A 68,104-nucleotide genomic window follows, 5' to 3' on the forward strand; every position below is an offset into this window, starting at 1 on the left:
TTGTCGGGGGGATAGTGCCCCACCTCCCCACTGAGAGGTGGGGAAATCCCCCCCCCCATGCTGGTTGCTGGGGCTGAATGTCCTGGTGACTGGATTTGCCGTTATCCTCGGGGATTCTCCATTGATTTGGGGTTGGCCTGGGTCAGTCCTTTGTGATGACTGAGGCTAAGGTTTAGTCAGGGCCAGGTCGTGGGCAATAAACGTGAATTCACAGAAGCCCGTGACCTGCCCCTGACTTTCACTAGACATAGCCCTGACAAATGGGGAGGGAGGAGGGTTCAGCACCCCCCACTGCTTGGCTGCAGGGTCCCCCCACTCCTGCTGTGGTGAGTGGGGGCTCCAGGGTCCCCTATGCAGCGGCTGGGAGCTCCAGGGTCCCCCCACCGCCCGTGGGTCCCCCTGCTGCCCATGGTGGCTGGGAGCTCCGGGGTCCCCCCACCGCCTGTGGGTCCCCCTGCTGCCCATGGTGGCTGGGAGCTTCGGGGTCCCCCCAGCAGGGTGGGGTCTGGAAGCTGGGGGGGGGGGCAGCTGGGAGCTCCTGGGTCCCCCTGCTGTCCAGCTGCGGGCGGGGGCAGAAGGTGTCACGGAGGTTGCTGGAATCACAGATTCCATGATCTCCGTGACATAATCGTAGCCTTAGTGATGACCCACCCTGGCTCAGAAGGCTGGGGGCACCCACACCTGTCTCTTAGCTTGCCCTGAGCACAAACAGTCCATTCCCCCCCCCCCCCCCCCACTGGATAACAATGCAGCATATAGGGGAAACTGAGGCATACATAAGGGTCATAAACATTTCCCACTTTGTCACAGGCACCTAGTGAAGTGGGGGGGGGGGCAGCATGCCGTGTGCCAGCTGCAGTGCATGTTGGAGGTGGAGTCCCTGTGGGTTGTGGGGGGAGGTCCTGCCCCTGGAGGGCCCCCCCCGTTCCCTCCCTGCATGCTGGCTGTTTGTTTGGGGGGGTGCTAACTGTCCCCGTGTCTGTCCCAGGCTGCCTGTTCGACAGGAGACTCTGCTCCCAGCAGGAGGTCTGTGTGCAGGGTAAGTGACCTGGGGGTGGCCCCAGCTCCATCTCGGTGGGGGGAAAGGGGGGCAGGAGCTGGGAACGGCGCCCTCTGGCTCGGCGGGGTGAGGCTGAGTCCTGCCAGGACCTGGGGCCTTGCTGTGGTGATGCCCCAGCAGTGAAAGGCGACGCCGGGGGGAGCTGCCGAGGCTGGAGCACCTGCTGTGGGGGGGGGACTTAGGGGGCAGGTGGAAGACGGGTTTGGGAGGGGTAAAGCTCCCCTCCTCCACCAGTGACTTTGGGCTGCCCTGGCACGTGCTGATCTCTGGGGCCCATGCTGGCTGCAGTGTCCCCTTCCAGAGCTGCCCCTGCCCCCCGAGCGGCCGGTGGCTGCTCCATAGCAGGGTGAATGAGGGGGGGAACCAGGGGCCCGTCCCACAGCCTCTCTCCCCGCCCCCAGCCTGGCCCGCGGGAGCTGAGCTCGCTGCCCCATGGCTCCTCTGGGCCCAGCGCTGAGCCCCCAGGCTGGCACCGTCTCTGCTCTGCTCCTAGATGGCTTGTTTGGGCAGTGCCAGGAGAGCGCGGCCCGTGACAGGCCCTACTTCCAGGTCACCTCGCCGGTGCTCCAGCGCCTGCAGGACGTGCTGCGCCGCCTCACGGCCCAAGGTGAGCCCCGGTGGGGGGGGCTGGGCACCCACGGGCTGGGCTGGGAGCAGGTTGGGACCCAGGTGGTCCCGGTGGGTGGGGTTCAGCCCCTCCCTGGGCCAGGGGCAGGTCAGCCCATGAGGTCGGTCCCGCAGCAGTGCCACCGGTGCCCTGCCAGGATGGCCGGTTTCCTCTCGCCATGGCAATGGCGCCTAGCGTCTCCGTGGGAACTGGCTCCTGCCCCTTCGTATCTGTGCTCTGATTGGCTGCCTCTCTCCCCGTGGACAGGGTTGTCGTGGCAGGATGACATCACACAGTACGTGATCTCCCAGGAGATGGAGCGAATTCCCAGGCTGCGTCCGCCCCCTGCACGGGAGCCAGCGGCCAAGGAGAGGTAGGGCCGGGTTGGACTGCCTGTCCGTCCGTCTGGCCGTCCCCAGAGGCACCCCAGAGCCTGTGCCACCCTCCTCCCAGCAGCTCCCACCCCACACGCTGTCCTACCAGGGTGGCACGAAGGGCGCAGATGGGTGTCGGGTGCCCGTTCTGGCTGGGGCATCTCCCCATTGGTAGGCGTTGGGCCAGCCACCTTGCCCGCTGCGGCTGAGTGAGCTGCTGGCACCCGCTTGCCTCTGTGCCCTGGGCAGAGCTAGGCACTGCAGGGCATCTGTGATGGGAGCGTCTGGCTTACCCCAGCTGGCCCCTGCAGGGAGCAGGCCCCGGGGCTCCCCCAACCCCTGCTGCCCAGGGCCACACCCAGAATTCAAAGAGGTAGCTCCTCTCCTGCACCCCACAGCAGCTTCCTGTGTGACCCCGGGAGCTGGCTGGTCGGGCACGGGAGCCCCGAGGGCGCTCAGGCTGGACCCTGCTGTGACGGGTTGCATTTCTCCCCCCCACCCCCCCCCCCATCCCCGGAGTGCCACCTGATGTACTGGAGTGCCACTGAGCCCACCCGTTCCACTAGCCTGGGCTCCCTCGCCCCGTCCTGCTGTGCCAGGCCCTCAAACTCCCTCCACACACACACAGGTAGGGACATGCCCATCTGTAGAAAGACACAGACACTGAGATCAGCTCTGCATGGGACGAATCAGCTAGGGGATTGCCCAGTACTGCACCCCAAAATTGTATTGTCTTGCACTGCACAGAAATCTGTACAGCGGAAGCTCATGAAAATCACCCTTCCTCAATGTGGAGGAAGATATGCACAGCTTCCCCCCCCTCCCCAGTTATGAATTGCACAAACTGGTTTAAAGAAAACAAAACAAGTTGATTAGCTACAAAAGATAGATTGTAAGTGATTATAAGGGATAGCAAACAGATTCATAGATTCTAGTACTGGAAGGGACCAAATACTGTCTAGACCATCCCTGATAGACATTTATCTAACCTACTCTTAAATATCTCCAGAGATGGAGATTCCACAACCTCCCTAGGCAATTTATTCCAGTGTTTAACCACCCTGACAGTTAGGAACTTTTTCCTAATGTCCAACCTAGACCTCCCTTGCTGCAGTTTAAGCCCATTGCTTCTTGTTCTATCCTTAGAGGCTAAGGTGAACAAGTTTTCTCCCACCTCCTTATGACACCCTTTTAGATACCCGAAAACTGCTATCATGTCCCCTCTCAGTCTTCTCTTTTCCAAACTAAACAAACCCAATTCTTTCAGCCTTCCTTCATAGGTCATGGTCTCAAGACCTTTAATCATTCTTGTTGCTCTTCTCTGGACCCTTTCCAATTTCTCCACATCTTTCTTGAAATGCGGTGCCCAGAACTGGACACAATACTCCAGCTGAGGCCTAACCAGAGCAGAGTAGAGCGGAAGCAGATCACTGAGCAAATAAAGCAAACACGCAAACTAAGCTTAATACACTAAAGAAACTGGCTACAAGTGGTAATTTCTCACCCTAAATGTTGTTGTAAGCAGGTTGCAGAGATTCTTGAAGGCCAGCTGCTCTGGCTGGAGTTTTAAGCTGCAAGGTATTTCTTTCACAGGCCAGATACCTTTTCCAGCCCGGGCTCAGCTCCGCTCCCCCCATCAGCCCTTGTTTCTTTGCCCTCATTCTGGGGATTCAGTGAAGAACTGACCCTGATTAACTCCCCAGCCTTAAACAGGATTTGCATATGGTGGGAATCCTTTGTTTCCCAGTTTGATCCCCACCCCCTACTAGTGGAGAAATACTAGCAGTCCAAGATGGAGTCCAGTACCAGGTGACATGATCACATGACCCTGCAGTGTCAAAGCAGCTTCTCAGGAAGGTGGGAGATTAGCATCTTCAAAGTCCTGTTGTTCTCCCTAATGGCCCATCCAGGCTGTTTGCATTCTGCCTGGCGGGCGTCCCCCCCTCACCGATGTAAACCCACTTGTAATTGTTACATAGTCAATATTCCTAACTTCAGATACAGAAATGATACAGGCCTACACATTGGATAATCACATTCAGTAAATCCCAACCTTTCCAATGTTACCTCTGTAACGATGCTGGTTCTGGTGGGACACTTCTGAGAGTGCCAATTCAGGACAAATCGCTCAGAGCAGGGCAGTCACGGCCCAAACCTGGGGTTCCTTAAGGCACCAAACCAGCCACCCAGAGAGGACTTCGGTCTCACCCCACTGGCTAACCACACGTCACACAAGCAATTCCCGTAGACACTCCAGTTTCCCAGTATCACCACCAGTGCCACTCGTTATGGGGACAAATGGTTATGAAAACCAATACCCCAGTAAAAGAAAAAGGTTCTCCCGATCCCAAAGGGCCAAGCCCCAGACCCAGGTCAATAGACAAGTCAGATCTTACCCACAAATCACGCTGTTGCCAATCCTTTAGAATCTAAAATCTAAAGGTTTATTCATAAAAGGAAAGAGATAGAGATGAGAGTTAGAATTGGTTAAATGGAATCAATTACATACAGTGATGGCAAAGTTCTTGGTTCAGGCTTGTAGCAATGAAGGAATAAACTGCAGGTTCAAATCAAGTCTCTGGAACATCCCCAGCTGGGATGGGTCGTTCAGAGCTTCAGTTTGTAGCAAAGTCCCTCCAGAGGCAAGAAGCAGAACTGAAGACCAGATGGAGATGAGGCATCAGCCTTTTATAGTCTCTTGCTATGTGGTCTTTGCTTTTTGTCCCAAGGACAAGCTATCCAGCACATGGCATAGAAAAACCTCTGAGCTCTGTCCATAGGCCTGTCCCTGCCTTGCTGAGTCACAGGGTGTATTTGCCTTCTCTCAATGGGTCAGTTTGTGTCGCTGATGGTCCTTAATGGGCCATCAAGCAGGCTAGGCAGTGCTGACGCCAACTTGTCTGGGGTGTCACCCAGAAGCATAGCACAAATTTGAAATACAGACAGTCTTGAGCCAATACGTATAACTTTAAATCCAAAAATGATCCATGCACCCAGATAGCATCATCATAAGCAGCAAACCAGAACCTTGTCATAGACACCTTATTAGACCCCCTTTATACAAGATTTGGTGCCACTACAGGACCTTGATTATAACAATGATCTATACGATCCTAGTTCATATTAATAACGTCACAACCTCACATGGCCCATCTTGCATAAAACCTCTTAGTTATGCCATATTCACATCAGAACAATATCTCGATGAAGAATATGGGGCATAGTGTCACACCTGCAGCCTGTGTTTCTGGGGGCCCCAGGGCTGGGTATCTGGCCCCTGCTCTTCTGCTTCTCGGGGCTGGTGGGGAAGAAGGGGGAGCCGTGTCACTCTCCAGGGCTGTCGTGTCTCTAAGGTTCTCACCGCTGCATGCCGCTCCCCGGATGGCCCTGTTCCCGTCAGAGCCCAGCCAGTTGGGCAGCGCCCTGCAGATGGCTCCGCGCCCACTGCCAGCCAGTGCCAAGAAGTCCCCGCGCCTGGAACCGCAGCCCCCGCTGCCCCCTGCCCTGCTGCAGCGATACCTGGAGCTTCTGCTGCTGGGCCCCCCGCCTGAGCTGGGCTATGAGGAAGGCCTGCTGCACCCCTATTCGTACCACAAGGTGAGTGGGGGGTAGGCCACCTTCCTCTGGCCCTGACACGGGGCCTTGGGTGGGTGGGGCAGAGCGGGACGGGCAGATGAGACAGACACCCTGGCCAGGCCCAGCCCCGGCGGAGACACCAATAACAGCTCCACAGAGTTGCTGGTTGCACTCGTCTCTGGCTGGCTCCCTGGTGGGGGGGCCCCCCAGGAACTGAGGTGTTCTGGCTGATCATCCCATCCTGCCTCCCTATGTTCCTGATGGACGCAGATTCTGTGTCACCAGCTTGTCTATAAACTGCTGTGCAATGCGGCTGTTAACCAGCAGCCACCCCCGCCCCAGAGGTGGTTGCATCTCCGCACCGGGCGAGGGGTCCCTCTTCTCTAGGGTTTTGGGGAGGAGGTGTTAGCACTGCAGCCCATGGTTAACTGCTCTCCGGGTGGCTGTTCCTGGCACTGAGGGTGCGATGGTTCTGTGCTTTGGTTACAGTTTGGCTACCAGGATGGTGCGCGGCAGCTGAGCCCTCTCCGGGGCAATTCGGCCAGGCAGAGCCCTGAGGCCCCCACTCTCCTTGGCAGGGCCCCTGCCCAGGCCTCCCAAGCCCTCTTTGGGGCCAGCCCCATCCCTTCCTATGGGGGGCAGCCAGGGCTGGACGGGGGGCATCTCTTCCAGGACCTGGGCATGCTCTACCTGCCGAGAGAGAAGGCGAGCCGGTTGGCCCCTGCCAGCACAAAGGCCCAGCACGGCCAGGGGCTCCCCCCGGACTATGCCGAGCCCGACGAAGAGAACAGACAGCAGCAGCCAGCCCTGGGTCCCCAGGTGCAGTCAGGTAACCCCTGCCTTCCAGCCAGTCGCCCGCAGACTCCTAAGACACCTGGACCGGCCCAGCCAGGGGTTTGTCCAGCCTGCTCGGACGATGGGGATTCCCCAGCCCCCCTTGGGAGCCTGCTCCAGAGCATGATTCCCCTGAGCGTTGGAAAGCTTTTCCCGGTCGCTAACCTCAGTTCCCCTGGCTGCAGGTTAAGCCCATTGCTGCTTGTCCTGCCTTCACTGGACACAGAGAACTATTGATCTCCGGCCTTTCCGTAACAGCCCTTAGCATATTGGGAGCCTGTTCTCAGGCCCCCCTCAGTTGCCTTTTCTCCAGACTAAACATGCCCTGGCTTTTTCACCTTTCCTCAGAGGTCGGGTTTTCTAATCCTTTGATCAGGTCTGTTGCTTTCCTCTGGACTCTCTCCAGTTTGCCCGCATCCTTCCTAAAGTGCAGGGCCCAGACCTGGACACAGGGCTCCAGCTGAGGCCTCGCCAGTGCTGAGCAGAGCAGGACAGTGACCTCCCATGTCTTACATACGACGCTCCTGTTCATCCACTCAGAAGGAGATTCGCCTTTTTCTCAACTGCATCACATTGTTGACTCATATTCAATATTCAACCCCCAGGTCCTTTTCAGCAGCACTGTTACCGAGACAGTTAGTCGTCCCCAGTTTGTATTTGAGTTTGCCTCCCTAAGTGTGGTACTTTGCACTTGTCTCTATTGAATTCATCTTGTTGATTTCAGGCCAGTTCTCAATTGTCAAGGTCGCTTTGGATTCTGATCCTGCCTCCAAAGTGCTTGTGACCTCTCCCAGTTTGGTGTCATCTGCACATTTCATAAGCATCCTCGCCACTCCATTATCCACGTCATGAATGAAAATATTAAATACCGGACCCAGGACTGACCCCTGCAGAACCTCACTAGATACACACTCCCAGTTTGACAATGAACCCTGGATAACTACTCTTAGGGTGCGGCCTTTCAGCCAGTTGTGCACCCACCGGATAGGAATTTCATCTAGACCCCATTGCCTTAGTTTGTTTAGGAGAATGTCACGTGGGACTGTACCAAAAGCCTTACTGACATCCAGATACATCACGTCTACGGCTCCCCCCAGCCACCGGGCCAGTGACCCTGCCAAAGGAGGAAGTGAGGTTGGTTTGGCATGATTTGTTCTTGGCAAAGCCATGCTGGCTGCTCCTTCTTAAACCGGTTAGCCTCAAGGTGCTCACAAACTGATTAATATTTTGTTCCAGTATCTTTCCAGGTATCAAAGGTATCAAATTCCCTGGTCCTCCTTGTTCCCCTTTTTACAGTTAGGGGCTGTGTCTGCCCTTCCCCAGTCCTCTGGGCCCTCACCCATCCTCCAGGAGTTCCTGAAGATAATTGCTAAGGGTTCAGAGATTGCTTCAGCTACTCCCTTAAGTACCCTGGGATGAGTTTCATCAGGCCCTGCCAATCTGAATACATGTAACTCCTCTAAACAGACTTTAACGTATTCGTCCCCTATTTCATTAACTCGTTGTTAATGGTAAGTGTGTTGAGTGTCTGGTCATCGTGAACCTTTCTAGTGAAGACTGAAGCAAAATAGGCCTGAAACACCTCGGCCTTCTTGATGTCATCAGGTCTTCGCCCCCCTTCCCCACTAAGGAGAGGACCTGCACTTTCCTCTGTCTTTCTCTTGCTCCTAATTTATTTAAAGAACCTCTTCTTGTTGCCTTTTCTCTCCCTTGCTCGCTGGAACTCGTTTTGTGCCTCGGCCTTTCTGAGCTCGCTCCTACGAGCCTGTGCTGTTCCGTTGTCCCCCCCCTTAGCGATTAGTCCGTCTCCACTTTGGGTAATTTCCTTTTTGAGTTTCGGGTCATTAAAGCGCTCTTGCTGGAGCCACGTTGGCCTCTTACAGTTCTTCCCATCTTCCCTTTGCATTGGGCTCGTCTGCAGTTGTAACGTGACTGTTGTCTCCTGGGAAAACTGCCAGCTTTCCTCAACTCCTGTAGCCCTTCGATTCCCTTCCCATGGACCTGCGGCTCTCGCTCCTTTCCTCAGACTCCTGCAATCCGTCCTTCCATGATCACTGTCGCCCAAACTGCCTCCGCCTTCAGATTCAGGAGTGAAATCAGGAAGGCCAAATCACACTTGGAGTTGCAGCTAGCAAGAGATGTTAAGAGTAACAAGAAGGGTTTCTTCAGGTATGTTAGCAACAAGAAGAAAGTCAAGGAAAGTGTGGGCCCCTTACTGAATGAGGGAGGCAACCTAGTGACCGAGGATGTGGAAAAAGCTAATGTACTCGATGATTCTTTTGCCTCTGTCTTCACAAACAAGGTCAGCTCCCAGACTGCTGCACTGGGCAGCACAGTATGGGGAGAAGGTGAGCAGCCCTCTGTGGAGAAAGAAGTGGTTCGGGACTATTTAGAAAAACTGGATGAGCACAAATCCATGGGGCCGGATGCGCTGCATCCGAGGGTGCTAAAGGAGTTGGCGGATGAGATTGCAGAGCCATTAGCCATTATTTTTGAAAACTCATGGCGATCGGGGGAGGTCCCGGATGACTGGAAAAAGGCTAATGTAGTGCCCATCTTTAAAAAAGGGAAGAAGGAGGATCCGGGGAACTACAGGCCAGTCAGCCTCACCTCAGTCCCTGGAAAAATCATGGAGCAGGTCCTCAAGGAATCAATTCTGAAGCACTTAGAGGAGAGGAAAGTGATCAGGAACAGTCAGCATGGATTCACCAAGGGGAAGTCGTGCCTGACTAACCTAATGGCCTTCTATGATGAGATAACTGGCTCTGTGGATGAGGGGAAAGCAGTGGATGTGTTATTCCTTGACTTTAGCAAAGCTTTTGATACGGTCTCCCACAGTATTCTTGGTGCAAAGTTAAGAAGTATGGGCTGGATGAATGGACTGTAAGGTGGATAGAAAGCTGGCTAGATCGTCGGGCTCAACGGGTAGTGATCAATGGCTCCATGTCTAGTTGGCAGCCGGTTTCAAGCGGAGTGCCCCAAGGGTCGGTCCCGGGGCCGGTTTTGTTTAATATCTTTATTAAGTATCAGAGGGGTAGCCGTGTTAGTCTGAATCTGTAAAAAGCAACAGTGGGTCCTGTGGCACCTTTAAGACTAACAGAAGTATTGGGAGCATAAGCTTTCGTGGGTAAAGTGAAGTGAGGTTCTTACCCACGAAAGCTTATGCTCCCAATACTTCTGTTAGTCTTAAAGGTGCCACAGGACCCTCTGTATCTTTATTAATGATCTGGAGGATGGTGTGGACTGCACTCTCAGCAAGTTTGCCGATGACACTAAACTAGGAGGCGTGGTAGATACACTAGAGGGTAGGGATCGGATACAGAGGGACCTAGACAAATTAGAGGATTGGGCCAAAAGAAACCTGATGAGGTTCAACAAGGACAAGTGCAGAGTCCTGCACTTAGGACGGAAGAATCCCATGCACGGCTACAGACTAGGGACCGAGTGGCTAGGTAGCAGTTCTGCAGAAAAGGACCTAGGGGTCACAGTGGACGAGAAGCTGGATATGAGTCAACAGTGTGCTCTTGTTGCCAAGAAGGCTAACGGCATTTTGGGCTGTATAAGTAGGGGCGTTGCCAGCAGATCGAGGGACGTGATCGTTCCCCTTTATTTGACATTGGTGAGGCCTCATCTGGAGTACTGTGTCCAGTTTTGGGCCCCACACTACAAGAAGGATGTGGAAAAATTGGAAAGAGTCCAGCAGAGGGCAACAAAAATGATTAGGGGGCTGGAGCACATGAGTTATGAGGAGAGGCTGAGGGAACTGGGATTGTTTAGTCTCCAGAAGAGAAGAATGAGGGGGGATTTGATAGCAGCCTTCAACTACCTGAAGGGGGGTTCCAAAGAGGATGGAACTCGGCTGTTCTCAATGGTGGCAGATGACAGAACAAGGAACAATGGTCTCAAGTTGCAGTGGGGGAGGTCTAGGTTGGATATTAGGAAACACTATTTCACTAGGAGGGTGGTGAAGCACTGGAATGCGTTACCTAGGGAGGTGCTGGAGTCTCCTTCCTTGGAGGTTTTTAAGGTCAGGCTTGACAAAGCCCTGGCTGGGATGATTTAGTTGGGAATTGGTCCTGCTTTGAGCAGGGGGTTGGACTAGATGACCTCCTGAGGTCCCTTCCAACCCTGATATTCTATGATTCGCTACCACCTCCTCCCTGTTGGCCAGAATCTAGTCTACAATGGCCGTCCCCCTGGTTACTTCCTCCGCTTTCTGGAACAAAAAGTCCCCAGTATGTTCCAAGGGCTTATCGGAAATGTTGGTGTTTCGGATCCCCACGATCGGTGCTACACCCCCAGCTTTGGAACAGTCTCTTGAAGGAACCTGGCAGTGGGCCAGGCCCCAAAAGGGTCTCACTCTTCCTCCTGGGGAAGCCACACGGCCTCCCCACCACCTGAACCTCTGGGGCTGCAGCCCCCTTGCTTCGCGGTGTGAGACAGACCCAGGTAGAGACTTGCCCACTCCCCAGATCAATGCCCCTCACCCAGCATTTGCAGTGACAGCGCTGTCGAAACAGGCGGGGTTTCATTCACTGGCACACAGCACAGGACGTCCTGCAGTTGGGTGAGGGAAAGGCCAGTCAAAGCATCGGCCCCGTCCATTCTGGTCAGCCCAGAGCCCGGCCCAGCTGTCGTGAGCCCCAGGTTCAGGCTCATGCTGGGTCTGCCCGAGCTGGGTTAGTTGATCCTCCAGCAGTCAGGTCTTCTCACTCCTTCCCTGTCCTGTTCCCAAGCTGGGGGATAGCGCTCAGCCTCCCTGCGAGGAGGGGGGACCATCCATCACGCTGTCCTGCAGCCAGCGGGTGTGGGGACCAGCCTTGGGGCAGGGTACAGACTGCACACTGTCTGTGAGTTCTGGCCTGAGATTTCGCCACCCAGTTAAGTGTGACCTCCTCAGGTACGCTCACAGCCCAAACAGGGCCTGGGGTCCAGTCTGCGTGGGTACCCCCGTCTGTCTGGCTCACCGCGGATCACAGCCCTAGTCAGGCCACGCCCAGTCCCAAAGCACCAGTCACTTATCTAAGGTGCAGCTGACCTGGGGGGTCTCACCATAGTCAACGCTTGTAGCCAAGCCTCTAATACACGAGCTACCGATCTCTTAAACAGGCAAAGGAAACGTGTTGTTTACAAGGTTAAAGCAGGTGCCCATAGCTACACCGATGGTTACAATCTTAAGTTTCCAAAGGTAATAGAAACTGCTGTCATAACCAAGCTCTGTATGACCTTCAGGGCTAACCCCAGCTAAGCCACTGGGGGTCATTTGCCGATGCCTAGAAACCTTGTGCCCCAGAGTCCGAGCAGCACCGAGATCCGGCTCCTCCGGGGGAGGGGATTTTATTCCCTTCCTCCCATGTGCTCTGAGCTGCAAACTCAACTGAGGGGAGGAATCCACTTGCACGACTCGTCTCCAGTGGGAGGGAAGAGCAGAGCAACGGCCTTTTGTCCTTTCACATCCCGCAATAGTTCATCAGGTGTCAATGGGCCTGCCCTGGGGGCAGGCCCAAACACCTGCTGTCGGAGACCGGCCCTTCGCACGAGTGACTGTCTCCTAGCTGGTGATTTACACACTCACAGGCTCACAACACAAATGCTTAAATACCCCCATACTGCATGGGATGCACTTGCGATAAGTGAGATGGATGCTGGCAGCCGTTCGCAGGCAATCAATAAACACTAAGCAGTGCACACGTCCTTGGGCTTCTAATGCCTGTTTTACCAGCACTAATGCACAGGGCAGCCAGGCGGGTTCCAGCCAGGGGGCCTTGCTGTGAGCTGGTACCAATTCCGCCAGCATCACGCCGTCTCCCCTGGGTTGTTGTGGCGAGAGGGCGAATCCAGTCACCAGGCCATTACCGTTGATATGGGGTCAGCCTTGGACAGTCCTTTTCCGGTGGCCCATCCCGGCTCAGACAGTTGGGCGACATTCACTCCTCTGTCTCTGCACAGAGTCCTCCCCCACCCCCCACTAGCCATGTGAAATATAGGGGAAACTGAGGCACGCATCGGGCTCATAAAAGATTCCCTTTTGTCACAGTGGGGTTTTGCCGTGTGACTTTTCCAGCAGATGTCTGGGTAGTTTACGTTCCCCATTACTGCCAGTCTGATGCAGCTCTTGCATAAGGCTGCGAGTCGGTCACAGATTCCGTGACTTTCCGGGGCCTCTGTGACTTCCGCAGCTGCCGGTGTGGCTCACCCCAGGGCCGCCCCGGAGGCCGTCGGAGCAGCAGTGCCTGGGGGCCTCGGGGTGGCAGGGACAGTAAGCTTCCCCCTCCCCCCCTGCCCCCCAAGCAGGGGCCAGCTGTCAGCCCTTGGGGCCACCCAGAGCAACGGCACCGTGGGGCCCCAGGAGCTGCCAAGTTTTAGTCACGAGTATTTATAGTAAAAGTCAGGGACAGGTCACGGGCATGAATGTTTTGCTTATTGCATGAGACCTGTCCATGACTTTTACTAAAAATACCCGTGACTAAATCTTCGCTTTAGTCATGCAGCTCCCTCTCCCCTTCCTCCTCCTCTGGGCCCCAGGGTGGGGGCTCTGCCCTGCCCCGCCCCAGCAGGTGGCTCCTGTCCCTTCACCCCCTGGATCCTGACCTCGCTGGGCCCAGCAGGCACTTGGCTGAGGTGCCCCCTCTCCGCCCAGGCTGAGAGTCCTCTCACCTAGCAGACATTCCCTGCGTCTCCATTGCATCCAGCCCCCCAGGATGGGGTGGCCCCTGCCAGCCGTCGGGTGCCTGGCGCTGGGCTGCCCGTTGCTCCGTGGGCAGGATCCCAAAGCGAGCGCTGTCTCCCTCCTGCAGATGCAGCCCTGCAGAGACTAGTGGCGGTGCTGGCCGACTACGGGGTGGGGCTGCAGGACCTGAGTCCCCAGCAGCTCGGCAGCCTCTCCGCCCTGCTGCAGCTGCTCCAGCGCCCCGGTGAGTGGGGCTGACTTGGCAGGGGAGGATGGGCAGGGCGCGGGGCAGAGAGATGCCAGCACTGCACCTTCTACTCTGGGATGCGCTGCCTGTCCCCCCTGGAGGGGGGAGGACGTTGCCCCCTCCTGGAATCTGCCTGATTCCTCCCCCCGCGCCCCGGCTGCTTTCTTTGTGCCTGGAGCAGTGCAGGAGTCTTGAAATGTCCTTTTCTCTCCCGGCAGGTGGGTTTGGCCAGGAGGCTCCGGAGGCCAAGCGGGTAAGTCCAGCCGTTCCCCGCCGCACAGGGCAGCATCCCAGCCCCGGTCCCAGGGCCGTGCTGAGCCTGGAGAGGCCGGTTGCTGGGGGGTCCACAGCCCCCTGTGGTCGGGAAGGGGTCACCGGGTCAGACCTCCGAAGGCCAGCGGAGACCGTTGGGGTCCCCTAGCCTGAGCCCTGCCCTGAGTCCGGGCCTGTCTGAGCTAGAACAGGTGGCTTAGAAAAACCTCCATCCTGGATTCAGAAACCGCTAGTGGTGGGGAATCCACCCTGGCCTTGGTGCGTGGTTCCAGCGATTAATCACCCTCCCTGTCAAAACCGGTCTTATTGCCAGTCAGCGTGCGTCTAGCTTCGTCCTCCAGCCGCTGGGCCATGTCAGACCTTCCGCTGCTAGACAGACAAGCCCATTAGCAAATATTTCTTCCCCACATAGGTACTTAGACTGGGATCACGTCACCCCTGAACTTTCTCTTTAAGCTACATAGATTCTGCTCCTTGAATCTGTCGCTCTAAGGCAGGTTTTCCAATCCTTTAATCCTTCTCGGGGCTCTTCTCTGCCCCTCTCCAATTTATCAACATCCTCCTTGAACTGTGGGCACCAGAACTGGACACCGGATTCCAGCAGCGTCGCACCAGTGCCAAGGACAGAGGTAAAATAACCTCCCTGCTCCTCCTCGGGATGTCCCCGGTGATGCATCCCGGGATCACATCAGCCCTTTTGGCTACACTGGGAGTTCATCTGAGTATCTGCCATGACCCCAAGTCCTTTTCAGAGTCCCTGCCCCCCAGGATCGAATCCCCCATCCTGTAAGTACAGCCAATGTTCTTTTCCTAGAAGTCTGACTTCAGCTTTGGCCTTATTAAAATGTGTCTTGTCTTGAGGCCAGCTTACCAAGTGATCAGATTGTTCTGTATCAGTGCCCTGTCCTCTTCGTTATTTCCCACTCCCCCAATTTCTGTGTCTGCTGCAAACTTTATCAGAGATGATTTTGTTTTCTTCCGTGTCGTTGATAAAACCATTAAATTGCGCAGGGCCAAGAACGGATCCCTGCAGGACCCCTCTGGAAACCTGCCTGTTTAGTGATGATTCCGCATTTGCAGTTCTCTTCTGAGACCTATCAGCTAGTTATTGATCCATTTAATGTGTGGCCATCTTACCTTTATAGCCTTCTAGTTTCTTAATCAAAATGTCCTGCGGCACCGAGGCAGAAGTCTACGTATATTACAGCCACGCTGTTTCCTTTACCAACCAAACTTGTAATCCCATCCAAAAAAATATCAAGTTCGTTTGACAGGATCTATTTTCCATAAACCTTTGCTGATTTGCATTAATTACATTCTATTACCCTCCTTCAATTCTTTATTCATCAAATCCCATTATCAGCTGTTCCTCCATTATTTTTCCTGGGATTAATGTTGGACTGACAGGCCTATAATTACCTGGATCATCCCACTGACCCTTTTACAATAATGGCACAACGTTCGCTTTCTGCCAGTCTGCTGGAACTTCGCTGGTGTTCTAAAAGTTATGGAAAATCAACATTAATGGTTCAGTGAGCTCCTCAGCCAGCTCTTTTAAAACTCTTGGAAGCAAATTATCCAACGCTGCTGAGTTTAAAAATGTCTGACTTCACTAGCTGCCGTTTAACATCCTCCTGAGTTAGTGTTGGAATGGAAAGTGTTTCATCATCACCATGTGATGACTACATCATTTTTTCCCTCCCCTAAATACAGAACAAAAATTTATTGCACTTCTGCCTTTTCTGCATTATTATTTACGATTCTACCACTTCCGTTTAGTAATAGACCAATATAATTGTTAGGATTCCTTTGTTTCTAGTACACCTCTACCTCGATATAATGTGACCCGATATAACACAAATTTGGATAGAACGCGGTAAAGCAGTGCTCCGGGGGGCAGGGCTGTGCACTCCGGTGAATCAAAGCAAGTTCAATATAACGCAGTTTCACCTATAACACGGTAAGATTTTTTGGCTCCCGAGGACACCGTTCTATCGAGGTCGAGGTGTATACTTAAACTCTTTATTGTTCTTAACTCTGCTGGCCGTACATTATTCCTGGTGTCCTTTTGCTTCCCTTATTCGTTTTCTACAATGTATCGCTTCTGATTTATAGTTCATTACTGTCAACTTCTCTTTTCTTCCCTGTTTTATATTTTTTTATAGCTGCTTTCACTTCCACTGTACGCCAAGTTGTTTTTTAACCAGTGCAGCCTTCTTTCTTGAATTGTAGCTTTTTGAGCACCTAGTAAAACATTCTTAAACAATTCATAATTATCACTCACACTTTTCTGTTTGAACTCTTTCTCCCAGCTGATTTGGCTCATAATTGTTTTGAGCTTTATGAAATGGTCCCTTTTTAACCACTGGATATCTATGTATTACTGGTTCAGACTTTATTCTGTTTGCACATAACAAATGTGATCAAGTCATAACTTGCACCTAAGCTACAACTAATTTTTCGATCTTTGACCGTTTCCTCTTTGTCCCTCAAGATGAGGTCTAATGCAGAATTCCCCCACGTTGGATTCAGCACTGGCTTGAGTTAGGAAATTCTATAATTTTTAGATGTTCCGAGGATGTTTTAGTCCTGGCAGCACGAGACAACCAGTGTGTGTCCTTCAAACTGAAGTCCCCCCTTGAGCATATGGCTCTTTTCCCTACCCATCCTATTCGGGTGCCTGACGAGTCAGTCATCCTGTTCCCTAGTGGGTTTTGGGGCTCTGCAGCAGACACCAACCAACACCCCATCTTGTGCTTTCTCTGTTAGGATATTGAGCCATAAGCATTTGATATCGGAAAGAGGTCATGCTATTTTTGACAGTGCCACTTCCCCTCCCCTCCGGGCCACTTGATCCTTCCTCAGTCAGTCATAACCATTGATTTTTGCCGTGCCAGTCACCCAAATCTTCCTACCAGTCAAACCAGCTGGATCAAATTTATGCTCATAAATGAGCAATTCCGGTTCCTCTGGTTTGTTCGCCAGGCTCCTACCCTTGGTGTCCAGGCAGTTAAAGAATTTCTGCTCTTCATGTCCTCTGGGGTCTTGGTGAGGACGTTCTCAGCATCACAACTGTGTTCTCATTTCGTCCCCTTGTTAGTTTAACCCCCTCTTGACTACTCTCGCTAGCCTGTCCCCAAGGAGATTGGTCGTCTTTCTGCGGAGGTGGAGGCCAGCCAAACTCTGCAGCCCCCTCTCCTAGCACCTAGTCAGCAGTTCACCCCCAGAATCTTCTCTTCTGTCCTGCTTTGCTCGTAGGACAGGCAGGATCTCCGAGAAGGTTGCTTGGATGTTCTTCGGGGAACTGGAAGGGCCTGTGTAATCTGTGTGAGACCCCACTGAGCTCTGTCATCAGTACGGTTCGTCCCCGTCAACTGCAGAAACCTGTCAGATCTCAGCGACCTCTCGTGGCCTGGCTCCGGGAAGGCAGCACGCCGTCCTCCTGGCCCTTGCAGATCTTCCTAGGATAGAATCCCTGACCCAGATTGTCCATCTTCCCTGGACGGCTGTAGCTTTTTGTGGGCAAGCTTAATTTTCTTCCCAGTTGGGGCAAGCAGACTTCCACAGGTGTGTCCCGTACAGCCCTCCGTTCCCTTCAACCAGCTGGCTCTTCAGAGGGGTCTACTACACAGTCCAATGCCCCAGGGGCTGGGCCTCCGGGCCCTAGGGTGAAAACAGAATGGGTTTGCGGAGAGCAAGCTAGCCCGAGTGTGCTTTCTCCATCTGCAAATATTTATTGGCAGCCCATGTGGGAGAAGTCCCGCGGGGCAGCGGCAGGCTGAGATTGAGGGGTGACAGCAGAACTCCAGGGTGAGTCTTGCACAGCGCCTCCTGCCACCTGTCCCCAGCCGGAGCTGTGTCTCTCCTCGGAGAGGTCTTGCCAAGGCCACGAGGAGACGGATTCTGGCCAAGGGCTGGTCACAGGAGCTGAGGCCCCATTCTCCCGCCTTAAGGGCTGGCTCATTTCCCCAGGTGGGGCAGACTCTGCCATGAGCCAGGCCCGGCTGCCCCGTGGGTAACGTGCCGCCCTCTGCCCCAGGTGACGGAAGGGGAAATGCAGCACGGGGAGGAGCCGGAGCCACCCCCCTCCACGGTGCCTCCCGCTGAGAATCCAGCCAGTGCCGCCTCCCGGACGGAGGGGCCGAGATGGGAGGAGGCGGCTGGCCCGGCACGGGGCAGTGCCAGGCCTACGTCGGTGTCCCAGGCTGAACCAGGGGACGTGCTCCATCTCCCAGTGCAGAAGAAGAGCTACACGGAGCCCAGGGGCCATGGCGGGAAGGGGGAGCAGCTGGAGCCCCGGCCCGCTGAGGAGTACGGCTACATCGTCACTGACCAGAAGTGAGAGCTGCGGATGGGGGCCGGGCTGGGCTGGGGGGTGAAAGGGCCAGAGTATGCGGCTTCCTGGCTTGTATGGCTGCTGTGCCTGTGGCCATGGTGCGGAGGGGGCCACCAGCTTTCCCTGCTCTGGCCCCCGCCCCGGTGGCCGGTCTGCGGCCGATTCTCTGGGGTGTCCGCGGGGGGGACCTTGTTCCTCAGGCCAGGATGGCACCTGGTTCTGACTGGCGGGAGCAGCCCAAGGGCTGTGCGACGCGCGTGCGAGCAGCCCCTGCGCATGATGGCCACTCGTGCAAGTTGGGTAAATGCTCCTAACTCCCCCTCCCCCCCTGACCCGGCTCCACGCCCCCTCCTCCCAGCTCCTCTGCATGGCGGGGGCCTGGCAGGGCTGGGACCCACCCTGTCGCTGGCTTGCTCAGGCGCCCAGCCGGCCTGACCCTCAGGGCCCTTGACCCACCTCGGGTGCTGGGGGAGGTTGTGAGCCCGGAGCCTCCCTGAGCTGCGCCTGTCTCTGCTCCTCTCCAGGCCGCTGGGCCTCGCTGTCGGCGTCCGGCTGCTGGAGATCCTGGCCGAGCACGTCCACCTGTCCACGGCCACCTTCATCAACATCAGGTGGGGCCGCGGGGGGCTCACGGGCGGCCCCAGAGAGGGCAGCAGCGGAGTGTCCAGTGGGGGGCAGAGCAATGCATCCTGGGAGGGGTGTAGCATCGCTGGAGGGGGTGGTCTGGCTTGGGGTGAGTGCAGTGGGGGGGGACATAGGGCCAAGGGGTTGAGGTCTCACCCTAGTTCATCCGCAGTCGCTGCCCCCTCTTTGCGGCACGTCAGCAGCTGCCCTAGCCCCCAATCTCCCTGTCTCGGTTAGGCCGGGGCACAGGGATCCGGGGTGCGGTCTGGGCAGGGAGCACGGCCCCCTTGGCTGGGGTCTGGCCCCTCCCTGTCTTGTGATGCCCAGGCCTCTCTGCTCCCTGCAGTGTCGTGGGCCCAGCTCTCACCTTCCGGATCCGGCAGAACCATCAGAACCTGTCGCTGGCGGATGTGACCAATCAGGCCGGTGAGTGGGGTGTGGCTGGGGGCTCTGGATCCTGCGAGGGAGACGCCCGGGAGCCGGCTAGGCCTGCACCACCCGGGTGAGGGGAGGCTGCGTGGGGCCCAGGCCAGGGCCCCAGTGCATGGAGTGGGGGGCTCAGGTGGGCAGGGCTGGCCCTGAGGCGAGTGATTCATTGATCCCCTCTGCCCCCCCCCCCCCACATCCACGGCCCCTCCCAGCTCTGAGTACCTGCTGTGGTCTGCGCCCCACGCTGTAGGGCAGGCAGTGGGGGGAGGGCCCGCGTCCAGATAGGAGCTGGGAAGCAGGGTGATGCCCCCATGGTCCGGGGCAGGCCCTCGGCGATTCACCCCACTTGTGCTCGCTGGGGCCGTGTGCTCCCCGCCCTGACCTCTCCTCTCTCTGCAGCGATGGTGAAGTCGGAGCTGGAGGCCGAGCTGGGGCTCAAGATTGTGCAGATGGGCGTGGGGCAGGTAAGGCAGCGACCCTGCCGGAAACGCCCCGACGGGCTCCCCCCCGTCCTGGGTCGGGCTCCCCACTGTGCCCCTGCAGCTGAGTGACTGGGGACGTGGCCATGTCCCCATGCCGGCGTCCTGGGAGTTGGGATCTGGGGGGGAGATAAGGTTATATCTTGGTGCTGGGGTGCGGCCGGGGCTGGGGCCGTCTCCTGGGGCTGCCTGCGCTGGGACCTCTGCTCCTCCGCTGCAGGGTTGTTCAGTCAGACCCCCTCCCTCTCCAGCTGTGGGGCTGGTTGAGCACTAGGGGCAGGCCTGCTGCAGACTCCTAGCAGGTGAGCCGGTTACGGTGACCAGATAGCAAGGGTGGAAAAATCGGGGTGGGATGTAATAGGCGCCTATATAAGACAAAGGCAGGTTCTCCTGGGGCTAGTGCCTGCAGCGTGTCCCACCCCTCTCCCAGGGGTGCCCGGGGGCGACCTGCCTGGCTGTCCCTGCTCTGAGCTCGCTGCAGTATTTAGGGCTGACGCCCGGGTTCTCACAGGCCTGTTCTCTCCCAATCCCACCCGACGTTTGTCACGCCGACCCCAGCCCCACCACGCCAGGCCTTCCCGCGCCGACGGTGTGTCCCTGCTGCACCTTGTCCGTCTGTCAGTGCCCCAGCTACAGGGCCCCTTCGCTCCGGCTGGAGACGCACAGGCTTTCTGCTCTAGCTCCCAGGGTCGGCTGAGATGGCAGCTGTCACGTTTGCCTAGTGAACTGAATTCGTCTGCCCCGTCCCTCCACCTCCCCCGAGAGCAGGAGTAAGGCCTCAGCACCATGGGCCCAGGCCAGGCCCCAGCTCCAGGAGCTGTGCAATGAGGGGAGAAGCCCTGTGATCATTCCCTCGTCGCTGGGAAGGAAACTCAAAACCACGACCTGAGTGTGACTGACACAGCGCCGCTGCCTGAGGCTGCAGAGAGCCTGAGCCCGTCGCTGGGGAAGGGGGGGCAGGGCGCTGCCCTGACTGTGAGCGCCGCTGCCTGAGGCTGCAGAGAGCCTGAGCCCGTTGCTGGGGAAGGGGGGGCGGGGCGCTGCACTGACTGTGAGCGACGCTGCCTGAGGCTGCAGAGAGCCTGAGCCCGTCGCTGGGGAAGGGGGGAGCTGCGCTAGGTATCGCAATGGGATGCTCACTCACAGCTCCACTGCTCTGAGGGGCCTGCTAGTCCCACCCTTGCCGGGGACTCTGTGTGGCAGGAGGGGGGAGAGTGCCGTGGGCAGATATGGCCCCACTGCTGGGATAAGTCCTGGGGATCCCTTCTGTCACCCAGTCCCCTCTGGCTGCTAGGAGTGCCAGGTGTCCGGTTTTCGACCAAAACACCTGCTCGAAAAGGGATCCTGGTGGCTCCGGTCAGCACCGCTGTCTGGACCCTTAAGTCCGGTTAGTGCGGGGCTGGCAGGCTCCTTACCCTGCTCCACGCAGCTCCTGGAAGCGGCAGCATGTCCATGCAGCCCCTAGGTGTAGGGGCGGCCAGGGAGGCTCTGCACGCTGCCCCCGCCCCGAGCGCTGGCTCTGCAGCTCCCATTGGCTGGGAACCGCAGCCAATGGGAGCTGCGGGGGCGGTGACTGTGGGCAGGGGCGGTGCGTGGAGCCCTCGTGGCCGCCCCTACACCTAGCGGCCGCAGGGACATGAAACCGCACCATGCTCCGTATTGATTGGGGTGAAAACCCCGCAGGATGGGGGCTGGCCTCAGCAGAGCCTTGAGGCGTGGGGCAGGAGTCAGGGCAGAGTGTGCTGTGACTGGCACAGCCAGCCAGGCTCTGCCTCTCTGGGCAGCCGGGGGATTTCCTGGCCTTGGCTCCACTGTGGCAGCATGGACTGCGGGGTACGCTTGCCTCTGCCCTGGGAAACTCCCCTGGAGGGGTGGGCCGGGTGCATGTCCCAACTGGGTGGGGGAGAAGCGGTTTCTGGGGGGATGCCGATCTCCGCGCAGAGATGTCTCCTGCAGAGGAATGGCTGCCGTCGCAGTCCCCTCCGCACCGGGCACCGCGTGGGCTGAGGGTTCAAAGGAGGGGCCTGGAGGATTTGCCACCCGGGCACAGGGGTGGTGGGGGTGGAGATGGGGCTGGATGAGTTCTCAGGCTCCGGTCCTGGGGCTAGAGATTTGGAGCAAGGGCCAGAATGTCCTGAAATGAGGCATGGGGGGGGGGGGGGGCTGCCCCGGCAAAGGGGGTGGCCTGGGCAGACTGGCACTTGGGCGCCCATCTATGAGACACACCTACCCCGTGCTGCACAGATCAGTGACATTCAAATGACGCTTCCCTGCCATGGCCGGCTGCCCCATGCTGCCAGGTGTCACCGAGGCAGAGCCCCTGCTCTGTCGGGGTTCCCTCCCCCTGGGCGTGGGGTGTGAGCCCCAGGCTCCATTCCTGCCCCATGGGGTGATGCTGCTCTCTTGCCAGGCCCGATTCTACCTGTGGCTTTGGACAGGCTGCTCGTCCCTGGGACTGGGTGGACTTGCCCCATTCCTGGGGTGTCCGGCCCCGGCCCCTCCTGTCCTGCTGGCTGTGCAGTCAGGCCTGTCCCCCATTCCCAACCCCTGGTTCCTGGGCCCAGATTCTGTGGGTGGTACGAGTTTGCCCCTGGCCCAGCCTAGCTGTGCCCGGGTCACTGGGGCCAGGCAGGGCTGTGCAGGGATCTCAAGCAGCCTTGCTGAGAGGCTCGGTGGGGCCAGCCCCGTGTTACCGCCCTGTCCAGCCAGAGGGTCCAGCTGTTCTTTACCTTCGTATGGCAGTGGGGCCGATCAGGGCAGACACTGGCCTTCTCGACCCTGAGCTGGCTGGTGAGGTGCATGAGTCATGGGGACTTTTCAGAGCTCCATAGAGTTCAAAGCCAACAGGGACCATGAGATCCTCTAGCCTCGCCCCCAACCTAGCGCAAGCCAGAGGCTTTCACCCAGCCACTGGTTTGGTAAAGCATCATCGGGCTGGACATGAAGTCAGCGGGGGCTGGAGAAGACGCTGCTGCCCTGGGCGCTTGGTCCAGTGGTTTATCGCCTGCCCTACTAACACTTTGTACCTCATTTTCCATTGGAATTTGTCTGGCTTCAGCCTCCAGCCGTTGGCTTTTGTTCTGCCCAGCTCCGCTAGATTAAAGAATCCATTAGCACCTGCTGTTTCCTTCACGCTAATACAGACTTTCTCCCTGAGAAACAAACCTGACCAATTCCTGCCCCGCAGATGCCCTGAGAAACAAACCAGACCCACTGTCTGGGCGTGAAGATGCCCAGCCACAAACACGGGGAATGGGACCCAGAGAAAGCAGCTGCTGCCTTCATGGATTTTAAAGACACTCCTGGCTCGATCTGGGCCCCAGGCCCAACCCGTCTGTTACTACAGCACAGAATGGGTGGGGAACCCGAGAGACCAGAGAGAGGCCAAACAAGAGCCAACGGCTGGAAGCTGAAACTAGGTTAGAAATTAGGCACCTGTTGGTAGCAGTGCGGGTGATTAACAAACTCCCATGGGCAGCGGTGGCTTCTCCAGCTCTCCGGCCTGGTGCCTTCCTGGCAGCCGCTTTACCCCAGCCAGGCTGTTGGGCGCAGTACGGGGTGACGGGGGGAACCCTCGCGTCAGGGCTGTACAGGAGCTCAGACCAGCTGATCTCATGGTCCTGCTGGGAACAGGATCCAGTCCAACTCCCGGGGATGACATGGCGGTGGCTCACACGCTACCTTGCTCTCCCCTGGAGGAGGCTGCAGGACACTGGCTGCTGCTCCTGCCTCCTCCCCCCCGACAGGTGTGTAGCTGTTTGGACCTAGAGCGTCCCTGCTTTGTGCAGCGGGGTAGCTGGCCTGGCTGTGTCCTGGGGGCTGCGCAGGCTCGGGGTGTGAGTACCCCGGCTGGTGGGAGGTGGGACATCTGGATCTCTAGCTCCTACACTCCTAGGGAAGCGGTGGTGGAACAGCCCCGTGAGGAGCCCTGCAGTGCGCCAGCCCCTTAGGGTCACACTCACTGGGGTCAGCTCCTTGGCTTCCCCGCCTCCTGGGACCAACCCTCGGAGTCTTCAGCACCCTTGGGTCACACCGTGAGCTCCCCTCAGCAAGTCCACTGGGTTGGACCCCTGAGGGAGCCTTGCCCACCCCAAGGGAGCAAAGCACCCCCACCTTCCTGAGTGCAGTGACTCAGCCAGTGGGGTACACACGGGGGGTTTATTGGCTGTCTGGACACAGCGTAGAGTCCTTAGATTAACCCACAGTTACAGCAGCGTCCAGCTGGGTCAGCCTGAGCCCAGAACCCTCCGGCCCTCTCTGGGCCCCGGGGAAGAGTAACAGCCCCCAAGGCCCCTCTGGGCAAGCGCTCACCTTGCCTCTTCCTTAGTCCTTTTGTTCCCAGGCTAGTCCCAGCTGGCTGGCTTCCTGCAGAGGGTTGCCCACCCCCACCCCCAGTCCTTAGTTGCTAGGTACCAAATGGCCAGGCCATTGGCTGGGCCCAGACTCCAGACAGCTTTTCCCCAACCTAGTTAAGTGTGCAGCACATAGAGGAAACTGAGGCACACACAGTAGTCATATAAAATATTATAAAAAATTCCCACTCCGTCATGGGGGCTGTGGTGTGAGGGGACAGGGCCCTTCCCGCAGGGAGTGTCACCTTGGCACCGCACCAGCAGCCCGAGGGTCACCCCAACTCCCCAAATGGGGCAGGTCTCGGGGACTCCACTGCCCAGCACGGCCTGAGGGGAAGGGCACAGAGCAGGCGCTGTGGTGCTCCGGTGATGGTGCCCTGGGAAGGGGACCCGGCTCGCTGCCAAGGGCTGAGCAGCTCAACCCCCCCGCAGGGAGCCTGGTCTCTGTCCGGGCACGGGGGCAGCACACCTGGCACCTCACCACTGGGCGCAGCGTTGGGTGGACAGTGGGGACGGTGATGGGGGGCAATGCCAGGCTGCGGAGGGGACAGGCAGCCTGGACTGGGTGCCAGGGCCAGGGAGATGTCTTGGGGGCTGCGGTTTGGGGGCATTATGGGGGGGGGGGGCTGCAGTGACTGAGGTGGGGCAGGAGCAGCAGCACGCGAGGCCTTGGGGGCTGGGGGGAGGGTGTGATGCCACGAGCCTGAGGGGGGCTGGCGGGCGGTTGCCGGCAGTGATGAGGCAGGGGAGCTGGGTTTGGATTTCGCTGGGGGCTGACAGAGGGCAGGGGAGGTGGACAGGAGGGGCTGAGGGGGGAGCTCTCAGAAGAGGGGCTTGGAAGCTCGGGGAGTCAGGGGAGAGGAGCCCAGCAGCATGGAGTCCTCCCTCTGCCCTCCTGCTGCCCCGCCCCGGCCTCCTGGGAGGGCAGGCCAGCTGGGCCTGAATCCTGAGACAGGAACATCTGAGCAGATGTGGGGCTGGCTTGGGGGTGGACATTGGGACACGAGGCCGGTCCCCTCTAGGGGGCGCCGGCTCCTGGCCTCAGGGCAGGGATTGGCTGGCTCAGGGGGGCGGGGAATGGGGGACAGGGCCTGTCCCCTCCGGGGGCGCCGGCTCCCATCCGGCCCCAGGTCTGTAGTGACTCCAAGCTGTGACCATCCGCTAGCAGCGGTTTCTCGTCCCCCGGAGGGGTGACTCGGGCTGGGGTCCCTGCGCTGGGCTCCCTCCCCAGCGTTAGCCGCACTCTCCTCGGCTCCCGCACGCCCAAAAGGCCCCTGGCCGGGCGCTGCAGCTGGCATCGCACCGTTGCCATGGTAACCCCGGCCTGCTCTCCGGTGCCCCGCTGAGCTGCTCGCTGTGCGCTCCTGCCCGTTCCCATGGTTACCTCCCCAGGCCAGAGCAGAAGGGACAATAGGGGCTCCCCCTTCGTGGCTGGGGCTCCCCCGCCCTGCTCCTCCCCCGCTGGCTGCGTGGGGCTAGCCGGGGGGCTCAGGGCCTGCCCCTTGCTGGCTGTCTGCGGAGCCCTGGCCCTCCTCCCGGGGGCGGGGACCCCCGGCTCAGCATCGCTGTCCAGATCGGCCTCGGGGAGTCTCCTGCCTCGGGGATCCCCCCATGTGCCCCACCCCTGGCAGGGGCTAACTCTGCTGTGCTAACGGTGCCCCCCTGCCCCCAGCGCAATGAGGCCGCCCCGTACCCGCACCCCTCGCACTTCGGCGACACCTTCCACTCCGTGCTGCTCACCTTCCTGGCCCTGGCCTGCGTGGCGGGCGTGGTCATCGCCGCCGCCATCGTCTTCTGCCTGCGCCAGCACGCCAAGCAGCGCGAGAAGGACCGGCTGGCGGCCCTGGGGCCCGAGGGCACCGGGGACAGCACCTTCGAGTACCAGGTAGGGCCCTGGGCAGCGCCGGGGGTGGGGGACACAGCGGGGACTGAAGTAGCCACGGTTCGGCTCGGAGGGGAGGGCCAGGCCCGGACAGGGGGAACTCCCGGTGCTGTTGGGTGGGGGGTGCTGCGGGCTCGGTGCAGAGGGGCAGTGGTGGCAGCGCTGGTCTCGCCCCCACCCAGGAGCTGTGCCGGCAGCACATGGCCGCCAAGTCGCTCTTCGGCCGCGCGGACGCCCCCCCGGCCCCGGCCGAGAACTCCCGGGTCAGCAGCGTCTCGTCCCAGTTCAGTGACGCCCCCCAGGCCAGCCCCAGTTCCCACAGCAGCACGCCATCCTGGTGCGAGGAGCCAGTGCAGTCCAACATGGACATCTCCACCGGCCACATGATCCTGGTGAGCCGCGCTGCCGGGGGGGGGGGGGGGGGGGGGGGGGGATGGGGGGGGTGTGTGTGTGCGCGCGCTGCCCCCTGCTGGAGTAGGTGAGCCCCAGTGGGTGAGTGTGTCTCCATCCATGCTGCCCTATCCCCGTGTGTGCGCTGCCCCCTGCTGGAGGGTGAGCCCTGTCGCGGAGTGTGGGGGACTCAGGGCCCTGTACCCCCGGCTTCCTGCGATTCACCGTGACTCTCAGCCAGCCAGTAAAACGGAAGGTTTATTGGATAACAGGAACACAGTCTACAGCAGAGCTCGTAGATACAACCAGGACCCCTCAATCAAGTCCTCTTGGGGAGCGCAGGGAGCTTAGACCCCAGCTTGGGGTTCCCTGCGTTGCACCTCCCAGCCCAAAACTGAAGACGTCCCAAAACCCTCCAGCAGCTCTCTCCCCCCTCCCCTCTGCTCCTCCTCCTTTGTTCAGTCTCCCGGGCAGAAGGTGTCACTTCCCCCACCCCCCTTCCTGGCTCAGGTTACAGCTCAGGTAGCTCAATGTAACTCCCAGGCTACGTTCCCAGGTCAAATCCGCCCTGCTCCCTGTTCCGTCACAAGCCCACTCGAGGGTTAGAAGCCCTAGCTGTGCTGGTTCCGATGGTGATTCCCTTTTATCTCCCTGTGTTGGGAGCGGAGGCTTCCTTCGTGGGGGGGCCGCACAGACACCCAGCCTCCTGCGACTGAACCTCTGGGGCTCCAGCCCCCCTGCTTCCCACCGGGCGCTCCGGTCAGCGAGGCCAGCTGAGACAGACCCTGGGCAGAGACTTGCCCACTGTGCCGGGACTGGTGCACCCCAGCCAGGCCGTGCAGTGACTCCCCAAACAGAGGGGGGGTTCTTAGCCCTCAGGAACCCGGTGTCGGCAGCCCTTAGGTTCGCCCAGAGACCGCGGAGTTAGTCTGTGCTGGTCAGCCCAGCCAGTGCAGCGACTCCCTGTTCAGGCTGGCTCTGATTTCCTCCCTTAGCTCCCAGCTGAGAGCCGCCGGCCATCCCTGCTGGTGACTGGGGGCACTCAGGATGGGTGCTGGGCTCAGTAAAGCCTCCTGCTTCTGGGCCAAATATCCCCTTCCCAGGGCTCCCCCCCTGCCCGTGTGGCCTCTTCTCTGTATCCGACCCCAGGGAGGCTGCACTCCCCACGTCCCTTCGCCCTGCCTGGGTGGGCACTGCCCTGACCCGCGTGCTGTGCCAGCAGGCCTACATGGAAGACCACCTGAGGAACCGCGACCGGCTGGCCAAGGAGTGGCAGGCACTGTGCGCCTACCAGGCTGAGCCCAGCGTCTGCACTGCCGCCCAGAGCGAAGCCAACCTGAAGAAGAACCGCAACCCCGACTACGTGCCCTGTGAGTGCCCTGCCCCCTCGGAGCCCCCCTCGGCGGGCTGGGGCCCAAAGAGCTGCCAGCCCAGCAGGTGTCACCCCAAGGGCCCTTGGGGTATGCTGGGGTCTGGCCCTAGTTGGAGTGGGCCATACAGGCTGGGGGGGGAATGGGGGTGTGCCGACCGGCATTGCTTGGACAGAGAGAACCGGTTCTCTCCCCTGCCCCCGAGAGCAGAGCCGTGGGCAGCTCTGAGGCCCAATGGATCCCGGGGTGCGTGGCGCTGGCTGGGGGCTTTCCCCAGCCCCATCTTGCTCGCTCACGGCTCCCCTTGTGCGGTGATTTCCCAGATGACCACGCGCGGATCAAGTTGAAGGCCGAGAGCAACCCATCCCGCAGCGACTTCATCAACGCCAGCCCTATTGTAAGTGAGAGCTCGCCTACCCTGCCCCCCAGCCCACCTGCCCCGGCAACTGGGGGCGTTCCTCAGAGCGGGGTTCTCCCCGTTACGCTTGTGTACACACCCCACCCTGTACCGACACTCGTGCGTGCCCGCTCGCCCGGTGCCACCTGACACGCATCCATTTCCTGGGGGGCCCCCGCTGCACCCCCATCGTGCTGCCGAGGGGAGTGTCTGACGCGCTGTCTCCTGGCCCAGATTGAGCACGACCCGCGGATGCCGGCCTACATCGCCACGCAGGGGCCCCTCTCGCACACCATCGCCGACTTCTGGCAGGTGAGTGCCGGCCGCGGGGAGGGAGGCTGGAGGGTGCTGGAGCCGGTACCTCCCCACCCCTGCCTTTGAGGCATTAGCCGTGGCTGGGCACAGCAGGGTGCTGTCCCGTCTGCGCTACCTGGGAGGGGGCTGCGAATCCCTCTCCTGTGAGTGGGGAGACTGGAGGCTCCCTGGAGAGCTGGGTCACAGGGCCTCAGCCAGGCGTGTGTGAGGATGGTGGGTGGGCCGGACCTTGCTGTGCCCTGGGGTGCCCTGGCTTTCCTGAGCCGGGGGCAGGGAGGTGCCCAGTCTGGCTGCTGGGGACATGCGGGGGCTGCTCCCCCAAAGAGAGCCCAGACCCCTTTCCAGGGACTCCTCTGGGTCCTCTTGGCCAGCCTGGCTCAGCAGGTGTAGGCTGGGACCCCAGGCTTTGGCTGCTGGGCTCCGCGCAGTGCCGCCTGGCTCTCCCAGCAGAGCCCCTTTCACAAGCCCCCCGAGCCTGGGCCCGGCGCCCGCTGCTGACGGCGTGTGCCCTGCGTGCAGATGGTGTGGGAGAACGGCTGCACGGTGATCGTCATGCTGAGCCCGCTGGTGGAGGACAGCATCAAGCAGTGCGATCGCTACTGGCCTGACGAAGGCTCCTCCCTCTACCACATCTACGAGGCAAGTGGCGGGTGGGTGGGGGGCCCGGCCCAGTGGGCCCAGCGGGCAGAGCACGCAGCCCCGGCTGAGCTCGCAGCCCCCGGGACATTGGAGCTGAGCTGGCTGGGCCGTGACTCCCTGGGCCTCTCCGTGCAGGTGAACCTGGTCTCGGAACACATCTGGTGCGAGGACTTCCTCGTGCGTAGCTTCTACCTGAAGAATGTGCAGTCGCAGGAGACCCGCACCCTGACCCAGTTCCACTTCCTGAGCTGGCCAGCAGAGGGCATCCCCACCACCACCCGCCCCCTCCTGGACTTCCGCAGGTGAGGGCCGGGGTGTCTCCTCCCAGGCGCCCGCTGCACAGCCTCAGGGCCGATGGGCTGGCAAAGCCAGGCCTGCTTCGAGCCCGGGCCCTGGGGGTGGCTCTGGCACACCCTGTCGGATGCCCAGTCCGCTGGGGCCCCAGAGGCGAGCAGGGCAGCCGGGGGCCGTGCTCGTGAGTCCCTGGGGGCTCCGTGGGTCCGGGAGGCGGGGGAGCGGGTTTGCAGAGCTGCAGCTGGGCCAGCATGGGCCGGCCGTGAGACAGGGGGAGGGACCCTGGCAAGGGCCCTCATCCCAGTCTCTGCCTTTGGGCCGTGGGGATAGTCCCGGAATGTCCTGGGGCAAAGTGCCCCCGAGCAGCGCGGGGCTCTGGCCGTAGGGCCCGGGACGGGGACGCTGCCCTGCCCTGCCCTGCCGTTGGCACGGGAGGAGCTCTGAACGTTCTGGCAGAGAAAGGGCGCGAGAGACTTGGCTGGGGACCAGCTCAGCTCTTCCAGCTGGGGCCGAGAGAGCTGCTCCTTGGGGGATCCCTGCAGGGGAACAGGAGGGCCTGGGGCGGCAGGGGTGAGACCCTGGTTCCCCACTGCAGATGGGAGGCCAAAGCCCGGTGTGACCTGGGCCTGTGTGCACAGGGGCCTCCCACACTGCAGCGAAAGGGGGTGAGTCGCTGCATGGCTGGGGGAGGGGCAGGGCACTGGGGCTCAGTGAGGATTCTGGACTGGGGGGGGCAGTGGAGCAGGCCCTCCTCTGGGATCCCCAGGGCTGGGCCAGAGGAGCCCTGTTGCCAGGGCTTTGGCTCGGCGCTGTGGGGGCGCTGCAGGAGAGCTAGTCCTGCAGAGGGGTTGGTCTCCGCACTCCAGGCCGCCAGGAGGTGATTTCCAGCCCCCGGCTGCTGGGCTGGGCCCTGGGTGTGTGGCTGGCGGATACCCAGGCCAGAGGTGTATCTGCCCCCGTAGAGACCAGGCCCGGTTCTCGTACCAGCCTCTTGCTGACGGACGGTGCTGCGCGTCTCGGCTAGCTCGGGGCAGGAGTGCGGGCCAGGGGCTGTGGCCGTGGGTTCCCCCCTGCGCTCGCTGTGGGGAGGAGAGTGGGTGTAACCCAGTGCACTCAAGAGCTGGGGGAAGCAGGGCTAGTCATGGGCACCGCCCCGCCCTGGCGTCCCTGTGGCGCTGACGGTGTTACCGGCTCCCGGCCAGGCTGGCTGGCTTTGGAGAGGCTGGGGCTGCAGCCAGGGCCGCTTCTTCCCCAGGCCACCCCAGACCTAGGGGTGTGGGTCTGCGTGCGCCACATCACCGCGGGCTGGACCAGAGAGGAGTGCCCCCTGGTGCGCCCCCCTCCTGCTGCCACCTTGGCTCTGGGGAGGGGCTGTGTTTTGAAGCCTCGTGTTGGTTGTGGCCGTCTGTGCTGCCTCTGGGTCCCTCTGTGGGGCATGGCCCCACAGCCCAGCTGGGATCCCCGCGCCCTCTCCCTGCCACTCACACTGTCCCCCCCCTCCTCTCTCTCGTGCAGCTGCCAGCGCCATTTTTGTGATTTGCAGCTAGTAATCTGGGTCCAGTTGCATAGTCACAAAAGTGAGCATTGGCAGCCGTGCCTGCTGCATGGAGCCCGGCCCCCTGGACTCCCCCTAGCGCCCCCCTTCGGGGCAGTGTCCCCAGCCCCACGGCTCCCAGCCGTGCCTGCTGCATGGAGCCCGGCCCCCTGGACTCCCCCTAGCGCCCCCCTTCGGGGCAGTGTCCCCAGCCCCACGGCTCCCAGCCAGGCCTGGCGGGAGCAGGGACGCCAGCCCTACCTGGCTGGGCACTCGCCCCGGGGCAGGGGGAGTGGGCCCGGCGCTGCAGGAATGGCCCCCGGGGCGAGACAGCAGGCAGAGCGCATCGCTGCTCCCGCCGCGGAGAGCCCTCGGCTCGGGCCAGGCGGCTGGTAGTTCTTCCCGCTGGGTCGCCAGGCCCCAGGACATGACCCCGTCTGTGCCCCGGGGCAGGGCTCTGCTCTGGGCTGCGGGGGCTCTGGGGGCAGGGTGGCTGTGTGGGAGCTGGGTGGGCGCTGGCTGCTCTCACCTGCTCTCTCCTTGTCCTTGCAGGAAGGTCAACAAGTGCTACCGGGGTCGCTCCTGCCCTGTTATCGTGCACTGCAGGTAACGGCCCCCATGTCCGTGCCACTGGGCCCTGCCTGGGGAGGGTCTGGGGGGACCACCCTGCCTGGGGCAGGCTCCATCCTGGCAGGGGCTGTCACGCTGCCCCCTCCTCCCTCCACGGGACGCCCCACCCATGCTGGCCTGGGGCCCGTTCCCCTGCCAGGGCGGGTGTGGGGGGGGGGGGAGAGCATGTGCAGCACAGTGGGGACCCCGAGAAGCCTGCAGTGGCTCACCGCCCCCGTGCCCTGCTGGGAGCCTGGTGTCCCCCCCGTGCAGGGGGTTGTGAGCGTCTGTCTCTTCCAGTGACGGGGCAGGCAGGACCGGGACCTACATCCTCATCGACATGGTACTAAACCGAATGGCCAAAGGTGAGTGCGCCTGTGGCCCCTCCTAGCGACCTCCCCCCCCGCCCCACAACCTCCCAGCATCCAACACACGGCCCTGGCGTCGGGACCCACTTGGGTCCTTTATCTTGACCAGTCCCCGTCCCTGAGCCTCTGCTCCCCATGTTGCCTGGGCCTGGCACCCAGCCCTGGCTCGGCTCTCCCTGGTCCCCCCCATGCTCCCCTGCCCTCGGCTCCTGTCCCACTGGCTGTCTCCTAGCTCTGCCCCTGGATCCGCTGCTCCAGGGCCCCGCTCCACCCCCTCGTCTGCTCTGCCCCTAGATCCTCCCCTCCAGATCCCCATCACTGGCTCGAGTGCCCCTGCTCTGCCCCTGGATCCCCCCCTCCAGCTCCCCAGCCCTGGCTCCGGCGCCCCCGCTGACCCCTCGTGTGCTCTGCCCTAGGAGTGAAGGAGATTGACATCGCTGCCACGCTGGAGCACGTCCGTGACCAGAGGCCTGGCATGGTGCAGACTAAGGTGCGCCCCTTCCCCAAACCAGGCCCCAAGCCTGCAGGGGCAGCTCTCAGGGGGTCAGCCCCAGGGCTGGGCCAGCCACCAGCAGGGAAGGGGCAGGACACTCCCTGTGGGGCAGTGGGGGGGGGGGGCATAGAGCCCTTCTCCCCTCTGCTGCACCTGGCCCCACAGCCGCTGTGCCCCTACCCAGGCGCTGGCCAGTTCTCCCAACAGGGGGCAGAGAGCTGGGGCCCCTGGCTTCCTTCCCAGCACTGGGGGCACAATGGGGCTGCCCCGTCTCAGGACAGCAGGTTCATCTGTTGTGCTGGGCCCGGGCTCTGGGGCCAGCTTCCAGGAAGCAGGGCCCTGGCGCTGGGCGGGCAGCACGGGGGAAAGGCATACAGCCCTGCCCCCTCATGCTGGGCACGTGCTGCGCCGCTCCGGGGTGGGGCTCACCCTGCTCTCCCTTCCGCAGGACCAGTTTGAGTTTGCGCTGACGGCCGTGGCAGAGGAGGTCAATGCCATCCTGAAGGCGCTGCCACAGTGAGCCGGTCGCCTCACCTCCAGCCCCGTCGCGCCGGCCTCCTCCCGGGTGCCGCCCCGTGTGCTTTGAGCGCCCGCCCGCTGGGGTCGCTCGCCCCTGTAACGTCGTGTTTGTGATGCTGGTCGTCTGCCCTTGCCCCAATGTGCTGCCCGGGCCGCGGCTGGGCCCGGAGGAGGGGTCGGCAGCCTGAACCCGCTGGGGGATGGGGGGCTGCACCAACTGCCCTGAGAGTTTAAGATGGGACCGTGCTGTCCCCCCCATCTGCCCCTGAATGCCCAGTGCTCTCCTGCCTCCTGTGTACAGGTGCCCATGCACAGCCCCTGCCCCGGGCTCCTCCCGTGTGTGTGTCTAGTCACACTGCCCCCGCACAGGCCCACGGGTACCCAGGCCTTGCCCACGGCCAGGGAAGGTCTGACCCAGCACGGGGCGGTTCTGAGCTCTGCCAGGAGCCTGCACCCGCTGGGCAGGACAGGCCTGGGAGCAGCCCCTGCCCTTGCTTCTCCTGCCCCCGGAGCTCTGCTGCTCCGTGCCCTTTCTCCTGGAGTTGGGGGGGGGGGCACTGCAGCTCTCGCCAGGCTAGCCCCCACCTGCCCTGCTCCTGTCCCTCCCCCTGCCTGTCTCACTGCCCGGGGGTGGACCCTTCCCCCCACGCTTCCTGGGGCAAGAGGTGACACAGCTGGAGCAATCCTTACCCTCCCCCCCACGTGGGTCAATCATCGTCAGTCGAGCAGAAGAGAAATTTCTAGAGAAATATAATTTTGTATCTTGATGTGAATAAAGTTCTCGTGTCGCGTTTGTGCAGCTGCAGCCCGGCCTGGCCTGTCTCTGTGAGTATTTCCCTGCCTCGTGCCGGGGGGGGGGGGTGTTTGTGCCCCTCACTTGCCCCCTCCCACCACCCACACACACAGGGTGGGGAAGGCAGCACAGACTGAGCGCAGATACCAGCTCACTCCATGCCCACCCAGCAGCTGAGAGCTGGGGGTTAGAGAGGGGCGAGGGGCAAGTGCCCCTGAGTACCCCTGTGCCAGGTCTGCCAATGGGAACTGCCTGGGCCTACCCCCCCTGGGGGAAAACGCTGCTTGTGCCTGGTGCAGCCCCAGCGCCCCCCCTTGGCGCTGAATTTCCCAGGCCTGGCCTGGCCTGACACCCCCATCCAGGCTGCTCCAGCCAGCCCCTGCCCTCCCCCCTCAGAGAGCCCCCCCTCACACAGTGCATCTATTGCAAATGGTTTATTGACTGACAGCAGGGTCCACGCCCTGGGGGGTGGCACAGCCCCACAGCAGCAAGGGAGATGCACCGCAGGGCATAGGCATAGTCCTTCCACCCCCCTTGCATCCACAGCCTTAGAGCCGCTCCTGCCCAGCTGTGAGGGGAAGGGGGGTTGGTTGTGGAGTAAGATCCCCTCCCAGGGTGCAGGCTCTGAGGGGGAATCCGCCATCTCTTCCAGCTACAGCGCCCCCCCCCAGAGGAAGGGCCACAGGGAGGAGCAGACCATTGGGAAGGGGGGGGGGGGGGGGAAAGAGAAGAGAGAGACTCCTTGCCCTGGGCTGCCTCCACCCCTGCAATCAGGCCTCATCCAGCTGCAACCCCCCCCAGCCCAGCCCCCCCCCCCCCCCCCCCCTGCCAGGGCCACCCTGCTCACTGCTCCTGGCCCAGGCCCGCTGCAGCGCTGCCAGGGCCCAGCATGCAGGGCACTGCCCAGCCAGGCCACAGCACAGACTCAGGCTGCTCGCGGGCCCGGGCTGGGCAAGATGCCCACAGCACACCCGGCCCCCTCCTCCCTAGCTACAGCCAACTACACACTGCTCAGCAGACAGTGACAGGAGACCCCCCACTACACAGCCCGGGGGTACTCGGGGAGGGGGGGGGAACAGAGCGATGTCCGGGTGTGATCAGCCTCCCTGGGCGACTGAACGTGGCCGGGTGCCCGCAGCGCGTCCCTCAGAACACACCTGGGGAGACAAGCAGAGGGGAGGGGGAGGGACGATGGATGAATCAAGCCTGGTGAGTGGGTGACAGCCAGCGCACGTGCAGGCCACGGCACCAGCACCCCAGGGGTGGGGGGGCTCCAGCCCCATTCCTGGGGCCGGACTCACCCAAGGCTCCTCCCAGCCATGTGGTGGGAGGCGCAGCAGGGAGGGGTGCTGGGGCCCGACGCCCCAGCTGGGTGGCCCCCGGCCCTGTGGGGTGATGGTGCCCTGGGGGGCAGGAGTGGAGGGGTGTCAGGCAGGGGCTGCAGCCAGAGCAGTGGAGGCGGGGGGGGAGGGGGGGGGGAGAGAAGGAGCAGCAGGATCCACAGCAGCAACAGCGAGGGGGAGAACTAGCACCCCCCCGCCCCCCCCCCATTACCTTCCATGCAGCATCTGCCCCTCCAACCCCCCCCCACACAGGGACGCCCTGCCCCCCAGACCCCTCTCGAGCCCCCCAGTTGTGCTTGTGTGCCCAGCCAAGGACCTGAGCCTCCCAGCTAGGCCTGCATCCCCCCACCCCCCAACACCCATTACCTTCCATGCAGCATCTGCCCCTCCAACCCCCCCCCACACAGGGACGCCCTGCCCCCCAGACCCCTCTCGAGCCCCCCAGCTGGGCCTGCACCCCCGCCCCCCAACACCCATTACCTTCCATGCAGCATCTGCCCCCCAACCCCCCCCACAGGGACGCCCTGCCCCCCAGACCCCTCTCGAGCCCCCCAGCTGGGCCTGCACCCCCGCCCCCCAACACCCATTACCTTCCATGCAGCATCTGCCCCCCCAACCCTCCCCACAGGGACGCCCTGCCCCCCAGACCCCTCTCGAGCCCCCCAGCTGGGCTTGTGTGCCCAGCCAAGGACCTGAGCCCCCCAGCTGGGCCTGCACCCCCCGCCCCTCCCCCGGGAAGGCCACGCCCCCTACCCACACTCCCAGGCATGGCCCTGGCCTCTGCTGGGTGGGAGGGAGACGGCCCGGCCCAGCAGAGGGGGTTCTGGGAGGAGACCCTAGGGGCAGACTAGCTCCTCACCCCCCTCCCCGGCTCACACACGGCTGAGCCAAGGGCAGCGCCCCCGGCGGCGGGGGAAGGCGTGGCATGGACAGGCAGCTGAGCGTGTGATGCAGCAATGGTGCCGGGGCCCCACACGACCCCCCTGACTCCCCCGGCGGGGGCAGCTCCTCGCTCCGCAACAACACCCTCAGAGGGAGGCTCCTCTCCTGCCCTTTACTGAGCCCCCTCCGGGCCTGCGGGGTTCCCAGGCGGCCCCACTGCTCCCCTGGGGCTGGGATCCTCCAGCTGCCCGGGCCCCTTGGCCCCAGCCCGGCTCACAGCAGGCGGCAGTGCGACTGCTTCTGCTTGGGAGCAGGCTCCGTCCCGACTGCTGCTGCCTCGGGCGCTGCCCCCTCCTGCCCGCCCCCTGCCCCCGGGCTCTGCGTTCGGCTTCCCTCGCTGCCCACAGGCAGGGGCCGAGGCCCCTGGCTCCCCCCTTGCGCCTGCTGCCTCCTGGCGCCACGCGCACCTGCTCTGTGCTGCCCCGCGGCCTCCATCTCCGACAGGCTGTAGGCCATGGCCAGCTGCAGGTCCTCGTCCTCCTCCTCGCTGTCCGTGTACAGGCAGACGGGGGACGAGTCGCGGGGCCGCGGCGGTGCAGGGGGCGAGGGCGAGGCCTGGCCCAGGAGGGCCTGCTGCTCCCGGCGGCTCAGCTCCAGCCCCAGCGCCATGTCGTCAGGGACACCTGCTGGGCAGGAGGCACAAGCGTCAGGGCCCAGGCCTGGCCGTGGGAGGATGGGCCTGTGCCTGGGGCACCGGAGGGGGACCCTGGAGACCCAAGTTCAATTCCTAGGCCTGCCCCTGACTGGCCCAGGGTGAGCTGGGGAGACATCTGCTCTGGGTCTCAGTGCTGCTGTCTGTGAAGTGGGGAGAACCCCCCCCCCCCCACAAACCTCCCAGGGGGCGGAGCTCAGCCAACACACAGAGGATAGTCTAGAGCCAGGGGCCACCCCGTCCCCCAGAGACCCCTCCCACCCCACTCCTCACCGTTAACATGGATCGATTTCAGCTCCCCGTCCTCTTCCACCTCCACCCGCTCCTGCCCATTCTCCACAATCCTGCAGAGACAGACAGCGCCAGGTCACCCAGCCGGCCAGGGCGGCACCCCCCGGGGGAGAGACGACGGGTCCCCCGGGGATGGGCTGGGGGCACTGTGCGTGCCGTCTAGGGATTGTGCCAGGCTACGGGCTCCATGTGCGTCGGGGGCAGCTGCCAACTCCCTTCTGAGCGTGGGCTGGTCGTTACCGTCTCAGGATCTCCTGACCTCGGGCGCAAGCGACACGTCCGGGGGGCGCAGGTCGTTGATTTAAAGTGCTCTCCCATTGCAAGGGAATCGCTCTGAACTATCTCCCCTGCCCACCACTGTGCTGACAGGTTGCCAGGCAACAAAGCCTCCTGGTAGGACTCTGGGCTCCCTGGCTGGGGCTGATGGAGGCGTCACCCGGCAGAGGGGCTGGGAGGTTATAAAGGGCAGAAGCTGCGCTGGTCGGGCCGGGTCAGCAGGTCAAACAGAACAGCTGCTGCAGGAGGCAGCGGAGATGGGGGGACCCTGCCTGGACACAGCTGAGCCCCAGGAAGGGTGGGCTCTGGCGCAGCAGGACGTGGGACTGGCTGACCCCATGGAGGGCACTGGCGTGGCGGGAGGTGGGGCACCCGCCTGGCTGGCCCCATGATCTGGTCCCCTGGAGCAGCTGCTGTGTTGCTGGGAGACAGGCTGGCTTGGCCATTGGACAGTCCGCGCTGGCCCATCCCTACCTCTTCGTAGTGATGCGTTTGCCATTGACGAAGGTGGTGGAGGTGGAAACCGAGCGGAAGCCGATTCCGGGGTCGGTGCCGGGGCTGAAGGACGAGGAGAAGAAATCTGAAAAACAGGGCGACAACCTCACAGCAGGAGCCCCCAGCCTGGGCCAGGCCCCGGGGAGCCCTGTGGGATTACAGGGGGTTCCTTGGCCGGGTGTGAGAGGGTGACGGGGCGGTAACAGGTCAGCCAGGGGATGCACTGCAGGGCGGGTGTGAAACTGGTATAGAAAACGTCTGTCCAGGATTCGCAGGGCGAGACTGTCCCTGAGTCGCCGGAGCCGAGGGGAGGAGGTTTGGGCCGGGCCGGGGAGCCGGAGCCGAGGGGAGGAGGTTTGGGCCGGGCCGGGGAGCCGGAGCCGAGGGGAGGAGGTTTGGGCCGGGCCGGGCCGGGCTGGGGAGCCGGAACCGAGGGGAGGAGGTTTGGGCCGGGCCGGGGAGCCGGAGCCGAGGGGAGGAGGTTTGGGCCGGGCCGGGCCGGGCTGGGGAGCCGGAACCGAGGGGAGGAGGTTTGGGCCGGGCCGGGGAGCCGGAGCCGAGGGGAGGAGGTTTGGGCCGGGCCGGGGAGCCGGAGCCGAGGGGAGGAGGTTTGGGCCGGGCAGCCGGAGCGACCCAGGAGAAAGCTGGAGCTGGGACCACGCAGATGCCCAGGGAGGACAGGCTGGCAGCGACAGGCAGGCTGCCCCCTACCTGAGGATGCCGGGAAAGAGGAGAAGAAGGAGCCTGGTCCGGGGCGTCGGAGGCCAGTTCCCCGCAGCTCTGAGAACGGCAGCATCTCATCTGGAAGGCAGGGACCGCGGCGTGAGCACAGCCCGAGAACCTCCCTAGCAGGATGCCAGGCCAGGCCGCGCCAGCCACACAACTCCAGAGCACAGCCAGTCCACCCCGGGGCAGGGCACCCATGGGCCCCAGAGCAGCAGGCCCCAAAGGGGGCTCTGGGGGGCGGTACCGGGGGCCTACGGAGCTGGCACTTCCCTGTGTCCAGCTGCCGAGTTGCAGGAAGAGAAGCTGAAGCTCCAGCAGCCCCCGGCGCAGCGGGAACAGGCCCACACAGGAGGCAGGGCCTGGGTGCTAGTCGCTTGGACAGGGCCACACGCTGCTGAGGGCTGGGAGACAGCGGGCGCTGCCCGGCCTCTCTCCGTTCACGTGTCCTGAGGCTCCCTGCAGCCCAGCTGCCCCCCTCGTAACTGCAGCCCACCGCTTCCAGCCACCCTGCCAGGGCCCGCGGCGAGCCCTTGGCCAGCGGGTAGGGCACAGCCCTGGGACTCCTACCACAGGCCTGGGCCCAGCACCGGCTAACTCCACCAGTCGCTGGGGTCCCCCACCCACCGCCACAGGGGGGCTGGCGCTGCCCACTCATGGCTCTTCACCCTTCCTCACGGATCAGCCCCTCCCACGCACGGATCCTTCTGCCCCGTGAGTGCAGCCCAGGAGCTCGCATGGCTGCCTCCCCCAGCTGCATCGGAGCCAAGCCTCCCCGCAGCGACCGAGCCCAGACCACCACCGCTTCCTGGCCTCTTGCCTTCAGCTATCCGGCCTCCCTCGCTCCTCCCCTGCGTCGCTCTGGCACAAGGGCCAGAATCTGCTTGGACCGGGCCTGCTGAAAATGCCTCCAGTGTGGGGCAGTCCTTGGCCGGCATCACCGGCTCCCACACCACCACCCCCGCGCGGCGACCACTGGAGGAAGCTGCTGCTCCAGCCGTGGGGCAGGGAGCCGACGCTGTGGAAGGCACGGTACTAACCGGAGGGGCTCACCCCTGCCCCTGCTGTCACCCGGAAGTTCAAACTCAGCCCCTCCCGAGGCAAAAGCCCAGGCCACAACACTTGAGTCAAAGGCGAATTTCCATGAGCTTTCAGCAGTACAGGGCCCATGACACACACCACAGTGTCTGGGGTCTCTCACCAATCCCCATTTCATAGTCCCTCCCCCACTTCTCTGGCCACAGAGAATCAAAATGTGCCTTGGGTTGGGCCCACGCTCCCCTCCCTCCTCTAGAGCCCCCAGGAGAGCTGGGGGCTGAAACTCACCGAAGAGGTCAGCGAAGGGATCCCGCCCGCCGAAGAACTCCCGGAAGACGTCGTGGGCGCTGCGGAAGGTGAAGGTGAATTCGGGGACTCCCGCGTCGGCTCTTGGTCCCCCAGGCCCTGCTGGGGAAAAGCAGAGACAGGACGCTACCGCTAAGAGCCCAGTCTGAACGGAGTGAGGGAAACAGGCTGGGGTCCCCGTCCCCCGGAGAGACGAGCAGGTTAAAAGGTGCTGTTAGCACGGGGCTGGGGCCAGTGAAAACTACAGGTCCCAGCATGCAATAGGACACGATGCGCTCCGAGGGCCGCTCGACTCGGGTCCCCCGGCGAATATTTGTAGTAGGTGCAATTTGCCCCTGGGCCAAGAGCTCAGCTCAGGGCAAGTTCCACCCCTGTATGGAGCACAGACGCCGCGCCGCAGCAGGACACCGGAAGTCACGGCCACCTAGACAGGAGGCGGGCCTGCTCAGTGTGGGGCAGTGAGCCCTGGGGGGGCCGTACTCCGCCCGGGGGGGGGGGGCACGTACCCGGGTGTCACGGCCACGTAGACAGGGAGAGGCACTGCTCGGTGGGCAGCGAGCCCCGGGGGGAGCCGTACCCTGCTCGGGGGGGAGGGGGGGGGCAGCGAGCCCGGGGGGGCACCGTACCCAGGTGTCATGGCTGCATAGATGGGGGAGGCCCTGCTCGGGGGGGGGGGGGGCACGCGTACCCAGGTGTCACGGCTGCATAGATGGGGGAGGCCCTGCTCGGGGGGGGGGGGGGGCACGCGTACCCAGGTGTCACGGCCACGTAGACAGGGGGAGGCCCTGCTTGGGGGGGGGCAGTGAGCCCTGGGGGGGCGTACCCTGCTGGGGGGGAGGCAGCGAGCCCCGGGGGGGGCATACCCAGGTGTCATGGTTCCGTAGATGGGGGAGGCCCTGCTCGGGGGGGGGGGCGTACCCGGATGTCACGGCCACGTAGACAGGGGGAGGCACTGCTTGGTGGGCAGCGAGCCCCGGGGGGGAGGGGGGCCGTACCCTGCTCGGGGAGAGGGGGGGGGGGGGAAGGCGTAGGGCGTCGCTGTCTTGTTCATACCCACGCTCCGGGGGCAGGCGGTGTCCGGACCAAGCGCAGCTTCCCTTAGACTCCCTGCCACAGCCGGCTCCACCTCACTCCATTGCGCGGGGGGGGGGGGCGCGCGGCACATGACAACCCTGCCTGGGATTGTCAGACTTGGGTCCCCTTGGCCCAGTTTTTAAGGTGCAAGGTTCTCCCCCCCCCCCCCCCCGCCATTTCAGCTCCCCCAGCCAGGCTCCTCCCCCCAGCACGGCCGGCTCACCTGCTCCCATGAGGCCTTCCTTGCCATAGCGGTCGTAGACGTCACGCTTTCCCTCTGCGGGGAGAGGAGGGGAGAGTTAGGCAGCCCCCACCACTCCAGCAGGGCTGGGCTGGGGAGGGGGAGAATGGGTCCTGCAGCTGGGGGGGCGTCGCCAGCTCTCGTGCCAGAGCGGGGAGCACTAAAGCCCCAGCTCTCGGAGTCATGGGACAGGGCAGGACTGTCAGCTGCTGTTTTCTCCCTTTCCTGGCTGCAGAGCAAAGCCCCGGACGGCGCCCCCCAGGGCTCAGACACAGGAGCGCAGACGAGAACCCAACACTTGCTTTGAACAGTCTGGGGATTTTCGACCCAGTGTCGTGGCTCTGGAACCCACGGGGCTGGGATGTCCTCTGGCGGCTCCCCAGGTGCCCCACTCCAGGCTCACAGGGTCTCTGAGCAGCGTCGGATCAGAGTGGCTCCAGGCGATGTGAAGGACCTTCGTGATCTAACCCAGCCCCCCATGATCCATGGGAAGCCTGGAGCGCAGCAGCGAGGGCCAAGCTCCGACAGCGCGCCTGGTCTGTGGGGCATGAATGAATCCAGCGAGGTGCACGCAATGCGCAGGGGCTCTGGCAGCTCAGCGTTCCCTAGTGCAGGGACCGGGGGGGGAGGGGTGTGACGTTATGAGTGTAATATAATATTTCGTTGGAAGGTGACAGGGCCAGAAAGAGTTAATTAACTCAGACTGACCTGACCTATGGCTGAACCTAGAGTGGTTAGGAAGATCTGTAAATGAATAGAGCTTTGAAATGCAAGTCTGCATTGTTAGAGATCTCAAGGGTAGATGTTTGCTCAGGGCTTGTGATGTAAGCAAACAAGTCTGTCTATTGCTATAGCTTTGATTCAAAGATCAAAAAAGGAATATCAGTATTTAGGAAGACACTTGAGGGAAATAGTATTATTGTCTCTATGTCTCTTTGAAGGTTGTGGTAACCTGTATCTGAACTGTTTCATGGCTAAATTACCCTGTGCTAATTGCCAGGATGTTTGGAATAAGGAGAGTTAGGCCTATTGTTTTCTCAGGCCGAAAGGCTGCTGGAAATGTATAAGAACCCTGGGACACGATCCTGCTGCATCTCAGATCTGCTTTGGGTTTCAAGAGGGGGAAACCTTAAGCCACAAGGATTGAGATCCCCAGTCATTGACTGGAGCCACCCTGAATATGGACATTGGACTATAACCTCTGGACTATTTCTAAAAGGACTTTTGGCAACTAGAAGCTCATCTCTGCTATGTATCTGAACCTCAAGAATTGAATTCAAGTCTGTCTGTATACTGATCTTTTAACCAACACTCTCACTCTTTTCTTTAATAAATTTTAGTTTAGTTAATAAGAATTGGCTATAGCGTGTATTTTGGGTAAGAGCTAAGTTATAATTGGACCTGGGTGTGTGGCTGATCCTTTGGGGTTGGAAGAACCTTTTCTTTTATAGGATAAGATTCTCAGTAATCATCATCATATCTCACAGGTGTGTCTGGATGGAGGCTTGAGGCTGGGCACTTTAAGGGAACTGCGTTGTTTGGACGTCTGAGTAACCAGTGAGGTAATACAGAAGCTGTTCTGTGCTGGTTGGTAAATCTAAGTATTGGAATATCCACCAGCGTTTGGGGTTTGTCTGCCCCGTTTTGTTTGCAGTTCACCCTGATTGGGTGACCTCAGCTGACTCCCACGGGCAGCACCGACACAAGGGGGCAGAGTGCGCCTGTGCAGGGATCCTGGGCGGAGGGAGGAGCAGGAAGAGCTGCAGTCTCTGTGCACCCCGGCCCTGCACCGGGGCAGAACGCAGCCAGGCTGGAGGCTGCTTGCACAGGGCCGTCTCAGGGCCTGCTCCGCTAAGGGGCAGGGAAACCGTCCGGCCTACGGCCCAGGGGCACTCGCACGGCTGGGAGCGACAGGGACACCGTCCATACACAGCACAGCAGCTCCCCTCAACACCAACCTGGGGAACTGGCTGGGCAGGATCTGGGGGTCCCAGTGGATCACACGCTGACTAGGAGTCCACACGGGACGCGGCCAGGGAAAGGCTGCTCACGCTGGGGTGTGTTACCGGGGGGTCATTGGCCCGCTCTGCTCGGCACTGGGGAGGCCTCAGCGGCAGGCTGCGGCCAGGTCTGGGGGCTGCGCATCAGGAAAGACGTGAAGCAATCGGAGAGCAACACACCCGATCCAAGGTTTAGCACCTGCCCTGCGAGGGAGGGTTAAAACCTGGTGCGTTGTCTGGAGACGAGGCCTGAGAGCAGGCTCCAGAGGATGGGGATTAAGGGCCTGTCTACACTGCACACTAAGGCTGGGCTCTGACCCCGGCTCGAGCCCACGTTCCGTCCACACACGCGCCAGGCAGACAGCTCAGCAAGCACTCAGGCCCGGAGCTGGTCAGAGCCAGAGTCCCGCTGGGCGAGGGCCAAGCCCTGTCGCTTTGCAGTGTGGACGCAGCCCAAGCGCCAGCCCCGGGTGAGAAGGGCTGCAGAGCGGGGTCTGGCTGAGAGCCAGGTCCAGCCCTGGTTTGCAGTGCAGGGGGGTGCTCGAGTCCCCGGCCCAGCCCCGGGGCTACGCTGCATGTGGACGCCCCAGTGCTGGGTTTGCGCCGCAGCGCGGGGGACTTGGGGCGAGAGCGGGAAAAGCTTCCGACCCCCCGGGAGCTACGTTCAGGAGCAGGCTTCCCAGGGGCTGGTGAGCCTGTCCCTGGAGGCTTTAGCAAGAGCCCGTCAGGGCTGGCCTAGGCCGCTTGGCCCTGCCGCGGTGCAGTGCTGAACTAAGCGACCCCTCGAGGGCCCTTCCAGCCCCACGGCTCCAGCACCAGGTGTCGGGAAACGAAGGGGGAGGGGAGACGCCGGCCCCTTACTGTCCGACAGCACTTCGTAGGCCTCCGCGATCTCTTTGAACTTCCGCTCGGCGTGTTCCTTGTTCTCCGGGTTTTTATCCGGGTGCCATTTCAGCGCCGCCTTCCTGTACCTGCACAGTGTCAAGAGAGACAGGCAGTGACCCCCAGCTCTGCCGGCAGCAGGTGCCAGCCTCTCTCTCCCCCCCACCGCCCGCGCCAGCCAACCCCGAGACCACGCGCCAGCCAACCCCGAGACCAATCGACGGGTGCGCAGCCACCCCGTGCCAGGTGTGACGTTATTGATATAATCTGGGACCATATAGATCATGGTTGCAACCAAAGTCCTGTAGTGGCACCAAATCTGGTATAAAGGGGGTCAAATGAGGTGTCCAAGACAAGGTTCTGGTTTGCTGGTTATAATTATGCTGTCTATATGTGTGTATCAGTTTTGTAGTTGAAGTTATGAATATTGGCTCTATACTGTCTGTATTTCAAACTTGTGCTGTGCTTCTGGGTGACATCCCAGACAAGTTGGTGTTAGCTCTGCCTAGCCTGCTGGATGGCCCATTAAGGACCATCAGCTATACAATGGACCCATTGAGAGAAGGCAGATACACCTTGTGACTGAGCAAAGTATGCAGGGACTGGCCCATGTGACTCCAGACTCCATTTTGCTGTAATTTTCCACAGTAAGGACAAAGAGGTGTTCTTACACCTGGAAAAGACTATAAAAAGCTGATGCCTCATCTACATCTTGTCTTCAATCCTGCTTCTTACCTCTGGAGGGACTTTGCTAGAAATGGAAGCTCTGAACAAAGGACTGAGGACCCATCCCAGCGGGGGATGTATTCCAGAGACTTGATTTGAACCTGCAGTTTATTCCATCACTGCTACAAGCCTGAACCAAGAACTTTGCCATCACTGTACGGAATTGATTCCATTTAACCAATTCTAACTCTCATCTCTATCTTTTTCCTTTTATGAATAAACCTTTAGATTTTAGATGCTAAAGGATTGGCAACAGCGTGATTTGTGGGTAAGATCTGACTTGTCTATTGACCTGGGTCTGGGGCTTGGCCCTTTGGGATCGAGAGAACCTTTTTTCTTTTATTGGGGTATTGGTTTTCATAACCATTTGTCCCCATAACGAGTGGCATTGGTGGCGATACTGGGAAACTGGAGTGTCTAAGGGAATTGCTTGTGTGACTTGCGGTTAGCCAGTGGGGTGAGACCAAAGTCCTCTTAGTCTGGCTGGTTTGGTTTGCCTTAGAGGTGGAAAAACCCCAGCCTTGGGCTGTAACTGCCCTGCTTTAAGCGATTTGTCCTGAATTGGCACTCTCCGTTGGGTTCTGCCAGAACCAGCATCGTTACACCAGGTTCCCACCAGTGCCCGGGCACAGCCTCGGTTCCAGGGGCTTCCATGGAGAGCTGCTCTTAGCTCCTGGGACACCACCTTTGCCCTGGGACAGCCCCCCACCATCTCACTCTGCACGCCCCCCCCCCCGAGCAGTGGCAGGACCTGTGATCACAGCACATGTTCCCCAGTCAGGGCCTCCGCCTGAGCCGCCATGCGCCAGGGCAAGACGCTGCCCCACACACTCCATACTCTCCCCCCCCCCAACCAGCACCCACCAGGCCAGCCCCCCTCAACCAGCGCCCACTGGCCGAGGCCCCCCTCCATACTCTTCCCCCCCCCAACCAGAGCCCACTGGCTGGGGCCCCCCTCCATACTTCCCCCCATCCCCCCTCAACCAGGGCCCACCAGCCAGGGCCCCCCTCCCCTCGAACCAGCGCCCACCGGGCCAGCCCACCTCAACCAGCACCCAGGGCCCCCCTCCATACTCCCCCTTCCCCCCTCGAGCCAGCACCCACCGGGACAGGCCCCCTCAACCAGCACCCGGGGGGCCCCCCCTGCCTTCCCCCCCCGAACGAGTGCCCACCAGCCCGGCTCCAAGTCACAACTCAGGAAGGAAGCAACAGCATTTCCTTCCCTGTCCCCGTCACCCACACAAGAGCCCCCCATGCCGCCACTTGGTCAGACTGACAAGCTGGCTCCAGGCAGTGACAGCTGAGGGGTAACAGAGGCAAAACTCATTAGCTGATTAATCAGGTGTATTGTAGTAACACCTAGAGATCTTGCACCAGATCCACCGGTGGGGTCAAGCCCCTGCCCCGACCGAGATCGGGGAGGGGGGGGGTGCACAGGCCTAGAGTGGGACAAGCCCTGCCCCCAAGCGTGAAGCAAACAGCCCACGGATGGCCTGTCGCCGCCATCGCCCTGCCGCGGAAGCGAGGCCTGAGGGGAAGGGATTTGACCAAGGTCGCAGCAGGTCAGTGGCAGAGCACGGCCGGATCCCAGGGCTCCCAAGCACCAGCCCAGGGCCCTGCCCACTAGGCCCCGCTGCCCCTCGAGCGCTCATCCAGCCCCACTGTACCCTGAGCCGGTGCTGACTCTGACGCAGCACAGGGGGACCCGGGCCAGGCAGCAGCTGCTAGTGGAAAGCGTGGGCGACCCGGGATGGGGCAGGACTTACGCCTTCTTGATGTCGTCTGAGGAGGCGTTTCGGGGCACGCCCAGCACTTCGTAGTACTCCACCATGGCGCCCGTCTGTCCGGCAGGGGCCAGCGGTGCAGCTGGGGAGGAAAGGCAACGTCAAGCATATCTGGAGACGCCCAGGGGTGCGCAGCGAGCCACCCGGGACCGCGCTGGCATCAGGCAGAAATAGCCGCCCATCCCCACGTCCCGAAGAGCAGCGACCGGGGCTGTCTCTCCCCTGCCAGAGGGGGCCAGCCCGGCAAACACAGCCGCAGAGACCGACTGGGGCCCGATTCCTGGCCAGCTCCAGAGGAGGACGTCCCACCCTCTTTGCACAGGGGCAGCTGCTGATGCAGCAGGCAGATTCGAGACTGGGCCCCTGGGCCCCATCTGTCCTCAGTCCCTGCCTAGCTGCAGGTCCATTGGGCTGTCCCGCGCCGAGCAGTGTCTGAGCCAGGACGGGGTCCCCTCGCTCGCCCCCTCACCTTCACACTGCTACCCCTCTGCGGCCTCAGCCTCTCTGCCCCCCGCCCTGGCAGCAGGAATGCTAGGGGGTTATTTGTGGCACAAAGCTGGCGGGCCCCTACCCATGTCAGGCGCCGGCAGCCAGAGCTCCAGGGGCACTTGTCTCTGTCACAGCCCGAGCGCAGGGACCGCACCAGCTGCAGATTCTTAAAGGGACCCTGCTTCTTGGCACCCCACAGGGTCCCACCCCTCCCTGAGCCACTGGGGGGCAGGACCTCACCCCCACGGGACACCCCCTCCTCGCCAGGGGTCCCTCACTGAGCCTCCCCACGGGACGTTTGCTTCTGCTCCTCTCCCTCATGTCTGAGCCCCCGCATTCTTCCTCTCCACTATGGGGCTCCCTCCACCCACAGGGAGACACCCCAGCATCCAGGGCCACACCCGCACACACACCCCGGGCGCCACCACCGCAGAACACAGCCCCTCGCCAGGGGGCCCACTCAGCTCCAGAGGGGCTGAGCGCCCCCAGCCCCCATCTCTCCCCCCTTCTGCAAATCTCTAGAGCCCAGGGTTTTATAGGCAGTTTACTCCCAGTGAAGGTGCTAAGGAGGGAGCTGGGGGCCGAAGGGCAGGCCTAGGTGGGAGGTGCCTTGGCGGCACTGCAGAAGCCCTCCCAGGTCGTTGTGCGGGCGGGGGGGGGGGGGGCAGTAAGCAGGGGCCAGAGACCAGGGACAGATCAGGGCCTGGGAGCCGGGCCCGGCCCCTCCCTAGTCAGTCTGTCAATATTAAGGAGCTTAGCAGCTACTATAAACATCTAATCCCGCAACAAGGGAGGAGTAAGAATAGCTCGGCGGCGAGGCTGCCCGCCCCGGCAGTGACCCGCGCTGGGGTCGAGGGCGGCGGAGGGCGCCTGGCTGCTGGGGAAATCGGGTCATTTGTTTACATGGGGGCCCTGGCGTCAGTCACAGCCGTGCCGTTTCCCTAGGGCAGCGAGTTCCACAGGTTAGTTTATGCTGCAGCCTCCTCCTGGCGCACCCCAGAATCCATTCGACCTGCAGCAGCTGAGATTGTGGCCCCAGCCTCCGAACCCCTCCACTGTCTCCCCATTACATCCAGGTGCCTCCTCCTGGCCTTCACCCCCTCGGCCTTCCCGCAGACCCACTCCCATCTCGGCTCACACGGCCCCCACCGCCAGCATCCGGGCGCACTGACTCTGCCCCCCTCAGCCCCACTCTGCTTGCTGCCCTTCTCTGGACCTTCCCCATTTCAGTGACGACAAGCCCCCGAAGCGGACGGCAGGGTGGGGCAGACGCCCGCTGCCCCCTACAACAGCCCCCTTCTGTTTCCTTCAGCCGCGGGGCTGCTTGGGGCCCTCCCCTCCCCTGCACATTCAGCACATGCCTTAAACTAATTCACTCTCCCCTCCCCCCTTGCGGTCAGCAGTTCCCAGGGCCGGGTGAGGCCCCAGCTCGGTTCTGTTGGTAAATAAGGGATTTTGCAAACCCAGCGTGTGATTTTGTGCCTTTAAAAACAAAACTTCAATTCTCTGCTTTTCCTGGGGTACACAGGGGGGCTCTGAGCCCGGCCCAATGGCGCGGAGCAGGCACAGACGCAGAGCGACCCCGAGGAGGGGCAAACACCCAGGGCAAGGGAGACCAGCCGGCCTGGCCTTGTGCTCAGATTGCTGCTCCCCACTGAACCAGCGTCACACCTTCTCCCGGACCCACAGGGCTCCCTGTTCCACGTCCACCGCCATCCCTCGCACCTGGCCTGGGTTTCGAAGCTGGGTGCAGGGCCAGGCGCACTCCTGCCTACCCAGGGAGCTCAGCTCTGGCCAGACGCCGGACCCGCCCCCGGCTGTGCTCCCGTCGGGTGCCTGGCAGCGATTCCAGCGGGCGCTGGAACTGACTGGAACTTTCTCCACCTCCCTCGGGCAGCCTCTTCCCTTCACCACCTAGACGGGGCAGCCCCAGAGCACGGACGCCAGGCCCCAGCCCAGCGCGAGAGGACCCGCCGCAGGGCCCGTGGGGCACAGAGCCATGGGCAGTGCCAGGCTCGGCAGGCACAGGCTGGCATCCCTACCTCGGCACTGAGCTGCCCGGCACGTCGTGGGCACCGGGCAGGCTGGGCACTCGCACACCGGCCGCCTGCGCCACCACCGTGCCACCGCGCCCGTCTTTGGCCACGAAGGGCAACAGCCCACAGGCAGCCAGGCCTGGGGTGCAGGGGCCTGATCCCAGGGCAGGGGGGCCGACACCTGCCACAGCCGCTCCACAACCTCCTGACCCCGGGGGTCTCCCCAGGCCCGACACCCCCGCAGGAGCAGCCGGGGATTCCCCCCCAAACCCCCCAATCCAGTGCCAGGGTCAACTCGTTACAGGCGCTGCCCCAACCCCCCATTTCAATTCCTCGGGAAAACACCGGAGCAGCACCAGGGCCCGCCCCCCGGTGCCCCCGCTCCGCCCCCCACTCCACTGGCGCCCTGCCCAGCTCTGCGCCCCCCCAGCCCCACTGCTCACCCGGGGCCCTGCCCAGCTCTGCGCCCCCCCCCCCCGCCCCACTGCCCCCCGGAGCCCTGCCCAGCTCTGCGTGCCCCCCGCCCCACTGCTCACCCGGAGCCCTGCCCAGCTCTGCGCCCCCCCCCGCCCCACTGCTCACCCGGGGCCCTGCCCAGCTCTGCGCCCCCCCCCCGCCCCACTGCCCCCCGGAGCCCTGCCCAGCTCTGCGTACCCCCCGCCCCACTGCCCCCCGGAGCCCTGCCCAGCTCTGCGCCCCCCCCCCGCCCCACTGCCCCCCGGAGCCCTGCCCAGCTCTGCGCCCCCCCCCGCCCCACTGCTCACCCGGGGCCCTGCCCAGCTCTGCGTGCCCCCCGCCCCACTGCTCACCCGGAGCCCTGCCCAGCTCTGCGCCCCCCCCCGCCCCACTGCTCACCCGGGGCCCTGCCCAGCTCTGCGCCCCCCCCCCGCCCCACTGCCCCCCGGAGCCCTGCCCAGCTCTGCGCCCCCCCCCGCCCCACTGCCCCCCGGAGCCCTGCCCAGCTCTGCGCCCCCCCCCGCCCCACTGCTCACCCGGGGCCCTGCCCAGCTCTGCGTGCCCCCCGCCCCACTGCCCCCCGGAGCCCTGCCCAGCTCTGCGCCCCCCCCCCCGCCCCACTGCTCACCCGGAGCCCTGCCCAGCTCTGCGCCCCCCCCTGCCCCACTGCTCACCCGGGGCCCTGCCCAGCTCTGCGCCCCCCCCCCGCCCCACTGCCCCCCGGAGCCCTGCCCAGCTCTGCGCCCCCCCCCGCCCCACTGCCCCCCGGAGCCCTGCCCAGCTCTGCGCCCCCCCCGCCCCACTGCTCACCCGGGGCCCTGCCCAGCTCTGCGTGCCCCCCGCCCCACTGCCCCCCGGAGCCCTGCCCAGCTCTGCGCCCCCCCCCCGCCCCACTGCTCACCCGGAGCCCTGCCCAGCTCTGCGCCCCCCCCCGCCCCACTGCTCACCCGGGGCCCTGCCCAGCTCTGCGCCCCCCCCCCGCCCCACTGCCCCCCGGAGCCCTGCCCAGCTCTGCGCCCCCCCCCGCCCCACTGCCCCCCGGAGCCCTGCCCAGCTCTGCGCCCCCCCCCGCCCCACTGCTCACCCGGGGCCCTGCCCAGCTCTGCGTGCCCCCCGCCCCACTGCCCCCCGGAGCCCTGCCCAGCTCTGCGCCCCCCCCCCCCGCCCCACTGCTCACCCGGAGCCCTGCCCAGCTCTGCGCCCCCCCCCGCCCCACTGCTCACCCGGGGCCCTGCCCAGCTCTGCGCGCCCCCCGCCCCACTGCACCCCAGGGCCCCCTCAGCCCGGCTCCGCCCCCCCAGGGCCCTGCCCAGCTCTGCGCCCCCCCCCCGGTGCCCCCCCGGCCGTACCTCCCTGCGGCGCAGCGGCCCCGGCTCCCCACGCTCCGAGTCCGGCTGCAGCTGCGGGGCTGGGGCGGGACATGAACTCGCTACCAGCCCATCCCACCCCTCCGCTGTGTGACGGGACAGCGCCTGCAGCCAATGGCGAGCCCGGGCTGATTGTGACGTCAGGGCTCTGCACTCTGAACTGATGAGGTCATGAAAAACACGCTCAGAGCCCCGCCCCCCCTTGGCCCCGCCCCCACTGCCCCCCTCGGGAGCTCCCTAGTGTCACGGGGTGGGGGAGTCGGGGATTCCCCGGGACTCTCAGCCGGCCAGTAACAGGGGGGGTTGATTGGACAGTAGGAACCCAGTCCCGAGCAGCGCGGGTCGGTACAACCCGGACCCCCCAATCCGGAACCCTTCTGGGGGGTGCAGGGAGCTTAGCCCCCAGCTTGGGGTTCCCTGCGTTGCACCTCCCAGCCCAAACTGAAACCAAAACCCTCCCCTCTGCTCCTCCTCTCCTTTGTCCCGTCTCACTTCCCCCACCCCCCTTCCTGGCTCAGGTTACAGCTCAGGTATCTCCCTCCCCAGTGTAACTCCCCTGCTCCGTCACACCTAGCACGGCCCCCACCGCCCCACTGCACCCCCCCCTCCGGGGGGCTCCCCTCGCGTGTCCAAGGCACTGGGTGGCTCCGGGTTGGGGTTCAGGTTGGACTGCCAGGGCACTGTTGCAAGGAAGCTCACAGCGCTGGTGTGACAAAGTGGGGGGTTTTCTTGTGTTTTTCCAATGGTTTGCATGCAGGGGGGGTGGGACTCGGTTTCCCTGGGTGTTGCTGGTTTAACGAGGTGAGGGGAGAGGGAGTTTGTTGTTACAGAGGACCAGAGAGGGAACTTGGGACCCCAGCCGATGGAATGGAGGATGGAGACCCCAGCGACCCAGGACCTGACGACCCAGAGGCCCAGCTCAGGCTGTTTGGGGAGGCACAGCCTTCCCTACCCTAAAGCTCATTCAGCAGTTTGAGGCTTGCAGACAACTATTTAACACGAAGAGCCAAGCTGTTATCTTTTCCCTTAGGGCTACCATCCCTTTCACTTCTCACTTGCCAAACTATAGTCTACAGTTCATTTCAGTGCCATAGGGAGATTCATGTCAGGGGAGGGGAGGTTCATTGAAAATTAGCCACTTTAGATTAACAGTGATAGAGCCAAGAGAGCCATGGGGGAGGGATCACATGAGAAGAGCAATATCCTACACCACCTACCTCCTTCCCAACCCTACCAAGGGAGACCCCCCTCCCCTGCATTCCCCAAGGCTCCAGAGGGGTTAATTCAGTGGTTCTCAAACTTTTGTACTGGTGACCCCTTTCACATAGCAAACCTCTGAGTGCGACCCCCCCCTTATAAATTAAAACCACTTTTTTATATATTTAATACTATTATAAATGCTGGAGGCAAAGCAGGGTTTGAGGTGGAGGTTGACAGCTCGCGACCCCCATGTAATAACCTCGTGACCCCCTGAGGGGTCCCGACCCCCAGTTTGAGACCCCCTGGGTTAATTTAATTTTAGCACCCTGTGTCCATTCACATGCATGTGCTATTTTGAGCATTTCAGTTTTCACAACATAGGCTCATCCCAGATTCTGGAACAAGCTCAAATGCTCAGTTCGTGGAGTATGTACATAGTCTATACTGAAGACAAACCCACAGTAACCGTCTCCAGTTTGTGAGGGACCCCATGGAGCCAATCTCTAGGAAACAGATAAATTCATGGAGGTTAAGTCCATTAATGGCTATTAGCCAGGATGGGTAAGGAAGGGTGTCCCTAGCCTCTGTTTGTCAGAGGGTGGAGATGGATGGCAGGAGAGAGATCACTTGATCATTACCTGTTAGGTTCACTCCCTCTGGGGCACCTGGCATTGGCCACTGTCGGTAGACAGGATACTGGGCTGGATGGACCTTTGGTCTGACCCAGTACAGCCATTCTTATGTTCTAACCTAAATGAACCCAAAGTTATGGAGACAGATATGAGTCAAGGAAGCCAGGAGAGTATCAGAAACCTGGACAAATCTCTGACTGATGGGCTCAGGCGTTTGGTCACAAGCTGAGGTGGTTCAAAAGTTTTGCTTTGTTTTTAAGCAGAATTTTTTTATTGTTTCTTTAAACAATCAAACACAGCAAACAGCAAATATTTGGCCACACACTTCTGAAACCCCAAACCATGTTCAGGTTTTGGCAGACGAATTTCAGCTTTTCAATTAAAAAAACCACAACACATTTTGAAGGAAAGCAGACATTGTCCATGATTTTTCTGCTTTTTAAAAACCCCTCGTTTTCGATCCAAAAAAAGTTTTGACGGAAAATATTTGTCCAACTCTTTTAATGAGCTTTAGTGCCTTTTAGCACTAGCTGATGCTGAGAACCAGTGATACCTTGTAAAGGTGACTTGAAAAGAAGCTTTCTCAAAACTGGGTTTGTGCCGAGATGCGGAAGGTTTTTAAATGTTTATTTTTCCCAGGGCCTCCCGGGGGCAAGTGGGGCAATTTGCCTCGGGCCCCGCAGGGGCCCCCACGAGAATATAGTATTCTATTGTTTTGCAACTTTTTTTTATGGAAGGGGCCCCGGAAATTGCTTTGCCCCAGGCCCCCTGAATCCTCTGGGCGGCCCTGAGCTCTCTGCATGCCACCCCATGGATGGGGAGTGCCTGCAGCCCACTGCAGCTGGGAGCCGCTGGGCCACTCGGCAGGCACAGCTGGGCAAGGGGGACCAACCTTGGCAGCCATTGCTGGGTTCTGGCAGCCGGGCAGTATCAGGCTGCCACCAGCGTTGTTAGGCTGGGGAGGGGAAGCCACCCCCCCATCCCACAGGGCAGGGAGGAGGGGCACCAGTGACCCACCCCCCTATCCGAGCTCTGCTGGGGCCGCCTCCTGCCAGGAGCCCAGCCTGCCTGGGACAGGCCACTGAGCCCACAGGAGGGGTCTAGCCAGCCCAAAGAGGAGCAGTGTGGGCTCTTCCCCAGCCCAGCCTGGCTCCTGGGGGAGGAGACCCTGCCACGCCACCCCCTCCTCCACCCCCACCCGCCCTGATGCAGCACTGGGTTGAGTCCCAAGGGGATGGGCTGGGCTGGGTATCCCCTGCCCCCCACCCCCAGTGCAGCTCGGATCACCTTATGGCCCCCACCAAGGCTGATTTGCTGCCTGTGTGACCCTGTCTGGTCTGGGCGGGTGCTAGGACCACTCTGGCCCTTTGGGGGGAGCTGGGGGTTGCTCCACGGCCACATTCCCAGCACCACATACCCGGGGAGGAGGGAGGAGGAGCGGCCCCTGTGTGAGGGCTGGGCCAGACCAGGAGGGCTTTACACTGGCACAGCCTCACTGAGGGAGGGCTGAGTAAAACCACGAGGCAGGCGCTCCGGGCTGGGCCTGGCGAGAGATCCTCCGGGAGTAGCCAGCAGCCATGGTGATGAGAGGTCAGGAGAGCTCGCCTGTCCAGCCCTGACGGGGCTCGCCTCTGCAGGGAGATCAGTGGATTCCAGAACAGAACCAGCCCAGCCTCCAGCCCAGTGCCCTGTCTCTGACTGTGGCCAGGGCCAGGTGCTTCGGGGGCAATGAACAGAACAGGGCAATTATCATGTGATCCACCCCCTGTCCAGTCCCAGCGTCTGGCAGTCAGAGGCTTAGGGACACCCAGAACAGCGGGTTGTGACCCTGCCCAGCCTGGCTAATAGCCATTGATGGACCATCCCCCAGGAACTTCTCTAGTTCTTTTTTGAACCCAGTTATAGTTTTGGCCTTCTGTCAAGGCCCTGCACCCCTCTTTCTGGGATTCACCATGACTCTCAGCCAGCCAGTGAAATGGAAGGTTTATTGGACAATAGGAACGCAGGCTACAGCAGGGCTTGTAGGTATAACCAGGACCCCTCAGTCAAGTCCTTCTAGGGGGCCAGGGAGCTTACACCCCAGCCTTGGGGTTCCCTGCGTTCCACCACCCAGCACCAAACTGAAACCAAAACCCCTCCAGCAGGCTCTCTCCCCCTCCTCCCAGCTCCACCTCTCACCTTTGTCCAGTTTCCCCGGGCAAAGGTGTCACCTGGCCCCACCCCCCTTCCTGGCTCAGGTTACATGCTCAGGTATTGTCCCTCACCTAAAGTCATCCCCTGCTCTCCCATCCCCCATGCAGACAGTCTCAGTAAACTAGCCAACATTCCCAGGTCAAACCGCCTGCTCCCTACTGCATCACACCTTCACAGCATCCTCTGGCAAGGTTGTCTGTGCCTTGTGTGAATCATAGAATCATAGATTATTAGGGTTGGAAGGGACCTCAGGAGATCATCTAGTCCAACCCCCTGCTCAAAGCAGGATCAATCCCCAACTAAATCCCCAAATGGCCCCCTCAAGGATTGAACTCACAACCCTCGGTTTAGCAGGCCAACGCTCAAACCACTGAGCTATCCCTCCCCCCAAGTGAAGAAATACTTCCTTCTGTTTGTTTTAAACCGTCTGCCTATTAATTTCATTGGATGACCCCTAGTTCTTGTGTTATGTGAAGGGGTAAATAACACTTCCCAATTCACTCTCTCCTCACCAGTCATGGTTTTATAGACCTCTATCATATCCCCCCCATTACCCATCTCCTTTCCAAGCTGAACAGTCCCAGTCATTTTACTCTCTCCTCATATGGAAGCTGTTCCATCCCCTAATCATTTTTGTTGTTCTTCTGTGTACTTTTTCCAAGTCCAATATATCTTTTTTGAGATGGGGCGACCACATCTGCACGCAGTATTCAAGGTGTACCATGGATTTATATAGAGGCAACATGATATTTTCTGTCTTATTATCTCTCCCTTTCTTAATGATTCCCAGCATTCTGTTTACTTTTTGACGCCACTGCACATTGAGTGGATGTGTTCAGAGCACTAGCCACAATCAGGGCCACCGAGAGCAGGTTCGGGCCCCGGTGAAAAAAAATTTCGGGCCGCCCCAGCTAGGGCAGACCAGCTAAACAGGGCCGACGGGGGGGAAGCCGGGCCCCGGGCCCCCTTCTGGACCGCTGGGCCCCGGTAATTTTTACCAGCTCCCCCCCCCCCCCTCTTCGGCCCTGGCCACAATGACTCCAAGATCTCTCTCTTGAGTGGTAACAGCTAATTTAGACCCATCATTTTATACATATAGTTGGGATTATGTTTTCCAATGTGCATTGCTTTGCATTTATCAACATTGAATTTCAGTCATCCAGTCACCCAGTTTTGCGAGATCCTTTTGTAGCTCTTCACAGTCTGCCTGGGACTTTTACTATCTTGAGTAATTTTGTATCATCTGCAAATGTTGCGAGCTCCCTGTTTACCCCTTTTCCAGATCAGTTATGAATATGTAGAATAGGACTGGTCCCAGTACAGACCCCTGGGGGACACCACTATTTACCTCTCTCCATTCTGAAAACTGACCATTTATTCCTGCCCTTTGTTTTCTGTATTTTAACAACTTACTGATCCATGAGAGGACCTTCCCTCTTATCCCATGACTGCTTACTTTGCTGAAGAGCCTTTGGTGAGGGACCTTGTCAAAGGTGCTCTGAATGTCCAAGTACCCTGTAGCCACTGGATCCCCCTTGTCCACGTTTGTTGAGCCCTCAGAGAATTCGAACAGCTCGCTGAGGCCTGATCTCCCTTCCAAATGCCGTGTTCATTCTGCCCCAACGTATGTTTGGGGAGTGGGATGCTCCGCACACGATCCACGGCTAGAAGTGGGACCACCAGTCAGCCGATGAGTGGCTCTACCTGCCTCTCCCTGGGGGATGGGAGGGGGTATTTGAGGCAGAGCAGCTCTCTAGCCCCCTAACAGAGTCCCCCTCCACTGCCCGGGCTTTCCTGGGAGGGGACTTGTTCTGAACGCACACGGCTTGCTTCGGCACCTCTTGTGCACAGGAGAGAGGGGGCAGCAGGAAACCTTGCCAGGGACTGGCTGTAGCGCTGTGTGCTGCTGGGCGGCTCGTGCTTGCAGCTGGATTCATCTCGTGTGCAGCAGGTGGGGTCTCGGGCTTTCCGCCCTCCCTGCGGGAAAGGATCCCCCAGCCTGGTCCAGCCACCTGCCAGGCAGCTTTCCCTGCTCTCAGTCCCTGGTTAGTTTCACGCTGCTACTCCCACTCACTCCCCTTGTCCCGTGCTAACGCTAGCGGGGTTCCTCCTCCAGCTCCGTGGAGCCAGCTCTCACCTCCACCCCACGCTCCTTTTGTGTCGCCTCATAAGTCAATTGCTCCAGGCCCTCGATCTGACCCCTTCCAGCTGCTCCCCGAGGGGCCCAGGACTGAGACGCTGCTAGCCAGAGACCCCCAGCACCCTCTGCTGACACCGGTTTCCAGGGAGTAGCTGAGAAAAGCCTCTCGCCTGGGCATGCAGATCACAGATGCCCCTCAGCCAAACCCCGAGCCCCCGGAGGGGACTAACCAGCGCGCTCTCCCTCGCCCCAGGACTATGGTCCTCCCAAAGCGCTGCACCTCCACCCTGGACATACGGTCCCAGAGAAGGAGACGGGGAGCGCCAGGCAGCCTCCAGGGCCTGGGGGCCCCGAGCCGCTCCCAGGGCAATGGGGCTGGAGGCCAGACAGACCCTGGCCCGGGAGGCTTTGCTCCCGCCCTGCCTGAGTGGCTCCTCACCCAGTGAATGATAAAGACGCAGGCTCGGAGCGCTGACCCTGACCTTTACTAGCCGCTGCCTGGGGCAGGCCCAGCAGATCCCAGCTTGCCACCATCACAGGAGGACACACACGACCGACTCCATCTCGTCAGGAGCAGACTCGATCTCAGCAAGCGCTGACTTGAGGTCGCTGAGCGTGAACTCGCTCTCCTCCGGCACCAACCCGCCCCCCGCAGCTCCTGGATTGCTCCCCACTTTCTGCACCTCGGCCGTCCTCTCCTCCCCCTCCTTCACATTGTCTCCTCCGCCAGGGCTCTCTGCTCCCTTGGCCCTGCTCTGAGGCGCCAGGGCAGCGCCCGCCTCCTCGCTGGCCCCCTTGCGGGCCCGCCGCGAGCTGCCCCGTCTCTTCTTGGAGCCACGGGCGTCCGCTCGGTGCTGCCCCACGTCCTCCAGCTCCGACAGGCTGTAGGCCATGGCCCGGTGCAGATCTTTGTCCTCCTCTTCGGGGAGCACGTAGGAGGAGGCCGTGCTCTGGGGGCGCTGCAGGGTGGGGGAGTCGGACGCAGAGCTCAGGATGTCGTGCTGTTCCTGGCGGTGCAGCCCCACCTGAGGCTCCACATTTTTGGCTACGTCTGTAAGAAAAGCACCCCGAACCAGAGTCATGGGAGAGGGACCCAGCTGGAGCGTCCCCAGGACCCTGGCCAGCCCCCCAGCCAGGGAAGCAGGGGGCCAGGTTCAGTCTCCAGACGGGCCTCAGCTCCTTGCCCCAGGGTGGTATTGCAGGTTGTGATAGGAGGGATCCACAGCCCCGGAGAGCGAATTCCTCTGGGCTCAGACGGGCACAGCGTGGGCAAGCGGAGCTCCCCACAGCCCCTGCCCAGCACCGCCCGCCCCACCTCCAGCTGGGGCAGTTCCCTGGGGCCCCTCTGCTGACACTGCCAATAAGGGGCCAGTTAGCCCCAGGTGCGAGGGCCACTGTCCCCCAGGGCCTGACCCGCGTCCCCAGCTCAGCCAACGGCCGAGGGGAGATTGCCTGTCTGTCAGCATCAGGGTGGGGGTGCAGCGTCAGGGGCCGTGTCCCAGGAGTGGTGTCTCTGCGACGGGCTCTCCCCTCTCCCCCAGACGCTCCCAACGCCCGTCTGCTCGGCCAGCCCGGGCTACTTACTGAACTGTTCTGGTTCCCGGTTTTCTGCACCACGCGGCGTCTCCGTTCCAGGCACACTTCCCCCCCGTCTCCCTGGTAATTGCACCGGCCAGGGCAGGCACAACCGTTACCGGCCCTGCGCAACCCCCAGCCAGAGACCCAGCAGCTCTTCTCCTCACCATTCACCTCTGTCGCTTTCAGCTCTCCGTCCTCCTCGATTTCCACCCGCTCCTGGCCGTTCTCGATGATCCTGGGGAAGAGAGCGGGGGCTGCTGTTTGAGTGGAGACGACCATTTCTAGCACTGATATCACCACTGTGATGCAATTGCAACAAGTCTTGCACAAAGTGTCTCACGTCCGGTGTCAATGAGGCCCCATGGAGTCAGGAGGGTGGGGGGGACACCAAACTGGGGGGGGGGGCATGGAGGGCTCTGGCGTGGCGAGTGGTGGGACATGGGACTGGCTGGCCCCATGATCTGGTCCCCTGGAGCAGCCTGGGAGACAGGCTGGCTTGGCCATTGGACAGTCCGCGCTGGCCCATCCCTACCTCTTCGTGGTGATGCGTTTGCCGTTGACGAAGGTGGTGGAGGTGGAAACCGAGCGGAAGCCGATTCCGGGGTCGGTGCCGGGGCTGAAGGACGAGGAGAAGAAATCTGAAAAACAGGGCGACAACCTCACAGCAGGAGCCCCCAGCCTGGGCCAGGCCCCGGGGAGTGCCGTGGGATCGCAGGGGGTCCCTTGGCCGGGTGTGAAAGGGTGACGGGGCGGTAATGGGTCAGCCAGGGGATGCACTGCAGGGCGGGTGTGAAACTGGGATAGAAAATGTCTGTCCAGGATTTGCAGGGCGAGACTGTCCCTGAGTCGCCGGAGCCGAGGGGAGGAGGTTTGGGCTGGGCAGGGGAGCCAGAGCCAAGGGGAGGAGGTTTGGGCCGGGCCGGGCAGGGGATACGGAGCCGGAGCTGAGGGGAGGAGGTTTGGGCCGGGCCGGGCAGGGGAGCCGGAGCCGAGGGGCGGAGGTTTGGGCTGGGCCGGGGAGCCGGAACCGAGGGGCGGAGGTTTGGGCTGGGCCGGGGAGCCGGAACCGAGGGGAGGAGGTTTGGGCTGGGCCGGGGAGCCGGAGCCGAGGGGAGGAGGTTTGGGCCAGGCCAGGCAGGGGATACGGAGCCGGAGCCGATGGGGAGGAGGTCTGGGCCGGGCCGGGCAGGGGAGCCGGAGCTGAGGGGAGGAGGTTTGGGCCAGGCCAGGCAGGGGATACGGAGCCGGAGCCGAGGGGAGGAGGTTTGGGCCAGGCCAGGCAGGGGATACGGAGCCGGAGCCGAGGGGAGGAGGTTTGGGCCAGGCCAGGCAGGGGATACGGAGCTGAGGGGAGGAGGTTTGGGCCAGGCCAGGCAGGGGATACGGAGCCAGAGCCAAGGGGAGGAGGTTTGGGCCAGGCCAGGCAGGGGATACGGAGCCGGAACCGAGGGGAGGAGATTTGGGCTGGGCTGGGCAGGGGATACGGAGCCAGAACCGAGGGGAGGAGGTTTGGGCCAGGCCAGGCAGGGGATACGGAGCCGGAGCCGAGGGGAGGAGGTTTGGGCCGGGCCGGGGAGCCGGAGCCGAGGGGAGGAGGTCTGGGCCAGGCAGGGGATACGGAGCCGGAGCCGAGGGGAGGAGGTTTGGGCCAGGCCGGGCCGGGGAGCCAGAGCCGAGGGGAGGAGGTTTGGGCCAGGCCGGGGAGCCGGAGCCGAGGGGAGGAGGTTTGGGCTAGGCAGGGGATATGGAGCCGGAGCCGAGGGGAGGAGGTTTGGGCCAGGCAGGGGATACGGAGCCGGAGCCGAGGGGAGGAGGTTTGGGCCAGGCCAGGCAGGGGATACAGAGCCGGAACCGAGGGGTGGAGGTTTGGGCTGGGCCGGGGAGCCGGAGCCGAGGGGAGGAGGTTTGGGCCAGGCCAGGCAGGGGATACGGAGCCGGAGCCGAGGGGAGGAGGTTTGGGCCGGGCCGGGCAGGGGAATGGCGCTAGATGTGCAGGGCTCAGACAGGGCCAGGACTCAGAGGAAGGATGGGGGGAGAAGCAGAGTGCGACTGGGGACAATGGGGCTGGGTACAATTTGGAGCCAGGGAAGAATCTGTGGCGACGGGGCGCCCGAAGCTGGTCTGCCGGCACCCCCACCCCTTACCTGACTGGTCCGGGAAGGCGTAGGAGCAGAAGGAGTAGGCAACAGAGGGGCCCACCCGTCCGTGGCCCCGCGGGCCTCCGGCATGCAGATCTGAGAACAGGCCCACGTCATCTGGAAAGCAGGACGTGGGTGGGTAAGTGCGGCCCAGTAGGTAATGGGAAGGGCAGCGGGAGGGGTCACCGCCACTTGGGGGCTCTCTGGGGGGGCCGTGATGGGAGCACAGCCTGGAACTCAGGCCCCGCCCCGCCAAGGACAGACACTACAGAGCCCCCCAAACCCGTAGCATGGAGCTGCTGGGCCGCCTGCTGCAGGCCACCCGCCAGCCCTAGGGCTCCTGCCCCCCGTCCACGGAGAGCCCAGGCTCTGTGGGGCAGGGGCCTTGCCTCGGCACTTTTGAAGATTTGGGGCCCTGTATCAGCACTAATATCACCCTGCAGCTGGGCACGAGCCAGGCAGGGCTGAACGGCTGCCGAGTGCCGGCTGGCAGGTGGCAGCCCTCGCTGCTCCTCCTCCCAGCAATGGGGCGGGCGGAGCAGGCTGGCACAGGGGGCCATTTCATTCATGGATTGCAAGGCCAGACGGGACCGTCGCCCAACCCCCTGCATAGCCCAGAGATGCCTGCGTCACGCCCACCACTCCTCGCTGGGCTGCAGCGTCTCTGGGATTGAAGACACTGAGCCAGATCCCTGAGTGAGCTGGCCCCAGGGCTAGTTCCCCGCACTGTTGGCACCTTCCTTGCTAGTCTGAATCTGGCTCGCTTCACCCCCAGCCAGGGGATCTCCCTCTGCCTTTGGGGGCAGGACCACAGAGGCCTCTGATAGCTAGGGTGACCAGATGTCCCTATTTTATAGGGACAGTCCCGGTATTTGGGTCTTTTCCTTATATAGGCACCTATTACCCCCCATCCCCTGTCCCGATTTTTCACCCTTGCTGTCCGGTCACCCTACTGATAGTGGAGCTCTTGGTCCCATGTAGGTACTTCTCTTCCAGCGACTTGAGGGGCTGGTCAGAGTCACTGATGGCGTGAAAACTAAGGTCCATTCTGGTCATGCAGGACCATCAGATCTTCTGCCTGGTGCTAACTCACAGGGGAGCTGTGCTCCTCCCCCCTTGCCCCCCGAATCCAAGCCAGCTGGGAGCTGGGTCTGTCAGAGCCCTCTCCCTGCTCAGCTCCAAGCAGCTCTCTGGTCTGTACAGTCCTGGGCTGGCTTGCAGCCACGTAGTGTGCCAGCCAGGGCCTGCAGCCCGGAGATAGCCCTCAGCAAGAGGGACTGGAACAACAGACGGAGACACACCCTGCACTGTGAGGCCAGGAGCGGATACTGACTCCCACTGAGAGAGAAGGTAAAGCGGCCCTGCCAGGCACAGCCCACACGTACACGGCTGCGAATGGCTCCGACGCTGCACAGGGCCCATGGTTACGTCCTGGCACCCTTGGCGAGGTTATTCCATGGACATTCTGAGGGCAGGAGTGGGTACGAAGCTGAGCCTGCTCCGGGAGGACTCTGGGCACAAGGCGCGGGCTGAGAACTGGACGCCAAAGCCATGTCTGTCTGCGTCTCTGGGACATAGCTGAGGGGCAGGTTCGGGGAGTCCCGAGAGGCGTTACTGCTGGCTAGGGGTGGGGAGAAGGGAATGGGGCAGGGAAAGGAGATGGCCATGGATTGATTTAGTTGGGGATTGGTCCTGCTTTGAGCAGGGGGTTGGGCTAGATACCTCCTGAGGTCCTTCCAACCCCGATATTCTATGATTCTATGATGGCTCCGAGGTGGGGGGGGGGTGGTTAGGAGGGGGCAGGATTTGGCTGCCTGAAATCTCTCAGCTCACGATTTGCTGGCTAATTTCTTCCTGGCGTGGTGGTGGCATTTATCTAGGGCGACGTACAGAGCAGCACAGACAGGAACAAAGCCAGGTCCCTGCCCGGAGGCGGTTCTAATGTGATCTGCACGAGGAGGAAAGAGCATCGGCTCGGAGGGGGGACGAGCGGAGGGACCACACTGGGAAGGGGTGAAACAAGGGGAAGTGCTGAACGTTTGTGTGGGGCCGTGGGAGGTGAGCAGAGGCTGCAGGCATCCCACTGGGGCTACAGGGAACGTACCAGCCCCAGCCTGAGCAGTGCCCGGGGCCGGGCTGCGGCCCAGCTCTGCGGTGGAGCATGAACCAGAGCCTGGAAACGAGCCCTGTCTCCTGTCTCTCTGTACCGGAGCCTGATCTCGCCGATGATATTAAGAGGGGCAGATACATGTAGCTTGCTAATTATGTATGGTAATGATATCAAATTTTGGCCAATCATAGAGCGATAGATTATCATAGTCAACTACATATAATGCTTTGGTGTAAGTGTTTTCTTTGTTCTTGCTGACTTATGAGCTCGAACCCAATTGCAATTGAAATAAACGGATCGCCCCTCCCGGGGCTCCTTGCTTGATTAGCTGTGTCCGTCTCTCCTTATTCCTCAGCTGGAACGGACAGGAATTTCTATGACACCGACAACCCACAGCACCGATCCCTGGGGGGCTCTGCCACGGGCCCTCAGCACCGAGGGGCGGGAGAGTTACGGAGCCAGGCCTTTCTGCCTGGTAACACGAGTCCTGGTTTGGTGCTGGACCCAAGCCATGAGTCACCTGGAGCCTGGCCGGGTGAAATCTCAGGGTGGGAGGGTGTCACACCCACTCCTGGGGAGAGCCCAGTCACCCTGGCTCGCCCAAGGGGGCGTGATGCTCGGGGCTGGGCCAGGGCGAGATCCCATCGGGGCTGAAGGGACGAGCTCCCCCTCTGGCTGCTCCAGCCGCGCTCCCAGGCCTGGCTGTATTACAGCCGACTGGAGTTGCGCAGGCAGGGCATCAGGCCCCCGGCTCACTCCCCCAGGGCAGCCAATGGGCCGTGGGGATGGCTTGGCCCACCTCACCTCAGGAGGACACCAGACTGGGCTAACGCTCACCAAAGAAGTCGGCGAAAGGATCTCGTCCCCCAAAGAACTCTCTGAAGACCTCGTCCGCGCCGCGGAAGGTGAAGGTGAAGCCCGGAGCTCCGGCACCACCCCGGGGATCCCCGGTCCCTGGGGGAAAAGCAGACGCTGGCCATTACAAACCTGCCTTCCCAGGGAAGGAGAACAGGAGGTCATTGGGGGCTGGCAAGGCTGGGATCCCCAGAGCTCTGTAGCCAGAAGGTGTAGCCTAAAGGATTAACCTGCTTGCTTGCATATATATATCCTTTCTTATAGTTTAAGTATTTGATTTATTGTAACAGGTTTATAGATTTATATTGAAAATAAGTCTGGCTGTAACGCAAGGGACCCACGGGCCAAAACTTGTATGTTAAGCTAAGGCAAAGTTAGTATATCTATATCTGGGACCTTTCACCCAGATCGCAAAGTTGACCTACATATTGAGACCTTTTACCTAAACAGTGAAGTCGCCCATGCATATGTCTAAGACAGAGGTGGGCAAACTATGGCCCGCGAGCCACATCCGGCCCATGGGACCATCCTGCCTGGCCCCTGAGCTCCCAGCCGGGGAGGCTAGCCCCCAGCCCCTCCCCTGCTGTCCCCCCTCCCACGCAGCCTCACCTCACTGCGCCGCCAGCGCTCTGGCCCACCGCTCCTGCCAGGCAGCGCGGCTGGCTCTGGCATGGTAAGGGGGTGGGGAGCGGGGCTCCCGGGGGGGCAGTCGGGGACAGGGAGCAGGGGGTGTTGGATAGGCATAGGAGTCCCTGGGGACCTGTCAGGGGGCGGGGGTGTGGATAGGGGTCGGGGCAGTCAGGGAGCAGGGGGGGTTGGCTAGGGGGTGGGGTCCCTGGGGGGCGGTTAGGAGTGGGAGGTCCTGGGAGGGGGCGGTCAGGGGACGAGGAGCAGGGGGGATTGGATGGGTCGGGGGTTCTGAGGGGAGCAGTCAGGGGGCGGGAAGTGGGAGGGGACGGATAGGGGGCTGGGGCCAGGCTGTTTGGGGAGGCACAGCCTTCCCTACCCGGCCCTCCATACAGTTTTGAAACCCCGATGTGGCCCTCAGGCCAAAAACTTTGCCCACCCCTGGTCTAAGACCTTTTATCTAGACATATAGACAATGGAAGAATAGTATAGGGTTTTTTTTTTCAATGTTGTACCCACAGACTTAACAGGTACACCACAAGGAAAGAACTGAAATGACTAAAGAACCAAAACAAACTTATGTGTGTATGTACATGTCATCAATAAGCACAAGCATACTAGCCTATGGGGTGAGTGTACCCTAACATTTCTGTGGGTGAGAAATGAAAGTTGGGCATAGGAGGAAGGATTTCCGGCACTTGTGCCCTATAAAAGAGGTGACCCACCTCGCTAGAATCTATCTATCTATCCATGACAACTACTAACTATGAGTAGGCCATACTCACTTTCTTTTCAAACTTTAAGATCCAAGGGGACTAGGCTAAGCTTGGTTTCCCTAAACTTTTGCTCTCAGTTTTGTGTATTAGGTTTTAAGTTTAAGTTAGTTAAGTAAACTTGAAGTTCGCTCTGATAGCTCTTAGCTCCAGATTCTTCTAAGCTCTGCATCTCTCACTCAAGAATTGAGAAACCTGAACCGCCAGAGGTCCTGTGACTTTCACCACCAGGTTATCAAGCAAGGGTGTGAGTATATTAACCAAAGCTTTGTAGCATACAATACTGTATTACCATATGTATCTTTTGAATAGCAGTAACACAATTGTAACTTTGTAACTCTCATTATTTTACCATTTAATTACTATTTCATTGGTTTTAATAAAAAGTCTTTACGGCTATATCTGTCTCAATGTGAGCTTCCTGTCACACCCCCGAGGGTCTTTTGTAAATTCTGTGAAGCCTGATTCGGGACAAGAACTTTTATATTCTGATCAAACAGACTGGCGAGCCTAAAACCCATACTATCCAAATTAATATTATTAACACCCTAAACCAGGCAACAAAGGAAAGCCCTTCACCCAGAACCGTGGCCTCTGGACACTATGGATCTCAGGATGCAATGCATGGGAGCCTTTGGTGAGGCGGTTCCCATGGGGATCTCTGCTCGAGAGAGCTTCCCTGACCATAGTTAGGGTCAGCCCAGCCCTTAACGCCCGTGGGGAGAATCCCCCAGAGGGTCTGGAGCCACCCGCCCCCACACTCCTCTGTCTGAGCACCAGTGTCTCCGAGGAGGCTGGTGGGGCTGGGCCCAACTCCAGGAGGAATTAGGTGACTCCAGTAATTCGCACCAGGTAAGGGAGAGCTCAGATTTTTTTGGTGTGCCCCACTAAAATGGTGGCCACAGTCATAGGACCATGCTGTACCTCGGGAGACTTTCAGTGGAATGGCTGGGGCAGGGTGTGATGTTATTGACATAACCTGTGACCGTATAGATCATTGTTGCAACCACTGTTATATATTTGCAGCAACTCTTGTACAAAGGTTGTCGGGTAAGGTGTCTATGGACAGGTTATGATTCGCTGGTTATGATGATGCTGTCTGTAGGTGTGTATCATTTTTGAAGTTGAAGTTATGAATATTGGCTATCTACTTGTAACTTAATACACCTCTACCCCGATATAACGCTACCCGATATAACACGAATTTGGATATAACGCGGTAAAGCAGTGCACCGGGGGGCGGGGCTGCGCACTCCGGTGGATCAAAGCAAGTTCAATATAACGCAGTTTCACCTATAACACGGTAAGATTTTTTGGCTCCCGAGGACAGAGTTATATCGGGGTAGAGGTGTATGTTTTGATAAGTAGCCTCAGCGAAGCATTTGGTCAGCTTCTTGAGACAGGACTATTCTCAGTAAGTGCCCAGTCAAGAAACACTTAACTGACAATGGACTTTGGGAGACGCCAATCCACATCTGAGCTTTCCTAACGTGTAAACAATGGCGTAGGCCTGCAAACTGAGTCATGCACGGACATGTGACTTGCCCGTGTGACTCCAAACTCCATCTTGCTGTAATTTTCCACAGTAAGAACAAAGAGGTGTCCTACCACCTGGAAGAGACTATAAAAGGCAGCTGCCTCATCTCCATCTGGACTTCAATCCTGCTTCTTGCCTCTGGAGGAACTTTGCTACAAACGGAAGCTCTGAACAAAGGACTGAATGACCCATCCCAGCTGGGGATGTATTCCAGAGACTTGATTTGAACCTGCAGTTTATTCCATCACTGCTACAAGCCTGAACCAAGAACTTTGCCATTACTGTATGGAATTGATTCCATTTAACCAATTCTAGCTCTCATCTCTATCTTTTTCCTTTTATGAATAAACCTTTAAATTTTAGATTCTAAAGGATTAGCAACAGCGTGATTTGTGGGTAAGATCTGACTGGTATATTGACCTGGGTCTGGGGCTTGATCCTTTGGGATCGGGAGAACCTTTTTTCTTTTACTGGGGTATTGATTTTCATAACCATCTGTCCCCATAACGAGTGGCACTGGTGGTGATACTGCGAAACTGGAGTGTCTGAGGGAATTGCTTGTGTGACTTGCGGTTAGCCAGTGGGGTGAGACCAAAGTCCTCTCTGTTGGGCTGGTTTGGTTTGCCTGGGTGTGCAAAGGACCCCAGCCTTGGGCTGTAACTGCCCTGCTCTGAGCAATTTGTCCTGTATTGGCTCTCACAGTTGGGTCCCACCAAAGCCAGCATCGTTACACAGGGCACCAAGGACGCTTCATGCCCAGGCGGGAAGGAAGTCCCCTAGGCCAGGATGTGTATCCAGACCGGTCCGCGGGAAAGGCCACTTCCCCCGGGTGGGTCACTCACCGGCCCCCGTAAGCCCGTCCTTGCCATAGCGGTCGTAGAGGTCGCGCTTGCTGTCTGGAAGGGAGAAGGAGCAAGAGGTCACCCAGCCCATCTTCAGCCGAGTCTGGGTCTGGTTGCAGACACAGCGGCCCTTTCACCAGGCTGACCGCCCCCAGTACTGAGCCAGAGGGGGCCTGCCCGCAAATGGGGAAGCAGCCGGAGGAACAGACATGGGACTGCCACAGCTGGCCTGGCCAGCGCCTACGCCAGGCTCCCTGCCCATCTAGTAAGGGACGGGAGAGCAGGTTTCCAGAGGATCTCCAGGGGGCTGCATAAGCAGTGATCAGTTCTCGACTTCACCTGGGGAGGGCCTGCTCCTCTGACTTGTGTGACCCCGGAGTCCGCGGCTTGGGGGAGCGAGGCAGCACTGGCGTCAAGGGAGCCATGCAGGCCTGTGAGCCGGCGAGCGCGCCGGGCAGCACCCAGAGCGGCAGCGGGGGGAGCCGGCGAGCGCGCCGGGCAGCACCCAGAGCGGCAGCGGGGGGAGCTGACAGGTTGTTCGGCGAGCAAAAGGCTGGAGAGTTTGGGTAGTGGGAGGTGCCAGCCAGGGACGAGGCTGGGCTGTGGAGCAGACGGGCAGGTGATGCTGAGAGAAGATGGGAGCACACACGGGCATGACCGACGCAGGGGAGAACACCCACAGGTACACGCTGCCACCCCCCAGGACTGGAGGAGAACGAGACCAGCGTCCCGGTGCTCGGTGCATGCGGGGCAGTTAAATGTCCCGATCTCTGCCAGGGAACGAAATCACCAAACAGCCAAATGATGCTGGCGTTCCTGTGCTGTGGAGACCACCTCCTGGCCCGGAACGTGGCCACTGCCTCCCGGGCTGCTTCGGAGAGTCCAGGGCAATCC

The 68,104-nt window shown here is 61.2% G+C and overlaps 3 protein-coding genes across 4 annotated transcripts in view; 1 reads left to right on the top strand and 2 right to left on the bottom strand.

Moving 5' to 3' along the window:
* Nucleotides 1–862: 862 nt before the first annotated feature.
* PTPRN (protein tyrosine phosphatase receptor type N) lies at nt 863–32,672 on the top strand. The gene is given in 23 exon segments (XM_065413819.1): nt 863–941; nt 944–1,039; nt 1,554–1,667; nt 1,935–2,040; nt 5,395–5,638; nt 6,107–6,446; nt 13,249–13,365; nt 13,587–13,621; nt 17,681–17,979; nt 18,502–18,588; nt 18,948–19,027; nt 19,430–19,494; nt 25,534–25,746; nt 25,926–26,135; nt 27,356–27,503; nt 27,827–27,900; nt 28,135–28,212; nt 28,735–28,854; nt 28,990–29,156; nt 31,235–31,288; nt 31,592–31,656; nt 32,076–32,149; nt 32,601–32,672. Coding segments are annotated over 23 exon segments (2,937 nt in total).
* Nucleotides 32,673–34,299: 1,627 nt separating this feature from the next.
* DNAJB2 (DnaJ heat shock protein family (Hsp40) member B2) lies at nt 34,300–46,307 on the bottom strand. 2 transcript variants are annotated; one of them, XM_065413406.1, is made up of 9 exons: nt 46,220–46,307; nt 43,707–43,816; nt 40,828–40,881; nt 39,513–39,632; nt 38,175–38,264; nt 37,443–37,548; nt 36,675–36,745; nt 36,157–36,372; nt 34,300–34,621 (listed from the first exon to the last, which is right to left on the bottom strand). In XM_065413406.1, exons 1-9 carry the CDS (start codon nt 46,282–46,284, stop codon nt 34,611–34,613), a joined length of 843 nt encoding a protein of 280 aa, XP_065269478.1. In that variant the 5' UTR covers nt 46,285–46,307; the 3' UTR covers nt 34,300–34,610. The 2 variants fall into 2 exon arrangements, with proteins under 2 accessions (XP_065269478.1, XP_065269477.1); XM_065413405.1 differs by lacking the exon at nt 34,300–34,621 and having other exon boundaries at nt 35,963–36,372.
* Nucleotides 46,308–57,283: 10,976 nt separating this feature from the next.
* The window catches only part of LOC135885749 (dnaJ homolog subfamily B member 6-like), a 21,113-nt gene continuing 10,292 nt past the window's right edge, over nt 57,284–68,104 (bottom strand). The window contains exons 3-8 of the mRNA XM_065413656.1: nt 67,211–67,264; nt 63,414–63,530; nt 60,473–60,583; nt 58,861–59,050; nt 58,445–58,563; nt 57,284–57,801 (exon numbers count right to left, since the gene is read on the bottom strand). Coding sequence (XP_065269728.1) covers nt 57,284–57,801; nt 58,445–58,563; nt 58,861–59,050; nt 60,473–60,583; nt 63,414–63,530; nt 67,211–67,264 — 1,109 coding nt within the window. The remainder of the gene's footprint in view (nt 57,802–58,444; nt 58,564–58,860; nt 59,051–60,472; nt 60,584–63,413; nt 63,531–67,210; nt 67,265–68,104) is intronic.

Source organism: Emys orbicularis, chromosome 11 (genome assembly GCF_028017835.1).
Source record: "Emys orbicularis isolate rEmyOrb1 chromosome 11, rEmyOrb1.hap1, whole genome shotgun sequence".
Taxonomy (NCBI): domain Eukaryota; kingdom Metazoa; phylum Chordata; order Testudines; family Emydidae; genus Emys; species Emys orbicularis.

Excerpts from the sequence above, each read along its gene's own strand:
- DNAJB2 (XM_065413405.1), bottom strand. The coding sequence starts at position 46,284 with ATGGTGGAGTACTACGAAGTGCTGGGCGTGCCCCGAAACGCCTCCTCA. Across the intron at positions 37,549-38,174 it reads CTCTTTCCCGGCATCCTCAG|ATTTCTTCTCCTCGTCCTTC; the intron begins GTAGGGGGCAGC and ends CCTGTTTTTCAG. Across the intron at positions 36,746-37,442 it reads AAACGCATCACTACGAAGAG|GATTGTGGAGAATGGGCAGG; the intron begins GTAGGGATGGGC and ends CTGTCTCTGCAG.